The 55298-nt window shown below is 40.1% G+C and overlaps 2 protein-coding genes across 3 annotated transcripts; one reads left to right on the top strand and one right to left on the bottom strand.

The window, feature by feature from the left end:
* Positions 1–2542: 2542 nt before the first annotated feature.
* On the bottom strand, positions 2543–16561 carry LOC119741799 (dr1-associated corepressor-like). Its single transcript, XM_038217693.1, has 7 exons — positions 16366–16561; positions 12569–12641; positions 11730–11823; positions 8824–8964; positions 5616–5709; positions 3625–3737; positions 2543–2870 (listed from the first exon to the last, which is right to left on the bottom strand). The coding sequence occupies exons 1-7, from the start codon at positions 16405–16407 to the stop codon at positions 2699–2701; spliced, it is 729 nt and encodes a 242-aa protein (XP_038073621.1). The 5' UTR covers positions 16408–16561; the 3' UTR covers positions 2543–2698.
* A 3978-nt stretch (positions 16562–20539) lies between these two features.
* On the top strand, positions 20540–53085 carry LOC119740888 (CCAAT/enhancer-binding protein zeta-like). 2 transcript variants are annotated; one of them, XM_038216356.1, is made up of 24 exons: positions 20540–20706; positions 22014–22150; positions 22642–23086; positions 24153–24261; positions 25184–25440; positions 26736–26861; positions 27355–27444; positions 28261–28345; positions 28642–28726; positions 29343–29439; positions 30094–30178; positions 31509–31623; positions 32232–32373; positions 33564–33692; positions 35062–35200; positions 36410–36492; positions 37417–37573; positions 44425–44557; positions 45703–45851; positions 46626–46695; positions 47472–47713; positions 48754–48977; positions 49997–50078; positions 51270–53085. In XM_038216356.1, exons 1-24 carry the CDS (start codon positions 20575–20577, stop codon positions 51464–51466), a joined length of 3510 nt encoding a protein of 1169 aa, XP_038072284.1. In that variant the 5' UTR covers positions 20540–20574; the 3' UTR covers positions 51467–53085. The 2 variants fall into 2 exon arrangements, with proteins under 2 accessions (XP_038072284.1, XP_038072283.1); XM_038216355.1 differs by having other exon boundaries at positions 22639–23086.
* The last annotated feature ends 2213 nt before the right edge of the window (positions 53086–55298 follow it).

Raw genomic sequence — 55298 nt, 5'->3', positions numbered from 1 at the left:
CAAGGGAACAGCAACTTCTAATGTGAGCAACGTATTTAATATCTAAAATGGAAAATAGCTCCCCCCATTAAATTTTGTCTACAAAAACAGAAGCAGTGTCCGAGACTGATGTAAACTTACAACTTTGTCTACCTCTATTGTCAACATTTGCCCAAGTACAGCTCCACCTGATGAAGACCCAGGCGATATTTAGGCCAGGCTACATTGTAGCAAGTGATTCTGACTGATCTGTTGATAGAACGATATTACTTTAACCTTTCATCAGCAAACTGCCAGCAATCCATCGGTCCGTTCGATAAAATCACCTGTCAATCAATTAATCAAATGAACAACTAATCTACGATCTACCAATATAACAACCAAGGAACCAACCAAATGTCCATGATAAACAAATCGTTTTGAAAACCAGAAAACATAAAAAAAGCTATCAGGGCATCAGCAAGAGTACAAATCCCAACAATTCTATTTTAATGGAATCTGATTTATTAACAATACAGGATCAAATCATTAAAAAACCAAAACGGAGCCAATTTTCTCCTCTTATTTTAGGATGAAATAATGTAAATTTGTTTCAGTGTTTCGAAACCAAACTGTACAATCATGTCGACATTTGTTCATCCAAATATTGTATATGTACAGTGTAGATAAATGTAAATGTGTTTACAAAACTTACTTGCAATTTGACATATTTGAGAGTGCTGGCCTGTAACACAAGGATCTTGGAATTAAATAAAAATATGTGATATTCTTTAACTTAAATATTTGTTCCATTAAAGATATCCTCCATACCATGTGTTTGAAGCCCCACTTTGATACCCATACTTCAAGTGGGACGTATTGATTGAAACAAATTTTGAAGATACGAGCAAGTGATCTGCCATCAGAGTTTAACAAGTCACTGATTTTTGCGACTCAAGTCGAGTCGAATCATTTTAAAGAAGTGACTCGAGTCGAGTCATTAGGTCAAAAGGTCGAGTCGAGTCAAATATTTAGCTCGAGTCAATTCGAGTCACGAATATTTGAACAGTAAATGTATATACCAAAATTTATAAAAGGAGGTCATAAGTTTAGCCAGTGTTCGAATCCAAGAGCTTTATATTCGAGCTTTAGATTCGAGTCGAGTCGAGTCCTTTGCTCGCAGTGACTTGAGTCAAGTTATTTACCCTTAGGGACTCAAGTCGAGTCGAGTCACCAAAAATTGTGGCTCGAGTCGGACTCGAGTCGAGTCATTGACTCGAGTCATTACAACTCTGTCTGCCATTACGCAAACAATTATAACAGGTATCCTTTTCAAAACATTTTACATTTCAAACAGGACACTGAAGCAACAGAAACCTCTCGTTACTAATAAAAGTCTTTAAACTATTTAAGTATCTTTCATGTGATATCAGCTGTATATTTCTTTAACCATCAGAAGAAAAAGACAAGTTCCCTGAAGTATAATGTAATAATGTGTATTCACTTGCGACACAGGTATTTTGTCACTAGACAGGTATGCAACATGTACATTTATTCAAAGCAGAATGCATGCTCTTGTTTTCATATTTTCACTGTGTACATGGTATATCATTTGATGATCACTACATGAACGCTATTCCTGAAGAAAAAAAAATTAAACACAAACATTCCAAAATCGTATTTATTATTTCCCTCAATGTACAATATTAAAATATTTTATTTGCCCCCCCCCAAAAAGTTATATAGAAACGTGATGGGAGTCCATGCTTGCATCTACATGTGCACTTTTAGGAATGTGAGACAAGACAAAAATTCTTAATTTTCCGTGGACAACATAAAACTTTAACAACCCAGTTTTTATGATTTCTCAAGTCATTTAACACTATAAGCCAGTGATAATGTTTAATTTAATTCTAGCAAAAGATATGAACACATGTCTACAGGAGAAAAGGGTGATCAAATCTAGTTTTTGTGACTTTTCATGCAATCATAAAGAAGATAAAAAAATATGCACAGTACTTACTTTGAAATAGGTTTTTGTGTGTGAAGGGGCGGGGGTGGGGGGGGGGGGGGAACCCATAAGACTTTTCAAGAAAAACATAAGGCAAATTGTTTATCTCGACAGGGGAATCATCACAGCTTAAAGTTGCGTTTCCCATGCTATTCTCAAGTTTTATCCCATATTTAGTTATTAAGTTATTACTTTACAATTTCAAATTATTGGCTGCCAGTCAATAATTCTGTTCTTGTGGGGTGGGCTGGTTCCCGCCCCACAATCAGTATTGATAATGTATGAAGCGGGAACCAGTCTGCTGGCAAAGTGGATGTTTGTGCCCCCCCCCCCCCCTCCAAAAAAAAAAACAATTCAGAGGGTTGCAGATGTAAAAAAAAAAAAAAAAACGAAAAAAAGGAGAGTTTTTGGGTTGGAATAAAACATACACCTTGAACAATATCAGGCATGCAACTGGGAAGTCACAAAAAAAAAGGAAACTCAAATCTTTCCCAGACTTTGTACAGTGTTTCTCTATTTTCAATGGCACAAATGGGAAGTAAAAAAAGAGGAAATCAGCTGATCCAAGGAAAAGTTGCATGCCTGATTTATTGATGGGGGGGGGGGGGAATGAATTTGTTGAAGAGCACAGGGAACACAGCTTTAATGTGCACATTCACAGTAGAATATTGATGTAGCTTACTGCACTAAAAAAAATAACAATGCTAATGAGTGCAGCCAACTTGTTTGCTATGTGTCATAGTTCTCGTCGTCATCGGTGCTGTTGTTCTTGGGGGCTTGGTACGCCCCCATCCCTGTCTGAATGGTCCCTGAGGCAGATGCAGGGGCCTGAAAGACTCCCATGGTAGGCATAGGTAGTGAGGGTACTGGGTGGGGTATGTGTTGGGGTAGGCCTTGGATACTGCAAGGCGAAATATAAAATGAATATAAATTTGTGTCAGATATATACATCTTTTCTTTACTGTAACTCTCTTCAGTTCACTAGCGAATAATACTTATAATTTGAAACAAGTGCAAATTATGAAACAATTACATGTGCAGGTTGAGTCAGATGATTTGTACCGAAGTTCACCATTTTTTTGTTGCAAATAGAGTATATATTTTTTTCATAAATATATGTTTTGCATTTCTGCAAAAAATGGCAAAAGCCATTTTCATTGAAGTGGTTCATTTTCCAGTCTGCACACGGAATTCTGGCGTTTCACAATGCAGTGCGCCACCAAGAGTTTGCCACGGAGAGTCCTTTTTTCAAGTTTACAGTCGACAAAACACAGCCCATTTGAACGAGTAGTAGTAGACAACTTGAGCTATTTTGTTAAGGATTGGAGCATAGCGTTCTGCCGCCTTACAAAAAACACCATATTGATAAAAAGAAAAGGCAAACAGATCCTCGAATCATACGCTGATGAAACTACTGACTGGAAAAACTAACAATTTCAAATGTCCCGCGCTGCGAATTTGTCGACCATCTCCCACCATGCACTGGGAAAAATGAACTCTCCGTGGCAATCTCCTGGTGGCGCACTGCATTGTGAAACGCCTGAATTGGTTTTGCCTTTTTTAAATGTGTCAATAACTTCAAGTGAGTCAGTAACCATGACTAGGTTTATATCTGTTATTACACTGCTTCCCATCAGTAGATGTAAGAAACTTACACTGCAGCACTGGGGATCTGAACTGGGCCAGTTGGTAAAGATTGCGAGTCTTGAGAGACATTGTTGCTATCACTATTGCTCATTCCTTCTTCTTCCTCTGTCTCAGTGTCATCCTGTAAATTTATTTAAAAACAACTATTTAGTAGAGTTATTCGGTGGACAGAAAACTTTGTCATTAATTGCTCCTCCTGCCACAAGGAAAATGGGTACAGGGACATACACCTGGCACAAAAAGAAACTAAGCAATTTTTATAATCATCCTTGTTTGGACATTTCTCGGTGAACAAAAGAAATCTGAAATATACGTTTTGCCACCAAAACTTTCCAGTTAAATTTGATACCTCAATTGGGAACACTGTGTAATGCCATGGTCCAGTGGTTACAGTGTTTGACTCATGTACAAAGGTGCGTGGGTTCGAACCCGGCCAGGACCATGGTGTTTGTGCCCTTGGGCAAGACACTTAACTACAATTGCCTCTCTCCACCCAGGAGTATGAATGGGTACCTGTGAGGGTCGAGGACCGATTGAGCGCTGATATCGGCTGCCGCGTGGTCCCATGGCCTGATGAACGGGGTAATAATTGTAAAGCGCTTTGAGATCGTTGATACGATGGAAAGTGCTATATAAGCACAATTATTATTATTATTATTATTAATAAGAAATAAAGTGAATGCCAGCGCTGAAGCTCCTGAAACCCCAAAACAAAAAGCTGCACTTGGTGAGATTTTCATTGGGCATCGCAACACACAACTGAATGCAATGATGCAGGCCCCGCATTCAATTGAGTGTTGCAATGCCCATTGAAAATCTCGCTGTAGAATTCATTGCCATTCACTTCGTATCAAAAAGGCATTCCATTCTATGCAAGATCACTGTTATTTTGTAGTACAAAGCGCTCCATAGACAAGGTCACTTGAAAGGTCAAATAAAGCATGCTTCCATTGCACCACACAACCGTGTACAGTTGTCTAGCTCGAATAGTCCAACAAAACCTTCCAGTTATACACTTGGAATATCACGCTCGCTAAGCGCAACTTTAATTTTTGGGGGGGGGGGCCTCCCAACCCCCTAGCAGGGCATATCTTCTCCTCTCTCCTGAAAGCTAGATCCGCCCCTGCCACTTTTGAGAGCTGTATTGGAGGGGCACAAAGCTTGCACACAACTGTTTTTTTTTCTGAATGTACACAAACATGTAGTGATCATCATGTGACCATTCAGGGGCTGTCGGGAATGCATTCAAGACTACCCTCCCAGTGGTCTCCCCCAACTCTCTATTCTAGAAATTACTTGTCACATTTACATTAGGATTCTAGGGAATCAGTCTGGATAGAGATTTTTTTTGCATCACACTAAAAAAAAACACTGGGGAGTCATGGTGGTGCTCATGGCCCAAATGTTTTACTTGCAAGAGCCATAATTCAAAAATAGTGACGGCAGTAACGAAATAGAATTGAATAGCTGTAATCCAACTTGCATTGGAGCTCATTTTAAAAGTTTAAACTTTGCTTTAACCCTAACCCACTAGGCCCTCTGGCTAGAATGCAACCTCCATCCTGCAAAATCCTCCAATTGCCACCAAGACAAAATTGGATTCAGCCTCAATCCTCCAAAATCATCCGTTATTTTCTTGAATTTAGTCTGTGGGGGTGACCACTGCCTCAATCCTCCAAAATCCTCTGCCAATTACTGCTATGGTTTGAGTTAGTGCAACTGGCTTTTAGAAGCAGTGCGGATGAAATATGAGAAAAACACAGGGCTGATTTATGCATGGCTGAACATAACCAACGCAGAATATGGCCTACTGGCTTGACATAATGCATCCTCCACAAAAAGCGATACATCTGCCATTAATCCTCAATCCTCGAAAATCATCCAAAACCGGCAAGAGATTTTAGAGGATTGGGGGGGGGGGGGGATAGGGTTCATTTTAGTGGTCTGACATGCATGGGTCATAATAAAGGATTTCATGTATTGGTTTGGGGGATTATACCTCTGAGGATGACGGCTCTTCTGATGACTGCTTGACAAGCTGACTGTTACTAGGCCCAGCTTCTCCATCTTTGTCCCCCCGTTTCTTCCTCGGCCTAGTGATGAACACAAAAACCATCAAAATTTGCAGAAGTTTTTGGAAATCTCTGTAGCTGGAACTTCAGGTAAATAACACAACTTGCACCTTTCATAGAGAAGTTTAAAGGCTGTAGATTCCACCACATATAGCTGCTTCGATTGTATTAACAATTTTAATGATGTGGAAACAGTGGCATTTGTACATTTCTTGGTTTCATCATACGTCAGTGAAGGGCAAAACCCGATATTGAATTTACATCACTCCGATGCAAATTCCATCTTATGAATGGTTTCATCATCTCCAACTATTTTACATTCTCAAAAACCGGTTTGATGAGTCTGGAAATACAGGGGTTTTTTTTACCGATATTTTTTTTCCACTGCTGTTGCCTGGTGCAAGTGAGCAGTAAATGTCAGAGTTTATTATCTATCCTAAACCCTCCTAGATCTTTCGTATCAGGAAGGTAGAGCTCAGGCACACACGACTTTGTTGCATGGCAATGCCACACACACTCGGGCGTGTTTACACATACGTGAACAGTCGCATGGTATTATACAAATACAGCCTGGTTTGAGGGGAAGTAGTGGGAATTACTGGTCCCGAGGTGTAGGTCAGCTTGACTACCTCCCGACGCGAAGCAGAGGGAGGTAGTCAAGCTGACGTACACCGAGGGACCAGTAATTCCACCTATTTTCCAGAAATAAACCATGATGCATTTGTTTTACTACACCTCATACATTGTAAATATTTAGTAGCCTCACTGCCTTTTTAGTGGCCTCACTGCCTTGTTGATAATGCCTTTTGCATCTTTATTCAGTACAAGATATTCAAGTTCTTTGTCAGTCAATGATATAGTCTGGTGCCAACACTCTTTACTGTGTCTTTACTGCAGTAGTTACAAGGAATACAACAACAGACTACAGTCGGCTCCCGTTATAACGAGGTCCGATGGACTTTCACAATACTGTCGTTATAGCCGGAACCTCGCTAAAACCGGAGCGCAGTTTTCCCCATTCGTTGTGCACAAGGTACGGTACATGTGCGTGCGTGTTTTAATTGTGTAACGCACGTCCGAAGACATGAAAAGATGGTCATTTGTTGGTATGTACGTCTGTTAATAATGTATATTAAATATTTAACTGATGGTGATGAATAAATGAAATAAATAAAATACCTTTAAGGGAACATTGTTCAATATTTGAGGACCTGAATCCGAAGGAAAAGGCATCATCGCTGAGAAGAATCAGGCAAGTAGGTCACTCGCACAAATCGTGCCGAGTGACATTTTGCTTTCATTTTGCATTTGCTGGAATCGGGCAAGAGAGGGCGCCAATACATGCATTACTTCCGGGTTTTAATGACTCCTGATCCTTAGATGCCTTTTGGTTGTTGACTTTTTGGAACAGTTGGGTATTATTGTTTCTGAAGGGATTCTTTGAAATTGTAATTATTTTGGTTAACTATAGCGCACATTCGTGCCAAGTGACATTTTGCTTTCGTTTTGCATTTGCTGGAATCGGGCAAGAGAGGGCGCTAATATTACTTCCTTGTTCAAGTGTCTCCATGTGTAATTTCGCAGCAATTGGTGATTATTGTTTGTCGGGAGGGATTCTTTTAAGATAAAAATAATAAATAAACAAAAGTAATAATTTTGGATTAAAATTTGTACAATGTATATGTGGTGGGGCGTTTGAAGATCTTGGAAACCTGTTTTCATTGGGATTGTTTTTTCGGCGGGGCCTGAGGGGTTCTTAATTTGTTTAAGATTTTTATTTTTTTATTCTTCGGATTCTTTTTTGGGGGTGGGAACCACGGTATGTTTTAAACTTTATTTTTTGAAGACAGACTGAATTATCTCTTTTTGGAAGTTGTGGTGGCTCTGAAAAGAGCCGTTTGTTTTGTGATGCTGTGTTCTTTACTTCGTTTTTTTTTTATAGCCACAAGCCAACAATAGGGAGCAATTACGCACCCGATGTTAGGGCGGCAGTACTAAAGGCTATTCCTTACAATGTTAACACTTAACTCCTGAGCGCCCCCTATTGTTAGTTTGTAATAATATAGAAACGTGGTACCGCAGTCGTAAGCAAACTTCAAACCTGGTCACGCTAAGGGAAACCGCAGCGGAGGATTAGCGACTAGACCAGCGGTCCACTGCGCCGATTATCACAGTCCCATTGAATTTATTTATAAAGATCGGCGAGATGAAATAACGTTGGGTTGAAGTCTTTACAAAAAGGTACATTGATGGGTGAAGCTTAAGTGTGTTGCTTGAATTGGAAGACGGGAGCATGATACCCGTTTCGGGACAAAAGGTCTGTTGTTGACAAGCTGCAATGCCCGTAGTTTTGAAAAGATGTCGTCGTAAATGGGTTGAGAACAATGCTTTTCCTCGCATTGGGTCAGCCAAAATCGTCGTAATAGCCGAAGTCTCGTTATGTCCGTGCACGTAATAACCAAATATTTCCCCATAGTAATGTACACAAATTGATCGGGACTGGGAGAATGTGCTCGTTACATCCGGGTTATCGTTATGACCGAGCTCGTTATAACGGGAGTCGACTGTAGTTCCATAAAGATTTCATGCCACAGACTACATGCCACAGACTAGCTACTACGGGTTCCAGAGGGATGTTTTGGCGCTACCAGAAAAAAATACCGAGTATCATTTTTACTTCCTGTACGCGCGGCAGAATCAGCCAATAACGTGTTCCAATTTGATCATGAATATTTATGAGGTGTAGTGATATTTTCTTCCATCTTTTTACAACCCATCATTTCAGGATCAGGTTCTTTGTGAAATATCCATGCAACGTTTTTGTGGCGCGAAAAGATCATTTTGATTTTGATATAAACACAGCGCACGATAAGTCGCAAGACTTTGTTGAGTAACTGTAAATACGCTCATTGATTTGTGCGTATTTTATTAAAATGCACAACATTGTCGCACGACAAAGTGGCGTATGGGTAAATAGGCCATGAAACTTTACATGGATTTAAATGTCCTTTTAAGAACATCGTTTCCTACGAAGTGGTATTTTTAGGTATTTAGGTTGGTTCCAAGCAAACCTGCCTAGGCATTAACATATTGTATTCAATGGAGCATGGTCTGGTATCCTGACTACTCTCCCACCTCTGTTGCCTGTGTTTACGCTCTGTTCTGTGAGTCACTGGAGGTGGGCCCCCCTCATCCTCTTCACAGGGCATATCTGGCACGTTCTCCACAAGATCCTTCAGGAAATCAAACGTGCTCTCACTCTGAATGCAGTGCTTACTGTGGGTGGAGAAAAACAAAAATCAATATTTCATCAAATTATTGAACACCCGTTCCAGACTGGCATTCTACAGTCAATACCACACCAAATTATTCCAAACAGTTGGATTAAGTGCATGCAAAGTTCGACATTAAAACAAATGGGGAAACTACATTGAAAAATCGACGGTTGCAATCATACAGAATGGCTCTAGAGTCTACTAGTAAAAAGAAAATTAATATAAATATATGTACATGTAGTCTGATATCAAATTTCACTTGAGATGACCTGAGTCACTTCTTAAGGTGTTTAGTTTATGAGAAAATAATTATATTTTAACATTATAAAGGTTTTTTTTTTTTTTAATAAACCACACAGGGAAACTGCTCAGGTGCATTAGTATAATTTTAAAGTTGAACAAAGAAATTGACTTTAGCAGGGTTGCTCTACCAACTGACCTACCCAGCCCTATGTTGGTGGTTCCCGAATTTTTCCAATATGTTTGTTCAAGGAGTTCTTAGAAAACACTGGATCAGGGGAACTGCTCAAGGATGTATTTAACAATTGTTGGCTGCTAGTGATGTGGGATATGACGTTTTTAACACCCGAGGGGCCCTGCTATGAGTCCCAAGGGGGTTAAACAGCCATATCCAACATCACAGCAGTCAACAATTGTATCGTTATATCATGCAAATCTTATTCTAAATTACAAGGTCCTACACTGTCCTTTTGCCTGACGTCTCTAGGTCTGTCTGTCTGATGTCTGTGTGTCATGTTTTTTTGTAAAAGGCTAAAAAGCAAGGTTAATGGAGAGCCTTGGTTATTGTATGCAGGTCCTTAAATATACTCCAATTTCACTGTCCTCTGAAGTCACGGCTGGCACATGAAAAAACAAATTATTTGGTTTGTTTTGCTTTTTGCCAAATTTGTTTCTTTGAGACTTTCAACAGTTAAATATTACAACATTATCCCTACATGAATACTCAAAAACGTATCGCTATTACGCAAAAAAAATAACGTAAATGATGAAAAATGTGGTGAAATTGCTTCACCAACATGACCAAGGTTAACCACTCCCATTTGGGGTCAACATGCAAATTGAGGTCAAAGTAATACTCCACCTAGCTTGCGGGTGCCGCGTGAATCAAAAAGATAAAGGCTTGTAACTTACAATGCAAGAAATAAATTAAATCACTGCGATGTAGCCTTTGATAGCTGTGAGCTATCCTGCCAGAGGTGAGACAGAGTGGTTGCAGTTCTCAGTTGCAAGATGCACGGGCAGTCTCGACCCGCGCATGCAACGCAGAGATAACTTATATCAGGGTTCTCCCCAGGATTTTTTCAAACCTGTTGGGGAAGTTTTGTTGTGATTCACCAACCTGCGAAGCCACGGCGTGGGGTTCGGGGCCCGTTTAAGGGCCCCGAAAAATTTTGAACTTTAGAGGCTCTCTGGTGCATTTTAGAGCAAATCTGGGGAGTCTTTAAGGAAGATTTTTCCTTAAAATTTAGAGGAGATCTTGTGATATTTTTTGTAATTAGAGAAAAAAAATATCAACGTTTTTAACTTAAAAAAAAAAATCAACATTTCAAAACCTGTGTTAAACCTTCTTGATCTAGAAAGTATGGATTATATTTACAAGCAAGTTTCAAATTAAGAAATTAAGGTGAAGAAAAAAATCACTTTTGCTTCCGACTACATGGCTTTCAAAATAGCGTCGGTAGGTCGGAAAAATTATTTCGCCATTTTTTTGGGCTGCTGATTGAATCATGGAGGAATAAAAACACATGATTGAATGGAGCATATTGAACAAGGAATCATGTAGTTTTGTGCCTGGATTATTTTCCTTTGCACCACGAAAATTATCAAGACTGACCATCAGAAGTGATTAAAACTTGCCTCACCTAATTAAAAATATATTTGAGGAGGTTGATTCCACTATGCTTAACGTACATCGATCACGGCCCCTGGCACTGCCAACATTCAGTCTGGCCGGCCGTACATCGCGCAGTATCAGTGTGCATTACTGCACTGTGTACGGCCCTACTGCTTCTAAGAAGCACGCTACGATGTTTCGCCACAAGTTCGAGCTTTGCAATCTCGTCATTTTAATGGAAAATACATACACAGAAAATAAAGATCACGTTCTGTGAATTAATTTGCAGAAATTCTCTTTCTCCATCAATGTTTGTTTGGTGTTTTTACGATCCAACTTCGGCCGACATCATCATCATGTATGCACGCACGAGGCAGTAGTCACTGGTTCCGGTCCTTCATCATAGCATTGATACTGTTAGCACGCGAAGGGAACCAGTGTACCGTGCTGTATGCGCTAATATATAGCTGGCGGTTGACGCGAAAGACCCGTCATCGTGTGCATTTTGATCACGCATGCATCAGAAATGCGGGATTTTTGTCAAGATTTTGCATGTCAAGATGAAATAATGGTGTATGAAACGATTATGTTGTGCATTTTAATGGCTTGTATAATAATTATATTGTGCGTATCGGGGGCTGAAAAATGTGATCGGCATTTTTGTCGGCGTATCGGGCCGCAATTCCAGCGTATCGGGCCGATACGCACGTTTGTACGTGGGGAGAACCCTGTTATATACAACTCAGTGTAAATGAGGTAAAGTATATGCAACCCAGTGTATACGAGTCATTTATATGCAACGCAGTGTATATGAAGCACAAAGGTATTTTTACGGACTATGGGCACGTGGCCGCCCTAGACCACTGAAATTTCAGTATCAACAACATGATATAACAAAATTGTGTTCTTACATGTGAGAGGTTGACATTGTCTTGGCACTCCTTGCTCGCGTTTGTTGCAGCGATTTCGTCAGGAGGGATTCTATAAAAATCTCCAGCGCCTTCGCTGTGTAGGGTTAGTGGTCAAGGATTCAAACTACATGTAGCTATGAAAGAGAGAACTAAATACAGCCAACAGCTACCTTGATCGGATTCTAACAGTTTCAGTCTCAATACAGGTGCAACACACTTAAGTTAGGAATACAGTTAAATAATGAAAATGACGCATGGTCGGTTACAAAAAATACACATACATGTAGTACCAATTTTTTTCTCCCAACACATTTTTATAGTGTATGTTTTATTTAAAGGGAATACATGTACACAACATTTGCAAACATCAAAAAACAAAACTACAATGTACCGAATTATAATTGGACCAACCCCCCTAATCCATCCATTTCTATTTTGGACATCTGCAACTCTTGCGGCCATTTACAGAAAGGTGGTCAAAAACTAGTTTGTCCACACACGTACAGTCATGCATATATATATATCTTTGTGCGCGCAGTGCTATTGTGTTGACCATACAAAAATGTATCTCATGGACTTGGGTGTGGACAAACTGGTTTTTGACCATCTCTCTTTAAACCACTGCCATTTCTTAATTTAGGCTTTATTTTCAGTGCCATTTTCACTGTACATGTATACCACAAAGATGCTGTCGTTTAGAAATTTATCTTAAAACAATTTTAACATGTCTCCCCAATTCTGAGAAATCTGCGTCTTAAAAAGCGTAAACTTTTTGTTGGACCACTCTTTAGAGTTTCAATGAAATTGTACACCACAGTCCGAAGAGTCTGTAAGGATACAGATAAGAACAGGCACAGGAGCTGCAACCTTGCCGACATCTTCATCTAGCTGCATTATCTTCTTGATTCGTGCCTGTAGAATGGAGGATAGAAATATCACATTTTATAGCTCCTAGCCCTGGAATTATGTGAGCCACAAGCAATGCGTGCTGAATTTCCTAAAAAGTTGTATTTCAGTTGTATTTCAAACATCCTGGGTGTATTCTGTCCCGATCTTTGCAAAAATGATGAAAAAAATCCGGGTTCCGTACTGAGCAACATGGAGAAGTTACATGTTCATGAAGATCGCTTGCGATTGACTTGTGCGCGCATGGCTAGCATCAAACTGGCCAATCACAGTGCTCCTGGATTGGGCGCTTCAATTGGGTGCCTTTACAGCGCCCAATCAGAGCGCACTTTGATTTAGACTGTTTCCCCATTTTGATGTCCGAAGGACAATCGGGTCAGGGAACCAGACTAACTGTGATTGGCCTGTCTGATGCAAGCGATCTTCATGAACATGCAACTTCTCCAGTTGCTCAGTACGGAACACCGATTTTGGAAAGATTTCCATATATACGAAGTTCACTAATTTTCCTCTGTATTGACTAACAAGCCCCCAGATAGCAATTTCATGTCATCAAAGTCAATTTGAGCAGTGAGAAAATACAAGCATTTTCTTAGAAAACACTTAGAATTTTTCAGTCCAATCTCATAGGGTTTGTACACAGGGTGTTGAGTGAACTTCGTATATGGAAATCTTTCCCAGATTTTTTCATCTTTTCTTGCAAATTTCAGGACAGAATCCACCCGGGATGTTTGCGTGATATACGTTTGCGTGATATGTGCAGCGGTTTTCTGGCAGGCCACTGGCCAGTAGACTACATTTTGATGTACCTTTTGTGCTTAGCATTGCTTAGTAGTCGTTTTGTACTTAGTCAACAACTTCGTTGGTGATTCGTCTATGGGGCTCTGCTGTGCGGAGCAGTGGAGCACCATAGTTCTAGGGGAACGGTAATCAAGCATGGAGCTATACCAAGAAACTGTGCTTGTTCGAACTTATACAGACGGTCTTATTTACATTAAATGGACCCGCCCTCAATTGCTACGAAATGACCAAGACGTTAGTGAGAGAAAGTGGAAAGATTCCCATACCTGGCCATCACTAATTTTTCCCTTCCGTGACCTATCACTATCAGAAAGTGATAATAAGTCCGAGTAAAGAGTCAAATTATAGCAGTAGCACTGTTTTTTACTAGCACTAAAGTAGCAGGGAAAAAAAGTATTTACTGAGAAAACACTACAAAATTTTCAGACCAGTCTCATACCGTTTGTGCACAGGGTGACAAGTGATGGCCAGATATTGGAATCTTTCCGAGAAAGTAAAAAACCAATTATGCAAGGGCGCTACACAACAATGCAACTATTGCTCTTGATCACTGACGTCTTGGGCCAAGACTATAGGGCAAATGGCGATCGCATAGTGTAGGGCCCGGTTCAAGGGAACAAAATCCACTTTAAAACTATTGGACTTATCAGTATCAATCTAGTTGGCGACATTCTCAATAAACAGGTAGCCTGGTAGGGCCTATGTTACTCTTAGAACTATGAGGCTCCGCGTGAGCGGAGCCTCATAGATCAAGAAGCCCGCAAAATTGCCTGCAGCACAAAACACTAATAAAGTACAAAAACGTCCATCAAAATGGAGACATTTCACACAGAACCGCTGCACAGTTTGCCCCTATACTCTGTACTTTATCTCTTGTCATATCACGTATCATGCGCAGAACTAACATAGGTGGATTCTGTCAGTTTTTAGGCCAAAATGATGAAAAATATGCCCTTTCCGCACTGAGCCAACCTGACACTTGAAACGTGCACAGCGTCACACATCGTCAACACATCCAAAATGCATTAAAAGTGGCAAAAGCAGTATGTAACCCATACAGTATGGACAGAAACAAGATTTTGGCTTAAAATCGATAGGTTAAACGTCTGAAAATTGCGATTTTCAGTTCAAGAAAATTGGCTCTCCGTGCCGCTCCGAGATCATCTGCCATGTTACGTTGCCTCAGTGGCAGCGCGGACCATACCATTATGCTAAAGGGTGATAGCGTTGTACAATAAACCTCTGTCCCTCAGTCTCTCACAGATCAGCGTGCACTGGTATCCATCTCTGCATGAAGGCGCCCTCTGTTGTTTATGACAAGAAATGTCATTACCTACACACCCCTACTTGAAATGGTGTAGTCCAAGCTTTGTGCGAAGTCAAGATGGCGGACAACGACCGTGCAAGTTAAAGGACATTTTTTCGCGTGAAAATACTATATTTTTAACAACAAAATGGAAACTCAATCCGATGGAAATTCTCTTTTATTCTATGCTTTACAATTATATACCTTTTTTGTCAATTCAGAATGTGTTTTGGATGTGTTGACGGTGTGTTGACGCCTCTGTCATGTGTTGACGCAATGTTGACGCTGTGTTGACGCTTTTTAGTGCGACCCTCTTGATCTATGAGGCTCCGCTCACGCGGAGCCTCATAGTTCTAGGAGTAGGCCTATGTCACTCACAGATAGAGGGCAGGGTTTTGATTTTTTGAGGTAAATTTGGGGGTAAAATGATGATGACAGCGCGGCGACAACACGTGACCCGAAAATAAAGATGGCGATCACCGCAAATGTACCATGAGCATGCATGCACAGCGCGCTGAATCACAAGGCTCAAACCGTGCAGGAAGATCGTGATTTCTACCCCAAGTCGAACATGAACATGATGAAGAAGAATCTGTTTAAAATTGCAAAACGGGTGTCATTAGAATTGAGAAAAGCTTCATTTTGATTGTAAAGGTGATTTTTGAGCAATAAAAAAACATGTTGACTCTAATTGCCTGTCTGGGGCGGGGGTCAGACAAGTCGACCGTTGAGACAACTCGACTCGGGACAAGTCGACCGTTGAGACAACTCAACCGTTGAGACAACTCGACCGTATGTGCGATAAATGAAAAGACAAGTCGACCGTTGAGACAAGTCGCCTCGCATGTTTTGGGCCTAGTTTCGGGGATAGTACCGGGGATTTTGACTGCGGCTGATCGCCGTTTGGGAGTGATGACACATGAGTTTTTTTTGTGGCATATAACAGAGCCGATATAGCCACGTGCGCGCATCCCCGGTCAACGTGGCCGTACCGTGCATGGTGGCATCGTTTTTGCCGGGCCTGTGCGCCATTTGCCGCGCCGGTCGACGTGCCCGCGTGCCGGGCCCGGCCCGGTCCTCGCGGCCGGGCGGGGCGCACCGGCCCGATGCGACGCCCTCTGTATTTCGAGTATGCCCGCGCCGCACCCGTGATCGGTCTTGCCACATATTTGTGCAACTTGTTCTGCTCCACGTGTATTCATTTCCATTAAGTCGAGCAGTCTCAACGGTCGAGTTGTCCCGAGTCGAGTTGTCTCAACGGTCGACCTGTCTCAACGGTCGAGTTGTCTCAACGGTCGACTTGTCCCGAGTCGAGTTGTCTCGACGGTCGACTTGTCTGACATTCTCTGGGGCCCATGCTTAAAAGCTCTGCTTCTCAATGGGCCCCTCTGCAGTGTCCCTAAAATATCACTATTGTTGTATTATTTGTAATTCTTTTCTGTTATGTAATTATTTCATGTCATTTATTTATTGATTTGATACTGTGGAAAATAAATGAACCTTGAACCTTGAACCCTTAATTTGATCAAAACAAAACAGGGGCCCTTCACTTCACTTCACGATCGCCGGGCAAACGGTCGAGTTGACCTGACTAGTTACGAAAAAAATTCTGATCCAACTTACAGGCGGAAATCGGGCATTGTACTTCTTCTTCTTCCTTGGCATGATTCACGGTAAATAATTGAAAATGAAGAATTTAATCATCTAAATTGCATGAATCTTACTGTAGGCACTTGCATCTGTCATTGTATGTTTATTCGGCAAAGTATAAAAAGTAGCCTACCGCCGGTGGCCGTTCCGCTCCATTTCTACAGTACCGTTTGAGCAACCTCGTCCCCAGGGTGTCGAACAGTACGCGCCCATCACTACCTGCTCTCTCACCCTGGTATTGGATCATTTCCATGTGCAAGATTTGTGAACACGTATGCAAATGAGCAATAGTCTGGTGCCTGGATATGCGTTACATTAGCGTTTGTTTTTGTATGCGGTGTCTAGGGTAAAAACAGAGTCAATTCGTCGCAGCGCGAGCACGGCGTGAGTTACAAAAACACGATTTTTTAAAATTAAACTGTTACGATTTTATCGAGACAACATGCAGTATCATATTTCATATTAATATGACCATATTGGAAAGGAAATTAGTATTTTCGAGAAGGCATGGACAAATGATCGCGAAAACACGTACTGCACGTTGTGAATAATAACACCAAGTACACGATAAAAATCCATTACTAGCCAATTGCGGTATCGAATCAGGATACAGGAAGAAAGTTTCCTATCCAGGGTTTACTATTGGAAACCAGGTTGGAAATAAAGTAAGCACTGGGGACGAGGTTGCCGTTTGAGTCAATGAGTGTTTTTATTTATTGCAGTCAGATACCCTAATATTAGATTACGTTCGTACGTAATACAATGACGTCTGGATACCAAATTCAAGTGATCAACGTTGAGGGCGCTATCACCTGACCGCTATGCCCGATTTCGAACTTCGAACTCATTAGCCAAGTGGCGCAGATGCATAAAAACTAGAATACATGTAGAACAGGGAGCTAGAGAAAACTGAATTTGTCGAACCATGGAGCAAGTGATTCAAAATGAGTCTACACATAAAAAAGCAAATTTGTAACCAACTTTTTGTTTTTAAATGACTGTATTCAAACTAGTCATCATAACTACTAAAGAGTGTTATTTTGTTTTTATTTCGAAAGAATGCGCCAATGTGGCTCGACTCAGTGAACGCTCGATCGCGAAGATGTCCGTCTTCTTTGGGGCATCTTCCGATGATACCAATTACCATGGAGGAATAAGAGGTAATTAAGTGACTGCATCATACACGCGCACGCACCGCCATTGGGGTGCACGCTGGAAATAGGCCAAAAATCCGTCCGCCGAGCTCATAAAAGTTATACCCTCAAAATATTCTATATTAGAGTGTTTTGAGAGCTATAAAATTAGGGAATTGAAATGATATGGTGATGAACCTCTGGCCCGGACTTGGGGCTTCCAATTCTGAGCATTTTGGATGCTATGGGGCTCGAAAGTGGCGCTATTTTGCCATGTTGTGGAGGGATCGTTTTTCAAGATGGCTGCTTTTCCGCTTTGGGGAAAATATGGGTCGTCTTCTTTGGGTGAGAATATCTCGAAAAGTCAACGGTCAACCCACCAAAAATGAAAATAAAATAAAAGATGACACATTGATCATCATTTTTCTGTGCAGCTTGAATACCTGTGAGAGTTCTGAGTATTTTTAAAAAGAATTTTGAAGTATGCGCATTTAGCACTAGTGTCTATGAGATTTTTTTTGCAGGGTTAATTGCACCCATTGGCTAAACACGCCACTTTGCGCTTGCGGTTCCCGTTCTCAGGGTGCGTTCCAGTATAGCTCACCCCACTCGCTCGGGTAAAGGCATGCAGGCGGGAAAGCAACGATATTTATAATTTAATGCATTTAGTTTAATTGTAATATAATGTATGTACTTGGTACTAGTTTTGTCTTTTTGGGGGGACTTTGCCTATAATGATGATAAATTGGTATGTAAAAAATGTCAGTTGACTAAAACACTACATTAAAAGAGCACTGACATCGTAATAGTGATTGTGTGTATGTAGGCTACACGCGCTGCACTAATCTTTCAAAAATAAAACTACAAGTTTTGCTTTGCAAACAAACGCAAGGTGATCACAAACGCCTTTATTTCATTGGAAGTTGTCCGTCGATTTCACTTACTTGTAAAAACATAACAATAATGAAATAAAGACTTGTTTCTGTTAAACTGTATGTTATTTTGAGCAAAGACTTAAAAAAATAATATAGTCACTCAGGCAGCTGGTATTTTGTTACTTGTTCTTTCTGTTTCTTTCTTCCAACCCCCCCTCCCCAACCCCCACCCGTTTATGATCGGCCACTGGTGAACTATAGGCATCAATTCGCCAGGTTTCTGCCACGAAACAACAACATTCTGGTGTGAGATGGACTACTCTAATTACCAGGTTGCCAGTCCCCCCTAACAGTCGATTTGCGCATGTTTTCATTAAAGTGGGGTATATTCAAAATCGTGTCTAATGTATTGCCGAGTAGAATAAATTGTCCTCCAAATGCTTTTTAGTTGGTTTCATTTGGATTTTTTTGTTCAAAAGATACAGCACTCCAAATATGGGACTTGATAAAACACTTGGGAAACTTCTTTTTTTATATATCAAGCTTACAGATCGAAGCCGGTAGAATAAGTCACACGTTACTCTTGAACAAAGGAAATAAATCATTTGTGTGTTTCTCCAACTGCGCTTTCTCACTTTCAAGGAACACTATGTTCATGCCAATGCACTTGTTCACCACTTAGTTTTTTCCCAGCATGCGTACTGGACAAAAGATTCTCGAATCGTACAGACGACAGATGGCGCCATTCCACACCCGTTGATCAGCCGAAAACAATATCACATAATTTCCACAAGTTTCAGACTACCTATGCTCACGAACATTTCTGAGAACATTATATATGAATTTTACAATCATGTTATGAGCTGAGATTGTCCAAATTTAAGAATTGTTTTGAAAAAACAAAAATTTAAGGGGAAAAAACATCAACCTGTGCGGTTGTACTATTGCTGATGCTTGGGCGCATTGTAGACATTTTGATGCCATGCTGATGCATTGCGGTGCATTGCTGACATTGTTGTGCATTTTGGAAGCTGTTGCGCATTACTGCTGCGTAGTGCAGTAGCTTTGGATCATTTCCCCAATAATTAAAGGACCCAGATAATTGAACAACCACGCCAATTAATCCCAACTTACGGGTACATTTATTGATTATTGTTAAATAAAAGATCATTGTTGGTTTGAGGTTACCGACAATTCTGTTTCAGGTGTCTTTGTTACAGGTTCATTGTGCAATTAAGTAACAATCACTCACCATCGGCGGTAGATTTCCACCAAAACGGACCTGCACCCTTAACCTTGAAGGTCGCTCTGAGTGATCTCTCGTCTAGGGAAGAGCCTTGGTTTGAGAAGATTGTCTTCACCATAGGTGTCAAGACTTGGTCCCAACAGACTTAGGTTGGCACGGGGATCGGAGTTCCCGCTACAATACTAATACAAATTTCGTTAAATGTACACAAAAAGCATCTCGGCAGTTGCTGGCTAAATTCAATCAACCAATCAATCGTCGGTCCGTTGGTCGGTCGGATGGTAAAAATCCGGCTGGCTTTAATTCGTTGACCGATTAAATAAAAAAGTGTGTCCAGAGGTATGGTCTTTCAGATAATACAATAAAAATGACAACTTTCAAATAAAAATAGTTGGTGTATACATGCTTTTTGGGTGTGGCACCTCGAAAAATAGTTTTTCAAATTGAATTGATAATTTTCTAGCATAACATTAGTTATGAGATTTCCAATGAGACATCGCACTTATCCAAACTTAAGTATGCCTCGATGAATGCAAAAGAAATGGCAACTTTTGCGAACACGTGAACACTTTATTTAAAATTAGGGGAGAACGGTATTCTAGACCATGCGCCCTAATTTTTTTTTAAAATTAATTATGTTTCGGAATCATCTTTTAAACACGCAGGTTTGAGATAAAAAAAAGCTCAAATTCACCTTATGTTATTGATAAAACTGTTTAAATGTGATGTACTTTGTACTTATAAATTTGTTCGTAATAATAATTCAGAAAAAGTTATAATAAAACGGGAAGATTTTTTTAAGCTCCCTCCGCAGCATGTGTTTTAGTTTTTATATCCTGCGTTACTTCGAGGCTGAGTTCGACACCAGAGATCGGGCCAACTGCAGCTGCGCCCATGCACGTATCGTACATTAGAGGGCGCTATCAACATGGAATCCACCACAGACCAAAAACGTGCTCCAAAAGAAAAGAGAAAATCAGTCAAATTTAAGACACAAAAGAAACGGAAACAGTTGGAAAAACTCACTCTACAAGATATAGAAGCCATCGGTGGAAACGAGGTCAGTTTTGGGAAATAATGTTGGGTATGACACCCAAACAGTAAAACTTTTAAGGAGATGTAAATTTTTGGAGTAATTGCAGAATACCCCGCCACTCGGAAATACACCCCTAAAATCACTGGCTACGAGGTTGGAATCACTGCAAAAGAAACAATTCAAGTCCATTGCCAGCTACGCGGATACTGAGTGGGGGTCCATTATTTGAGAACGAAGCAACACAAAATGAATGGGAGTTGCTGAAAAAAATTCTAAGTCCAAACCAACCACCCTGTTGCCTTTGTTGTTGGCGGCTACGACTACGAGGCTACGGAGTGGGAGTCCCCTTGAATATGCTTGAGAACGAAGCAACACAAAAGGAATGGGAGTTGCTGAAAAAAATTCTAAGTCCAAACCAACCACCCTGTTGGCAGCTACGAGGCTACGGAGTGGGAGTCCCCTTGAATATGCTTGAGAACGAAGCAACACAAAAGGAATGGGAGTTGCTGAAAAATTTTTAAGTCCAAACCAACTACCCTGTTGGCGGCTACGAACATGACGAAGTGGGAGTGCAATTGAGCATGACGCATAGTACATGAAGTAGCACTGAGAATGTTTATTGAGGTCAATCAGCCGTGACCTCGTAGCCGGCTACGAGGTGGATAGATCGAGTGGCGGGGTATTCTGCAATTGTGCCAAATTTGGGAGTAATTGCAATTTGTTTAGTCCCATTAGGCATTATGCTAGCCCCACATAAATGTGTCCAATTTACTGGACTACCTCCGTAAAGGCCACACTTCCACCATGTACAAAAACTTGTCGAACTTTGTTAAATTTTGATTTTCACATTTAGGCTTAGTTTATTGTTTATTTTGGCTTTAATAGAAGCATACCCATCCTCTGTATAGGCTAATCAGAAAGTGCTGCCTTTTTCAGATGTCTAATTTTCGTGAAATTTTATGTTGAAATTTTGATACGCAAACGTGTGCAAACGAATCTGGAAATTTCACGAAAAATAGACATCTGAAAAAGTGCTGCCTTTTTCAGATTTCAATTTTTCGTGAAATTTCCAGATTCGTTTGCACACGTTTGCCAAACCTCTTAGTGACCTATTTATAGAATGAAATGCGCACTTTGTACTTAGCCAAACAAAACGGCGGCGGCTAGGAATAAAAGCAACAACAAAAGGCATACAAACTGTCCGTTACAATAATAATGAAAATTCCAGTTTACCATCCACCGCCCGCATGCTGAAAAAATTTAAACAAGAAGAAAAACGTACTGTAAATTCCTTCAATTTTGAAACAAAAAACCACTGTTTATCTTTCCAGGATGACTTGAGGTTGATCGGAGACATCTCAGAGTCGGATGAGGAAGAAGTCAGTCAAACAGAGGAAGAGCAAGACATTGATCCTCAAGAGCTGAAGGCATATTTTCAAAGTCTGGGTTTCCAAAATGTATCTGCAGAGTAAGTTAAATTCAGCTATGGAACGTACATCACAAAGAAAAAAAATCTACGCTATGGCTTTTTAAAAATTCGCTTTTTGCCACCTGGTAAACATGTAGGCCTACACATTTTTTTCTTTTTAAGACAATGTAAATTTCTGACTGTTAATAGCACTATTTCAAACATGTGCAGTCATGAGTATAATATGTGCACATGGGTTCAGACATTGGGGACGGTGTTGAATCTGTTTTCATCGTGAGTTTCGTTTGAAAAGTGCATCAATATGAACCTGATAAAACTGCTAAGTTACAAATTATTTACATATGTACAATGCACGTACGTGTACATGCATGTTTTAGTCTTCCCTGTGACCATGGTGATTTAGGAAACTGTTATAATTCTGCTTACAAACTGCCTTTTGAGTTGGAACATATATTTCGGGGAAGATATTCTAGTTGAGTCAAGTTTAGTTTCGTACATTTAGCTGTGTATTCTTGTTTCTCTTCCAGCAGCGGAGATTTTGACTCTCCAAAAGATGACGACAACCCCCCTGGAACTTCAAAAAGTGATAACAAACAAGACCGCAAGAAGGATAAACTAACCAAAAAGGAGAAAAAGGCAGAGAAGAAGAAATTGAAATCTGAGCCAGACGCATCCCTCAAAGACGCAAAAACATCTAAAGAAACTTCCCAGGATGAAACGGTACCCGCCAAAAAAGTACAAGACTGCAAGAAGCCCACAGGTGGTGTTTCAGATGCGAAATCTCTGGGAAAGAAACCACTGGTCAATGCAGGAGCAGTCTTGCAGCATTCTGAAGTCTCAAGCACCTCATCCGAGAGCCATGCGCATCATCAGCAGGTTCCCAAGAGGCAGATCTCGGCACAGAAGCTCTTAGAGGATTTCACACCCAGGAAGCAGCTGCTGTTTGAGCCAGAAGGATTGTGCTACTATCGGGAGGTAGAGTACGGCGTGTGTGTTGCTTGTCTTTTAACAATGATATTGTTAAAATCTTGAGTTAACAACAAAGCTTGTTGAAATATATTTGACATGTTTTGATAGTTAATATGTGCCTTAACCCTATTACCCTAGGTTAAACCTATTATTTTGGCTAGAAACCCTGCCAAATGCAGCAACATGCAACACTTGTCTACGTGACGAGCCTGCCTAGTGTAGCAAGATCCATCAGGCTAAAAGTCTCAAGGCCAAAGTGCCTCAGAGTCTGTGGTCACTGAATGCAGCAGGATACAACTGTGGCATTGTTCAATGGGATTAGCTCTCATTGTTTCAGAACTGGCTGTTTATGCACTAGTGTTCATAGCTGAATTTATAACACCTCACCCATAGATTCTGTATCTTGATTGGCCGATTGCCAGTCACATGGCATGCGCCATTTTTGCTATCTTGCTGTGCACGGCCATAAGTACTGTACCCATAGCAAGCTAAGTACTATACTCATAGCAACCAAAGTACTATACCCATAGCAACCAAAGTACTATACACATTGTGTGCAAATGCATACGGTGTGTGCATTGCGCGTTGTACGTTGCGCGTATTGTTCATAAGCGCTAGTGCTACAGAGCTGGGTTCAAACATTTCGTGAAGGGGTAGTTTGGAAAAGTGCAAGTTCATTTCAACTAATTTCGTACTGAAATAGAAGTAAATTTTAATTGTATTCATATTAAATTGATCAGTTATCGCTTAAAATCAAGCAGAATCTGTGGGTGAGGTGTTATAAAACAAATATTGACTGCTTTATGTTGTGGTGTAGTAAAACTAGCCTCCTTCAGTGCAGTTTATACATTGTATTTGTATAACATCAAAGTGCACCAGACTTTTCCACCTGAATGCACTATGTTGCGTCTGGCAGGGTTACGGTTAACTAACAATTGGGCCCTGTAACATGTCATGCCCAAACCTGCCCTGCCTGTTGCTCCAGCACTGTTTGTTTTATGGATTTATCAGGGAATAAATAGATTTCAATACAGTGATATAAAATGCTAATGGGTTAATGATTTTGATTCAGTTTCAATCAGATCCCAAGAAGTTTGAACTTTCTGATGATGCCACTGTTGCCGCATATCGGACACTTGCTGGCAGATTGTATTCTAATGAAGTACAGATTTATCTATCAAGTAAGTGTAGCACATCAACATGTTTACCCAGCTTTGTTTTTTTTCTCAGGGTGAGGGATGCAAGGAGGGGGTTTGGGGGGGAGGGGGGGGGGGGAGAGGTGCGGGCTGGACACCATATTATATGACAGGGTGATGGGAAATAGGGCTGTGCATCGGAACTGGGTACCCAAGTTCCCGACCGTTGATGTCAGAAACCGGTTCCAGATTATGGAATCGGGTACCCGTAAGCAACTTCACAAATTATTAACATGTAGTAACTTCTCAGATGATAAAAAAGACGGGTTCTGAATGTCACAGGCTACATGGGAAAACAAAACGTTTCACGTTTTTGACACTCACGAAAATTGCAGTTTACAGCATACACTATAAAGCTCACTGTACACACTTGTATCTTGCTGTATTGACACACCGATGTGGCAGTATTATCATGTGAACCTTTGTGAATAATCTGAACAGCAACTTTTGAGATTTGAATTTTGGGGTTGGATTTCTTTAACGGATACCCGGGTACCGGTGTTTTTTTTAAATCGGGTACCTGGTTCACGTACTACCCGTATATGCGCACCCCTAATGGGGAACATTTTGGTTGCATTGTTCATCGAAGAAACCTTTCTGTAACACATGTATGTATTTACATAATGTATGGCTTTACGATAGAGGACAGACACACAAAGGGAGAACAAAAGATCCTTTCAGTTCTCGAGCGCTGGGTCTTTTGTTGAAAAGGGTCCTCGATCATACGGTTATGTGCTTAGTCTAAGGGAGAGTGTTGTATTACAGGGACAAAGGGAACACAAAGCATTGTCCTTGGGCATATAGAAATTCACGACTGTATGTGCAGTGTGTGTGTTTTTCATCCAATCCCAGCAGCCTCCATTAGTACTGATTAATTTTTGTGACTCCTACTTCTTAAATCATGTAGAAAAGAAAGGTGACCTGAGCACTAAGGCCCAGTGGATGCAGACCGTGGTCTCCTCTGGTGTCCTCTCAGACAAGGTCGCGGCCCTGACCCTGGAGGTTCAGACGGCACCCGTCCACACGCCGGCCTCACTGGACAGCCTCATGACCATGCTGAAGAAGAAGGGACGGAGGGAGACACTGGTTGCCATGGACGCACTCAAGCAGCTCTTCCTGCAGGAGCTGTTGCCGGAGAGACGGAAACTGCGACTGTTCTCTCAGGTACATTTTGCGCACTTGCATTTGGAACGAGTTTCAAGAAACCATTATTCAAGCATTTGGAGAGAACAGTGTCTGTGGTGCCTCGTGTTTTGTATTTCATATTCTTGTAAAAGAGTTTGGAATTTCTAAAGTCATTAACTCCTTAACCCTTACTCCCTCTAGAGCATGATTTACTAGGAACCATACCCATCCTGGCAAATTCCAACACCATATGGGAAACTGTGCACACATATTTCTTACTTAGTTTCTGGAGGTGTGCCAACCCAATGTAAAATACTGTCAGTTTAGGGGTACTGTACCCATCCTGACAGATTCCAACAATACATGCTGTTGGGGTTTGATGGGTTGAGTTCTGTTAGGGTTAAAATTGCTGAAAATTGTCTACATGTATGTATCTGGGTCAATCCATAAATGTGGGGTCCAAATGTGTGACATTTTTGTGTGTCGCCGTTACACCTGAGCTGTGTAATTATCTCCACCAAGGAGGTTATGTTATCATCATCGTTAGTTTTAAGTTGTGTTGGTTTGTTGGTAAACATAATAACTCAAAAAGTTATGGAATTATTCAGCCATGGTGGACGTTTCACCTCTGAGTGCTTTCTAGTTTCCCATGCAAGTATCTTTGAAAAATTGATTTCAATCTAGTTTTATTTGTTTTGCAGGTGTTTTGGGCTTCACATGATTACTCTTGGGGATAGAAGGCAGTAAAGAATGTGTCCTAAATTTACAGAATCTTATATCAGATTGAACCCCAAATTGGACCACCAATTTATGGAATGACCCTTTTGCATTTGCAGAATAAGTTTTCCATATTTTTTTTTCAAATATTACCAGTTTTTATATTACCTGTCACCACTGTGAGATGTGGGCTTTTATACGCCTGAATAAATCTCCGTCATGTGATTGTGGGTCATTGATCACATGTTATTTAATTGTTTGTCCCAACCACTGGCCTGGCTGCACTGAAAAACTGGAGTTTTATTCCACGGTAAATAGAAGTTCCATTGCACGGTCACACAGTCGGTGGCTCTGACCAATCAGATGACGAGGATTTACTCAGGTGTTGTATAAAACAAATACTGAATGTTTCACATTCGTGCAATGGAAAGAATAATTTCATTCGGTGACAGTTGGAATGTTCCATTCCACTTGGTTACGTCTCATCTTTCATCTCATGAAATTATTCTTACCATTGCACTCATAATCATCCATTATTTGTATATTACCCACCAAAGTGATGTTTAAAACAGGCACTATTGGTTATTTCGTATGTGCTTGGTTGGTTTTTCTCACAGCATCCATTTTCACTGCTCAACGACTTAAGCGAAGGGAAACGACCCGAAAGAAATAAACGACTGCTGCTGTGGTACTGTGAAGATCAACTGAAGCAGAAGTACCTGGAGTTTGTCAAGACACTGGAGGTTATTCATCTTAACATCATGAGCTCACTCCTGATTGTCAGGGGAACAATTCTTCCTTAACATGCCCAAATATCACTTATGCATGTTAAACATTTGGCCGAAAAAAAGGGGGAAAAAACGGGGAAAAACCTAAGTTCTTCAATTATGATAACAAATTGTATCTGTTGTTTTAATACTCATTTGTCTGAATACACAACAATAAATAGCTTAATAATAACCTGAAAATAAGGTGATGCTGAGGTTTCTTGAAAAAATTTCTTCAAGAGAGTAAGTCCCCTCCTTCACCCTCCCTCTGTATAGGCTGGAGAGGGGCACATTTGCCCCACTTTTTTTGAACACTTTCTATAATGTAACCCCCCCCCCCCCCCCCCCCCCCCCCCCCCCCGTTTTGATGAATCCCCATACTAGAGAAGTTACTGCTGTACCTCCCCACTTTTTCCAGTTGTACAATGTACTCTTCAATCTTTGTCTTTTCATTTTTCTTTAACTGTAGAAACTCTCCCATGATACCATACAAGCTGTTAAGCAGAAAGCGATGAGTACAAGTCACGAGATGCTGAGTCATAAACCAGAGCAGGAAAAGGTAAAGATTTTCAAAGTAAAAATTGGTACAGAGCTCACAAACAGGCATAAATCCTGTAATTTGGACGATTTATCTCCCTCCCCCCCAAATTTTTGTCCAGGGGATGGGCTTTGCGTCCTTCCCCCAGATTTTGTATCTAATACTCCTCAAAATGTCAAATATTATGTCCTGTTGTGAATGTGACCATAACATTAGTGTTAGTACATGTACTAGTGAAAATGAATTTACTAAAGGGAAAGCATCCAAGCAATATGCAAGGCCAAACACTCTAACAAAATATTGCACTGTTACTCAACTTTGAATGAAACTTTAAGTGAGCACTAAGGTGAGATAATGTTTTTTTTTTCTTCAGTGGTTACAATTAAAGTCCTTTGGTTGGGATTGACAACTCCTTATTCAGAAGTAATAGAAAAAGTGTAAAAAAAAAAAATAATAATAGAAAAAACAAAAATTATAAAACACTATTCAAAGAACAAGCTTCCATTCTAAACATCATGGAGGCAAGAACAAAACAATTCAATATCACAGTAATTGTTGAGAATAACAGCCAAAACAAGAAAACATGGACAACTGCCTCGGAAAGCCACTGAGTGAAGACTCACTGCCCAATGAGAAACAATCTACAAAGTACAAACTATAACATGAAACCACTGGACATGTTTAGTGAAAGTTTGAAGTTATATAATTCCCGAGAGATGGCTTGAAAACCTTGATAGAATCGGAAGTTTTGGTGTAACAAAGTAGTGATGTGAAAAGGTACTTTCCAAATATAAAACTAGGCAAAGGATAATTTTGTTTTATTCTATGCATGTCAAGGCCCTGTTGACGTTACTGGTGAACAAGATTGGAGATCCTGACTACAAGATTGCTGCTCGTGCTGTTCACTTATTGCAAAAGTTAGGTAAGTGATTCTAGCAATTAAATATTGAATCATTGCGTTGACAAAGTAGCAGTTTATGTGAATGTGTCAAAATCTGTTTATTCATGTACATGGACAAAGTGAAGTTTGTATAGAAGATAGGATGTTGGCAATTGTTTCAATTGAAATGTCACTTGAAATGCCACTAGATGATAGTGTTGCATCAAGGGCCGTGCATCGGAACCGGGTACCCGAGTTCCCGACTGATGTAAAAAACCGGTTTTGCAGTCATCGGTGTATATGAATAGAACCATTTACTCTTGTGTTCTTCTTTCCAGTTGAGGTGCACACCACCATGAAAGGTGTGGTAGTCACTGAAGTAGAAGCTTTGCTTTACCGAGCCAATGTCAGCTCCAAAGCACAGTAAGTATGGAACACTATGAATTGCACACCAACCCGGGACTTGAACCCAAGACCTCTGGACAGCCTGTCCGTGGTTCTTCCAACTGAGATATTAACCTCTTCGCGCAGGGACTATTTGTACAAAAAAATTTGATTTTCGCAAAAGGCAACATTTCCAGCCAACTTCTGATATACAGCCAAACACCACAAATACATACACTGATTCGCAAGAGTAATTTCAACAGTATTTGTACAATACTTTGTGCTGAAACCTCATATGTTTCAATACTCCGGGGTGTGCACTCGAGCGAAAATTGTACAATAGGCTGTGCACAACGGCCAATTCAAAATCAACACGCTGTCCGCCTCCACAGACTTCACGGACTGTGTGTGTGTACAAAAGACACGAGGGATTAGCGTGTTTAGACGTCACCCGGAGGCGAGTTGAGGCAATCCTGACGTTTTAGCCTGTCAGCCGTGCCTGTGTATAAAAACAGCCAGTGCGTGTTATCACGTCCTCCAACGCGAACTGGTTAACTTGGAATGTTCTTTTATGGAGGAGATGGACATTTCACGACACCTGTCTGTTGTTTTTTTTTTACATCATTTTGCTTTCTTCCTTTTTTTTGCTTCCAAGGTACTATGCCGTCTGCTTCCTGAACCAGCTGATCTTGAGTCATGATGAGCCTGATCTTGCTACCAAGCTGATTGTAGTCTACTTCTCTTTTTTCAAGGTAGGTGAAAAAATGATGAGTGGTCCACAAAGTGGCTCATGTTTGATTGTTAATTTCTTTGTATTTTCAAAATATTCTCAGTCCGAGTGAAGTGTACTTTTGATAAAGTTATTAAAACTTTCAGGATTTGAAGCATCGTCTGTGTACCTGTTTTCGAGGCATCAAGTTTCCGAGGTTTGACCTTGTAGTGACACGTGCAGATTTGTACCACACAACCAGTTGATTCGTTGTGTACGTGTTCCACCGCCAGCCCCAAAAATTTGGAAACCAAAGGCTATGTCGGTGCTTTTCTCGTGCTTGAAATAAATCCTTACACGCTTGAAAACCGGTACATCGAGGATACATGTACCACATTTGTCAGTCTCATCTTGGAAATCTTGTGTTTCGTCTGGTATGTCATCTCTAAATCAGTCAAATGTAGCCTCTCAGTCAAATTTTGATACTACCATGACTCCGGTAGCACATCAACCTTTCCTCTGCATGTTTTAGTGGAGTCTGGAGTCTGTGAACATATGGAATATGTACATGTACTTTTACATTCATAGTTCACAGTATATCGTTATACAATTTTTGGAAGTTGAATTATTTGAAGTCCTTGCATTCCTTTTTCAGTTCCTTTCCAATTAACTCTTTCTGTTCTGGTTCAATATACAGGCTTGCATGAAGAAACGTAATGCTGATCAGAAGATGCTGGGAGCTGTACTGACCGGGGTCAACAGGGCTTACCCATACTCAAATGGTTGGTATTTATACGAGATCTCTAAAACATTTTTTTTTTTTTAAGTTTCAAAATTCCTAATTTGCTTTTCCATAATGGCTACTATCCTCTCCAATCGCAAACAAGAGAGGGCGTTTTTGGACCACTTTTGAAAGCCCTTTGGACGGGACACAACGTGTGCGTACTGGTTCAAGCGCATATAGTAGGCACGACCTATTTTATTCTGCATGCATGTGCACAAAGCCATAGCGTCCTCACGTGAGCGTCCGGCGTTATCAGCGTTCGAATGTCACTCCCGATGGTCTCCCCCAACTCTCCCTTTCTTACCGATGAGGGAGTAGTTGTGCACAGAGACCATAGTGTCCAAGTCATGGTATGGAACTGAATCTGAAGCAAGGCTAAAAAAAAAAAAAAAATTTGTCACAACCTACGGTTATTTTCCCAAAAAATTACAAAAACACTAATGAAATAAATTCACTGGATGTTTAGTCACGAAATTTTGAAGGAAGTTTCAGAGTATAGGCAAACGACCCCTTGGGCTTTGCATTCTTATTGTTTTTCAAAATCACAAGTGTTAAATGATAATTTGGATCCAATCATTGCCGTTTTAACGACAGACGTCTGTGCGTGCAGTGGTTGCAAAGAAATCCTGGACCAACCTTATCAGCGAAATAACCTTAGTCACAAGTATAGGATTCAATGCAGGCCTCTACAAATGGTACAATGAAGAACATCATCAGAAAAACTCATAACAGCTAATTTTGAACAGACCAACACCGTTGACAAGCCAAGCTATGAGGGGTGTGCATCAGAACCGGGTACCCAAGTACCCGACTGCACCTTGTTAGGAACCTGTTCCAGATTATGGGATCTGGTGCCCGTAACCAACTTTACAAATTACTTATAACTTCTCAGACAATGAAGAAGAAATATTTATAATGCCTTTCTAGGGAATTTTCAAAATCAATACCAGGCTGTATGGAAAATCAAAACAGATTTCATCATTTCGCGCATTTTAAAGTTGCAAATCCTGTCTACCGCACTGTAAACACTTGTATCTTGCTGCACTGACGCACTGATGTGGTAGTGTTATCGTGTGCACCTTTATGAAAATTCTGAATAGCAACTCCAGGGATTTGAATTTTGGGGTTGGGATTCTGTTATGGGTGCTCTGGTACTCGTGTCTTACTTCAATAGGGTACCCAGTTCCCGTACTACCCGTAAATGCACACCCCTACATACTATGCTTAACACAGAAGCATCTGCTAAAGTGAAGGTTCTTTGCTGACAGTAAGCAGAGCCATGAAATTGGGTCCCAATAACAGAATTTGTAATACTTTTTTCTTCAAAGTTGGAGATGAGAGAGTCGGTGAACAGACGGACTCGTTGTTTAAAGTGGTCCACATTGCGCCCTTCAATACTTCCATACAGGCACTGCTGCTATTGAAACAGGTGCTGGATACCAGGTAAGTACTCCATCTAAAAACATTATAAATCAAATTAAACTATGACCAATCTTGATGAGGGCACAACTTAAGCCCTTTACCCTCCCAAATCATCGAGTATCATCTTTGCATGATTGAAAGATTTTGAAAGATTGAAAATTGATTAAAATTTGAATACTGGAAGATTTAGAAGGATTGAGGGCATGTCATGATTTATATCTTTGTGGATAATGAAGGATTGTACAAAGTCTCTCAACACAATTTATGCACAAAGATTTTTCGGTTACCAAGAAATTGGGTTTACAAATTGAACAGAAACCCCTAAACTAAATAGTGTGCGCCTATTTAAAAGTGACATCAAAGCAACAGGAAAAAAAGCATGTAATATCTTAAATGTTTACGCGAATGTTAACCAAAAAGGGATGTCTGTATACTTTTCATACATTTAGGAGGAATGGATATTTGCACAAAATAAGTTCCAGAGTAAAGTTCGTGTAATGGACCCTTTAATAGTGACCATCTTCAAAGCCATGATCATCAAAGCAATTATGTCCCTAATTTTAAGAAATGGTCACCACCAGGTGTCGTACCGACTGATCACTCATTGTATCGTACTTTTTGTGTGTCAGGCAAGCCATATCAGATCGCTTCTATTCAGCTCTGTACAGCAAGCTGCTGGATCGAAGTTTGGAAAACTCCCCCAGGCAGGCTATGTTTCTGAATCTTCTCTACCAGTCCATGAAAGCTGATGCCATCATCGGCAGAATCAAAGTAAGACATTCAGCAATTCGTAAGGGAGCATCTACATGTAAGACTCCAAAACATCCCATTTTGAACACTGAGTAATAGTCCCCTCATTATTGATCGGTCAGGTCACAGCTAGATTAATTAATCCTCAATAACAAGTCCTCACGTAGTGACCTGATATCAGGTTCCGTTTGTCATGCATCAGTAACATCTGTGCCAAGTTTCAAGACTTTATACCAATTTGCACACACTGGATTGTCAAAGGGAGGGGACTATAAGCTTAACACTAACGAGTACTTATATAGCGCTTTTAACTAAGATCAAAGCACTTTTACACTATTATGTAAGCTTATTTTTGTGACTGGCTACAGCACCTTTATTTGGACTTAACAAAATAGCTCTCCACCGGTTTTTACCCGTTGAGAATGTATGCGTTCATGTGACTTGCACCCCTACTTGATACTTGGTTGGTTCTTCTCCTAAACACTCTGCAGGGGAGTTTTAGCAGGAGACCAGAAACACCCGGGAAACCCCTTCTCTTAGCTATAAGTGTAACTGGGTTCTTGCATTGCATTACACAACACACAGGACCTACGGCTGTACGTCCCATCCGAAAGACGAAGCAATGGAGTACAGAAGTGTGACATAATTTAGAACCAGAAAGTGTAGTGCAAACGAATGGAGTACGCGCGCGTGTTGGTTCACAGGCCTGAATCACGCGCTAATGTCTTTCACACACATTTTGTGCGGTGACGTAGGCACTTGGGTACTCCATAATGGTTAAGTGTCTTGCTTAAGGGCACAAGTGTCCAGACCCGGGCACGAACTCACATTCTGCTGCCTCTGAAACACCAGAGCATGAGTCTGGTGCTTTGCTCTTAACCGCTCGGCCACGACACTCCATATTCTACCCCTCATTTCTGATGAATGCAATTTGTATCTTCACTCTGATTAGTTGGGCAGGTAGATAAGGTTTGTTTCTTTTTCCCTTCCCTAATTTAATTTGATTAGTTCTGTAAATCTAGTGCTGGCAGACAGCTTGTTGTTAAGAGAACATTTACAAGCTTGCTTAGAATGGACTAGAACCCACGGCCTCCTGCTTACAACCACAGCCCACTTCAGCACTGAGCTTACTTTGGCCTGTTTTACAACTTCAAGTCTCACCTATTTTTTGCATGTGTTGTGATTTATGTTTTGATTCCCCCGTCCCTTAGGCATTTGTCAAGAGGCTTCTGCAGATGTGTTCCACCCAGCAGCCACCGTTTGTCTGCGGTGCCCTGTTCCTGATCTCGGAGATAATGGATATACGACCTGCTCTTCGCAGTGCTGCCATGGATGCTATGGTAAATAAATTATCAATTTATCACCGTTATTAGAACTGGCAGCAGCATCCTCAAAGAGTGTTTGGAAGAGGGTAGATGGCTGTAAAGGTTGAAATTGTGTGCTGCAAGTTTGCTGTGCTGTCTCTTTGAAATGGTTTTTGAAAGTTGATCTAGCAGTGAAAAAAAACCAACAGCTTTCTTCTGCTTATAGTAATGCTGATGCTGGTTAAGCTGTCTTAAAACTGGGAAAAGGGGCTAAAGTTGTTTACTTGACAAAGGTGAACTAAAGTATTGGAGCACAAGTGCAACCTGTATAAACTTAACTGTTCAACTCAGACAATTTATGTTTGCCACAAGTTTCACATTTGCATTCATTTTCACAATTGCGTGAAATATAAAAAAGTAAGTAAAGTCTGTCACGAACCAATATGGCCCATCAGGCTGGCGTTTATCTCCGGTTTTCAGTAGCATGAAACGACTAAGAATATTTCTACTCCCCCTGGATGGGATGCCAGTCCTTCGCAGGTTACTCCCCAGCTAATGCTGGTAGCCATTTATACTCCTGGGTGGAGAGAAGCAAGTGGGGGTGAGGTTGCTTGCCCAAGGACACAACATAATATGGCCAGCAGCTGGATTCAAACCCCCGACCCTCCGATTATGAGTCACAAATTCTAACCACTAGGCCACACTCCCCACTGCATGAAGTATGAACACGACAAATTCCATTGACAGCTACGTATGTGCATAACAGGCTAGCTGTGATAAGAATATTTTTTAAGCACAAGTGAAATTTTTTTTCAGTGGCAATTGCAAAACTTTCAAGTATTAGAGTATTGTTATTGAAGATGCTTGCCTGCAGAAACTCTTAACTCCCCAAACATTTTTGTCAAAGCACCTACCTGAATACTACCTGAATCCAATGTCCAAGAAAATAATAATAATAATAATCGGCATTTAAGAACGCTCTTATTAGTCAACTAAATCACAGCGCTTACAGTACTACCCCTGATCATTGGGCCAATTACACATTCCAAATACCATCTCAGCTCCCTGGGGAGTATACAGCTCGATGCTGCCTGTTAGGCGCAAGGAAGCTAATTCAATCACAATAACCATCTCTGCCCTCACAGGTACCCATTTACTCCTGGGTGGAGAGAAGCAGTGAGTGACAAAGTGCCTTGCTCAAGGGTACACGCACCATGACCCCGGCTGGACTCGAACCCACAACCCGCAGCTTAACCCACGACCTGCAGCTTTACCCACAGACCACGAATCCAGTGCCCTTAACCACGAGGCCACAGCACTCCAAAATAATAACACATTCATTGTATTTTTATTTACAATGTACATCAAGTCTCACGTTTAGTAATTGTGGTGTTTTGCCTCACAGGATTCTGATGATGAGGAACACTTCGTTGACATCGATGAAGAAGATGACGCCAGAACAGATAAGAAAGGAGAGACAGATGTTGAAAAAGACGCATCCAAGTCAGCTTCATCTTGGGTGCATCACAAGATAGAAAACCCAGGTAGTGTCTTCAATAAGGGGATAATAAAGAGATGGAGTGTTTATAAACGTGTGGATTAAAACTGGGTAGGGGCCTGGCTACCAATACTGGCCCGAGCCCAAGGCGACCAGACCTCTAACCGGTTTTAAACATCACGTTTATAACTGCTCCATTACACTATTATCCCCATTGATAAATACCTTTTTGGTGATAAACCAGAAAAGTCAAAATTTTTGTTCTACCATTTTACTTTGTGTCTGGGACTTTTCTATGGTGCGCGCGGTGCGTGCGGACAGGTCTCCTTATATGGAGATCATATCAGTGGCTCTTCAGCTGGTGGAGCGCGCGGCGTGTACTGCGCTGCATGTGGCACGGAGTGCGGGTGTCTGTGACCGGTTTCAAATATCGCTGTTTAAACAGTGACCCATGTTTTACCCACACTTTAGCCCTGAAAGACCGGGTTTATATTTTGACCATCTCACAGCCGAGAGGGGGGGGGGGGGGATTCTGCCCCTCCCCCCCCTAAGATCTCGGCTATCGATGGACAAAAAATTATGAAACTCAGTACATGCATAAAACAACTTATCATGAACATACCCAAGAAATTTCATGGCTATAGGTCAAAGGGTTGTGAAATTATGGCTAATTAATTATTCATATGTACGAATGGTAATTGTGCTTTGTGTACACTAGGTATAAATTCAGTTTTATTCACAATTTTATTCGTGGTCCGAATTTTATTTTTTTGGTATCAAAAGATGCGCGAGACTCGAGCTAAAAAGTCAGAACAGCTTGGGTCACGAAAAAAACATTTGTTCAAGGCTTTTGCGGAAAATTTGAGGGGGGGGGTTTGAATTCCCCCCCCCAGTCCTTTTAGGGTTAAAACCACCCACGTGACGAGTTCTCGACCATTAGGAATGGGTAAACTGTCTCAGGTATATATTACTTCAAAATTATGACACTCTTGCAGTCTGTCCTCAATTTACTAACTGTTACAATCATTTCCTTGATGTGATTTAGAAGCTAAAAATTACAACCTGCAAGATTTCAGCAAACAGAAAACATACATTGTACCTTCATGACATGGAATGCATTGTGTACTCTGTGCATTCTGTTTCCACAGTTTAATTCTACATGTAGCTGCAGTGTGAATCACATGCAGGGTCACTTGCTCATAAATCTTTTTCCGTTGATTTGATTGCCTTGATTGGGTTTTTGTTGTCAATCCAGACAAGAAGACACAGTATGACCCAACCAACAGAAATCCACAGTTCAGCGGTGCTGAAGGCAGCGTCTTTTGGGAACTGACCAAAGTGAGTTCATTTCAGCATTCCTGTGGATGTTATTCAGACAAAAACAACTACACAAGTCCTCCCAACTGACAAGCCATTGAAGTGAAGTGTGTCAAAGGCATTCATTTGTCATTGTTTCTCATCCCTTGTAATGTGTGACCTTACTTGTCAGATTAAAAAAAAGGAAAAAAAATCCCTTTTGAAATCTTGAATTTGTGAAGGTGTCTATAACTATAAGCGTCTATACATGTATAAAGCAAAAGAAAATGGGTATTTTAAGGGCTTCCTTTTAGGCAAATACAAACCTATGCCATAGACCCTACATTGCTCCAGGGCCCTCAGCAGCTTTCCAAACCCTCTGCCATGTGTTTTTTAGCTATTTTGTTTCCCCCAAAATTTCACCGCTATTTAACCAGTTCTCGCCGGGATTATTTTGAAGAGAAAGGAACGAGGCGCGGGATTTATTTTCACTCAACCTCAAGACGCACCATTGGAAATTTCCGTTAGTAGTTCGTTTTTTTAAACGGCGAAGCGCACGCAAGCGTTGACACGACGTCAGATCAGTGCGCTACATCGTGTAGCTGCATTCGGCTCATTGAGAACGTGTCTCGGATGCTGAATTCAGGCCCAATTCAAAACATGATTCAGCAACTTTTGATTTGAAATCGAGATCCTAGAATGTTGTTCTCGAAAAATACAGCTGAAGCTGAGCTGAAACTTCATCAGGTTAGTTGTTTATCACCCTTCTTTAGATTTTGAGAACGTTTGTTGCTTCAAATGAACAAAATGCACAAATTACAAACGATGGACTATACCTTTAACACTGGTTCACATTAACAATCAAGGACTTACCACTCCAATTTCTGTCTTATATTTCATGTACAAAAATGCAGATTTCAGCTCTTTTGCTCCGCTAAAATCCTTTTTGCATTTGATGATTTGCAGCTGCAGAACCACTACCATCCCTCGGTGGCGCTCTTCGCTAAGACCATACGCGAGGGTCTGAAGGTACACTACATGGGCAACCCCCTGCAGGATTTCACACAGATGCGCTTCCTGGATCGCTTTGTGTACAGAAACCCCAAGAAACAAACAGAGAAGGGTAATTTATGCTTTACCCCTCCCTCCCCCCCTTTTTTTAACAATTATATTATATTCATTTGCTATACTCATTAATATTCGTATTTTTTATTAAACATGGGTTGTAGACTGGTAAAAAGTGTAGTAGTTGGGTTTTGTTCCAATTCTGGCAAGTATTATACAAATTTGGTTGCATGCTCCATTTCCTGTCGGCTGTGCCATTGCAAATTATAACACCCAACGATGCCTTTTAGCATGGCTTGATTATCCCATCACACTCATATGCAGTTAGTGACATGTCTGTGCCTTGCACACCCATATCGGATAGTGAGATGCAAGGTACAGTTTGTGTGTCACAAGACTACACAGAGTGAGGACCCTTCCAGTGCATTAACACGACTAAATGGTACCTTTGGGAGGCACATTATCGTAATTTTTTAGAACGGAGGGAGACACCAGTCATTAGGGAGACATGTCTCCCTAATGTCACAGCCCCCTTTAGAGGCAAAATTTTACTGTTGCAATTAGGTTATGTTTGTAGCTCCTGTTCTAATTAGTAAAATTATCAAAATTCAAGGAAAAAGGATTTAGGGAATATTGGGTTAGGGCACATTTAAGTTTGAAAAATTTCACAAGTCTATTGGAATGTCTCCCAAATGTCTAATCCAAGGTAATTATTATTATTATTATTATTAATTATCATTTGAGGATTACTCAAAAGTGCCCTAGGCACTGTAGCTTGCGATCCTGAAGAAACCCTTAGAGAAAAGACAATCAAGAAATTACATATGTAGAGGTAAGAGGAAAACCCAGGGAATTGGGTAGGGACTGAAAACCCAATCCACATGTACCGGTAGACCTGGGCAGGAATGAAACCTGGACCATAGAGGTGAAAGGCGAGGAAAGAACCACTGCGCGCCAACCTGACTCATAGTAGTGGAGCTGCTTAGGTCCATTTTTGGCCCAAATCGTGCACTTTGTGGTAAAAGCATGAAATTTGGCATGTGGGGTCAAAATGGGCTAAAAATCATTTTAAGATCGGGACCCATCCTGGATCTTGCCCATTTTGGGGGCGGAGTTTGATTTTTTTTTAAAGGGGGTGCAAACAATACAAACTCATAAAAACTGTATTTAACATCCATTTTCCTTGTTTTTCTATGGTTTGAAATAAACTTAAACATAAAATATAACATTCTAGCATTCTAACACCAGTTAATTTCTACCCATTTTGTGGGCGTGGCCTAAATGTACAAAAGAGGCAGTATATATTAGCAGTTTGGTTCTAATAATTATGGAAAACATTTTTCGGTTTGGTAGTAAAATCCTGAAAATTGGCAGGACAAGTTAAAATGGGCTGAAAATAATTTTAAGAGGTGAACACATCTTGGATCTTGCACATTTGGGGGCGGAGCTTGATTTTTCAAAAAGGGGAGTGCAAAAAATAAAAAAACTAAGAAAAACTGTATTTAACATCCATTTTCCTTTGTTCTTCATGCTTGAAATAAACTTAGACATGAGAAATAATTTTATGAGAAATAACACGTTAAAATTGTGCAGCAGCAGGATTTCAGTCGAAACCAGTGAGTTTGGTGGTTTGAGACATCATCTTACATTGAAAGACATCATCTTACATTACCGACGCGCTATGGCGACGCGCGCATACCAGAAACCAGAGCCTTTTTTGGCCAATAATCGTTTACTTCGTTTCGTATGAATAAAAAGGAGTAAATGCTTCAGATTTCAAATATGCACTTGTCATTTACAAGGCTGGGTTGGGGCAACCTTGAAATTATAAAGCAAAAAAATTCTGCGCAAAAACTACTGCATTTATTCAAGTTCTAAAGTACAAATGATACCATATGTTTGTATGAATAAAGCATGGCATTTGCTTTTTCTACCACTTTCGAAGCATTTACTCGCATCTGTATGAATGAAAATTAAGCAAACACTTTCACTAAAAACCATTTGCTCTTGAGTAAATGGCCTGCAAAATGTAAAGCTTTACACGTTTATAAGTTTGCAGAAAATAAAACTATCGTAACCGAAACGGAAAGCGGCACGGGGGAGGGTCACGTGCTGGAGGACAGATACAAAAAAAGCGCACCAAACGTGACGAACGCAATGCCGTTTACGTGCACAATGCGTTGTGCATCGGCACCCATGGTCTACATGTGGATTGGCTTTCAGTCCCTACCTGATTCCATGGGTTTTCCCCAGACTATTCTTCTGGGGTTTTCTTCCCACCTCTAAAACTGTAATTTCTTCTCATTGTCTTCTCTCTACGGGTTTTTTTTGGGGGGGTTTGCGAGCTACAGTGCCTGGGGCATGCACTTTTGAGGATCCTTGGTTTCATTACCAGAAAAAAAATATATTTATCGTTTACTTCGTTTCGTATGAATATAAAGCACATAATTACACACAATGAATTATGCGCAAAAATTACTGCATTTATTAATGTTAATCGCGAAAAAGTACAAATAATACCATACGGTAGTTCGTATGAATAAAAACTGGCATTTGCATTACTCCCATCTGTACGTTTCGTATGAATATAAAGGAGTAAATGCTTCAGATTTCAAATATGCACTTGTCATTTACAAGGCTGGATTGGGGCAACCTTGAAATTATAAAGTAAAATAATTCTGCGCAAAAATTACAAAAGTACAAATGATGCCATGTTTGTATGAATAAAACATGGCATTTGCTTTTGCTACCACTTTGAAGCATTTACTCGCATCTGTATGAATGAAAATTAAGCAAACACTTTTACTAAATTCCGTTTGCTAAATTCTGAAAATAATTAGTTTTTACCTTTAAGCTTTTGCGACACTATAAGCGTTTACTTCGTTTCTTATGAATAAAACGGAGTAAATGCTTCAGATTTCAAAAATTTACTGTCATATTTCAAGGTTGGGTTGGGGCTACCTTGAAGATATTAAAATACATAATTCTGCGCAAAAATTACTGCATTTATAAATGTAAATCGCGAAAAAGTACAAATAATACCATACGGTAGTTCGTATGAATAAAGACTGGCATTTGCATTACTGCATTTATTAATGTTAAAATTACTGCATTTATTAATGTTAATCGCGAAAAAGTACAAATAATACCATACGGTAGTTCGTATGAATAAACACTGGCATTTGCATTACTCCCATCTGTATGAATAAAAATTAATCAAAGGCTTTTACTGAAGACCATTTGCTCTTGAGCAAATGGCCTGCAAAATGTAAGCTTTACCATTTATAGGTTTGCAGAAAATAAAATTATCGTAACCGAAACGGAAAGCGGCACTGGGGAGGGTCACGTGCTGAAGGACAGATACAAAAAAGCGCACCAAACGTGACGAACGCAATGCCATTTACGCGCACAATGCGCTGTGCATCGGCACCCATGGTCTACATGTGGATTGGGTTTTCAGTCCCTACCTGATTCCATGGGTTTTCCCCAGACTATTCTTCTGGGGTTTTCCTCCCACCTCTAAAACTGTAATTTCTTCTCATTGTCTACTCTATACGTTGTTTTTTTCGGGGTTTACGAGCTATTGTTTGCGAGGATCCTTGGTTTCATTACCAGAAAAAAAATATTTATCGTTTACTTCGTTTCGTATGAATATAAAGGAGTAAATGCTTCGGATTTCATATATGCACTTGTCATTTACAAGGCTGGGTTGGGGCAACCTTGAAATTATAAAGTAAAATAATTCTGCGCAAAAATTACTGCATTTATTAAAGTTCATAAAGTACAAATGATACCATGTTTGTATGAATAAAACATGGCATTTGCTTTTGCTACCACTTTGAAGCATTTACTCGCATCTGTATGAATGAAAATTAAGCAAACACTTTTACTAAAAACCGTTTGCTAAATTCTGAAAATAATTAGTTTTTACCTTTTAGGTTTTGCTACACTATAAGCGTTTGGTATGTGGCCAGACCGGGATGTGTTATAGGTAAAAAAAAAATGAAGTGAGGTCATAATGACGCCATCCTGAGATTTTATATGAATATTTGAATTTTTGGACCGTTTAGCCATATCTCACGAACGCAACATGCAAAGTTAAAAATTCTTTTTGTATTTGGTTTGTAAGGTAATAGGTATTTGCACAACATTTTTGAAAAACTTGGGTAGGTAGATAATGGTACTAGTATGCAAAGTCCGAAGTGACGTCACGATGACGTCATCGTTTGATTTTTTTAATGATTTTTTAAATATTTATGATTTTATTCTGCTTCCAAAATTGCACACTTTCTTTCATCGGATTGACATTAAACTTGATTCAAACCAAGACCACAATGAAAAAATGTGTATTGAGAAGGGTTTTAAAGATGACGTCATTGCAGGGCATGTGACGTCATGTGATAAAATTATATTTTAGGAATTATTCTAAGCATTTGAACAACCTTTAACTGCATGAAGCACTATGACAAGTGACTGCAAAAGGACCAACGAAACATAAACATTTGTAAAATGCGAAAAGCCCTGTGTTCTGTTTGCAAACAGACATGGTGATTTTTTGTATTTCATCTTTTTATTTTTAATATGACGTCACGTGACATGTGAAGTCATATTAAAATTGCATATTTTGAAGGCCAATATCTACAGAACCACTGGTCCGATTGGGTTGAAAGTTGGTATGTACCTAGACCGGGATGTGTTATAGATGAAAATTGAAGTGACGTCATGATGACGTCATAATGGGTTACGTGACGTCTCATTAGAGATTAATAGATTTGATATTTAAAAGTCAATATAAAATCAACTGTGAGAGACCTGAACATGATTTTCTTGGGATATGATAGAATTATCGAGGGTCTTCATTTTTTATATTATGTGCAAAATCACGTGACCCTTTCTTCCGGTTGAAACCGGAAGTGCCTTGTAATTTAAAATTGGTGAAAAATGTGAACTTGCTTTCAATGATGTATGCTCTGGCGAAGTTGTTCTTTACCATAATATTATAGTTATAGATGAAACTTGATGTGACGTCATCACGTGACATGTGACGTCATAATTCACAGCCCTATGAGAATATAATCACATATTATATACCACCATTTATTATAAACAGAACTACACACCCTTCCTTGATGGAACATATACTTGAAACTTTACATGTCACAAGTCACAAAAAAATACCGAAACAGTCCTGTGTTTGTCCACAAACATAAATCTAGTTTGAATTATAACTTTCTCAAAAGAATGGACCACCGTTATCATACTTTTGTAATGTGGCAGGCATTGCCTCAGGCAATGTCTTGGATTCCCGTGTACAAAGCCATTTGTCAATTACTTACGGTGCTACTGGAAGTGCACTGAGAAGTGAATATAACATAAAACCGGAAGGATTTTACAACAATTAAACAAATAATGGAAATGTTAAGTGAGGAATGCCCAATACAAACAAGTCAGGTGTTTTTACAAACACAAATGCCCCGCAACCGTGACTGTTCCCATGACATAACACCACTCTTTTAACATCAACTTATGTACCTTGGTCACATGGAACATTCATTGACAGCATTAGTGTCTTCTGTAGGTTTTATATGAATTAATCCCTAATCCCTATGATCTCAAAATAAATACAAGATTTCTATTGTTTTAGCCACTGTGACCTTGACCCTTGACCTTTCGACCCCCACTGCGATAGGCCTATTTGGATTACCAAGAACGATCCACAAACCAAATTTGAAGTTCGCATGTAAAGTATTTCTCAAGTTATCGCGCTGACAAAATTTCTATTGTTTCAGCCACTGTGACCTTGACCCTTGACCTTTCGGACCCTTGACCTTTCGGCCCCAAATTCAATAGGCCTCATAGGATTACCAAGAACAATACACAAAGCAAATTTGAAGTTCATATGTTAAGTATTTCTCAAGTTATCGCGCTGATTAGATTTGTCCGAACACACACACGCACACCCAGTCGTTTTTTGCTATGCTTCCGAGCATTGGCTTTGTGTTTTCCTTTGTCCCTGTAATATAACACTCTCCCATAGACTAAGCACACAAACCTGCGTTCGAGGACAATAGGCACCTTCCTTCGAGGATCAATGGCCCCTTTGTGCTCCTTTTGTTGTCTGTCCTCAGGCGTAATGCCATGCAGGAACACACACCCACACACCCACCCATAGTTAACCGATAAAAAAGTTGTGTTTTTACCAGCAAAAATGATGATTTTCCCTCGTTTGAATCAAGCTGCTCTAATGTACCGCCTCTTTACATATTTAGGCCACGCCCGCAAAAGGGTGAAAATAACACGTGTTAGAATGTTAGAATTTACATCCACTTTGTTTCAAAGCATGAGAAACAAAGTGGATGTAAAATACAGTTTTCTGAGTTTTCTTTTTTTGCACTCCCCTTTTTGAAAAATCAAGCTCCGCCCCCCAAATGGGCAAGATCCAAGATGCGTTCACCTCTAAAAATTATGTTTAGCCCATTTCAATTGGACATGCCAATTTTCAGAATTTTACCACCAAACTGAATGATGTTTTCCATATTAGAACCAAACTGCTAATGTATACCGCCTCTTTTACCATTTAGACCACGCCCACAAAATGGGTGGAAAATAACAGGTGTTAGAATGCTAGAATGTCTTATTTCATGTTTAAGTTTATTTCAAAGCGTAAAAAAACAAGGAAATTTGATGTTAAATACAGTTTTCATGAGTTTGTATTGTTTGCAACCCCTTTTTTGAAAAATCAAGCTCCGCCCCCAAAATGGGCAAGATCCAGGATGGGTCCCGATCTTAAAATGATTTTTAGCCCATTTTGACCCCACCTGCCAAATTTCATGCTTTTACCAGAAAGTGCACGATTTTTCGCTTAGCAGCTCCACTATAGCCGGTTGCATATGTGTTCCATTTTTGCAGTGAAAGTGTCCATCATGGAGCCCAAAGGCAAATCCTACAAGCCCTCCGCCATCCGACTGATGGCTGTCAACACCAAGGATTACCTCAAGACGGCCCAGGAGAAGATCCCTATCGATGAGCTCTTCTTTCACAAGTGGGTCTCATACTAAACGTTGTAATTCAGTTTTATTTGTGACTTTGCGTTTAATTTGCAGAAACTTTGAGCCAATATTTTAAATACCATTCATAAATACCTAAGACAGTTTGCCCATTCCCATTGGTCGAGACAACTGCGCCACATCGCATGCGTCAATCTCAATATAAGGAGTTGTTTACCAGAGGGCCTTACCATTGTATCGCCAGAGGGATGTTTTGTTGATCAAAATCGTTGAAAATTTATTATTTCTAACTTGTTTTGACTTTTGGATTGAAAAGTCTTGATTTTTATTTGACCGAAAAGGTATTTATGAATGGGAAACAATATGTGCTTGGTCGGTATTAAACACTCTGTTTAAGACCGGTTGGAGTCTGGATGCTGATAATTACCCTCGCCTTTGGCTCGGGTAATTATCAGCATTCATTCTCCAACCGGTCTTAAACATAGTGTTTAAAATGTCTGAAGCACACATTTATTCCCGTATTAAACGTTTAAACATTTTTTAAAAGGCTGATGCGTGCCCATTATGTCTGCAGACCAGCATGTTTGAGATGATAAATTAACAGTGATTGACATTGTCGATAAATAGCTGGCAGTCATTGAAAAAATAACACTTTACCCCAAATTTAATCAAGCACTGTGATGCTTCTGGTTTTGTAAATTAAATAGGTTTGAATACTTTCTGATTGTTTGGCCAACTAAACTGCACAATCATAAGCAAACAAAAATCAGCACTCCTCACTGTCCCCGCTTATTGATCAACTTAAGGAATTTTACTTCACTGTAAAGACATGACATTGCTTCACTAAAATGGGCGTAACTCTTGAATGGTTGGTTGTTTTGGATGAAATAAAGATTATTGTTCATTTCAGAAAATTTCCTGTCACATACGTGAAAACCAGTACATGTATCATGAAGTTCCTGAAAATATGATTGGGTATTTTTTGGGACACCCTGTATAAATGTTCACTTCACATTATATTGTTTCCACAAACTTCAAATTACCTTTACAGAATAGCCTCTTGCATGGCGATGCAATTTATCAGCTTTTATTTTGTACCAAAATGTACACATTCTGCCATGTGTACATCCATCTAGATGCTACTTTAGTCTCTACCTGATGTATCCATATTGTCCTCCAGGTATTTCACCTCAAAAGGGAAGAAACCCCAACAAGTCACCGACAGAAAAAAAGAGAAAAGTGTCAAGGAGGATGATGATGATGAGGATGACTTTGAATTTGACAGCGATGCATCAAGTGTTGACGATGATGAATTTGACAGGATACTTGGTAAGGGTTGAAATATGCTCTCTGGAGATGTAATGTCACATATTAAAAAAAAAATCTGTCAAATTAATTCCATATTCAAGCATTTTTTGGGGTTGAACGTGTCTGTTTGTTTAAGTAGGCGGCATGGCAACCTGCTAAAATGTTTGGTTGGTGGGTACTAGACATTTCAGTTCAGTTCAGTTTAGTTTATTTCCACAGTGCCAAACATTTTGAGAAAATGGAGAAAATGTATACACAGTAAGCCAGTTTGGTATGTCGATGAAGTAGTCCAGGTCAAAGGTCATTCGGTATAAAATCGCTGACGCGATGATGATACGCGATGTTACACAGATGCCCATTCTGGATGTAAATAGTGCACGAGCGTCAGGTGCCCATCTCCGCGCGCGTTCATACGTCTTCGATTATCCTGAATGACCCGTGACCCATATCATTGTGAGCATGTGTAGTTGAATACCGAACTGGCTTATTGTTTTGGGTAACTAAATTTTGGTTTTTAACGCACCTAAAACAGTGTTCCTGCGGACACCATATTTAGAAGCCATCTTTAATGTAAATTTTCTTCCAAACGATTCCAATTCAGGCGGAATAATTTCGCAGATTTTTAAAACTGTCCTACATGTATCTTCATTTTGCACAAGATTTCTGTCTTTATCGACAAGATACTTCTCCGGGTAATTGCAAATGATCATACGTGGCTTTATCAGACCAGTTCCAAAGCCTTGTAGCCTTAAATTACTTTGGGAAGGTGTCTTTGTATTTTTTGCCATGTTATAGAAACAGTGGACTTGGAAGATACTGATGAAGATGATGATGATGATGATGATGATGTTATGGACTTTGCTGGGTGAGTTCTAAGATGATGATTAACATGAAAATCCCCCTTTTTCTATTAAAAATGATGCCTTTTTTATGTTCATTATATTAATTTTAGAAAAGGTCAATGCTGAAGGGTGTGTAAACAAGATCTGGCAATGTACAGTGGCAGTAGATGGGTTTAATTGTCATGCTCTCTCCGAGTCTCTGGCAGTGAATTTGTATACACGTCAGTGGTTCGACACACATCTTGTTTTGAACTTGAACTTGGTTGCTGTACACGGCTCTGCGGGGCCCTGAATTGTGGGAAAATATGAAGTTGCGATGAGAAGTGTAGTAGAAATATTGTACAAATGACTCTCAAGAGTCAGTGTTTGTGGTGTTTGACTTAATTTTAAGAAGTATCTTACCTTTTTCAAAACTGGTGTTTTTCGGCCAAAAATAATCCTGGGGCAAATTGATTAAGAGGGCTACTAAACTTCTGGTTCTAATGCATTCCACTTGACAGGATATGTTTTGCCCAAGGTGATTTGGACGCAGACTGACCTGTAGCCTAATGCCGCCTTTCCAGATTTTGTTTTCAGACTGTTTTGATTCAGTTTCTGTTGCTTATGTTTGCTCCAAATTATCTAAACTGTAGGCCTTACTATGCGATGAACACAAACCTGAAAATGCACAAGTGGAAAGATTGCCTTAATCCACTGAGATGGCATACGTATTTATTTTGGAGTTTTTATATCACCCATTGCCAACCGACTGTCAAGAAATTTGGGTATAGTTTCTTGGCATCTGTTCCTTTTTTCTTAGTGAGGTGAAACGGAAGAAGAAAGACAAGACAACAAAGCAGAAGGGCAAAGCTTCTGAAGATGACTCAAGTGAGAGTGAGGAGGACTTTGATTATCCAGACGATGAGGATGAAGGAAGTGAGATAGGAGAGGACAACTTTGACTCCACCGATGACGATCAAGATGACGATGACAATGATGATGAATTCAAGATTGCCAATGATGAATTTGACGAGGAAGGTTTTGGGGAATCAGATTCGGCAGGTCAGTTTGTTTACCGCAAATATCCTTAGTTTCTTATACAGGTTGTCCCACAAAAAAACCAGTTGAATCGGGCATGTTTTCAGAAAAGTGGGGGTAGTATTCAAAATCATGTCTAATGTATTGCTGAGTAAGTAATTGGTGTTCCAAGTACTTTTTAGTTGGTTTCATTAGGATGTTTTGTTCAAAAGATACAGCACTCCCAATATGGGACTTGAAAAACCACATGGGCCACTTCTTTATTTATCAAGTTAACAGATCGAAGCCGTAGAATAAGTCGCACGTTACTCTTGAACAAAGGAAATAAATCCTTTGTGTATTTCTCTTACTGCGCTTTCTTACTTTCAAGGAAAGTGGCCTAAGACGATTTTCAACCCTTGAGTTCGATGAAGCATAGTGTTTGTTCCAATACATCGATTTGAATGATATAAAGTTTGTATGGTAGACTGGTTATCTGACTTTAAGAGGTAATTTGAAAATATTCCAAAACCCACATGCAATGTACCTTGATTAATTGGTGGGACAACCTGTATTGTCATATAAATCGGCCATATAATGGCTCTACACTGGGTCATGTCTCATATAGCAACTGGTAGCTGATCTTAAAGGGAATCTGTGTTTTTAAAGATACTGCCAACATAATGTGGTACGTGGTCTTCCCGTAGATAGTCAACTGTGACAGGCTTCCTGGAGCACCAAATCATTTCAAAGCACTTTGATAATTTCAATGATAATTTCAATAAATTCTGTATCTGAGACTCAGTTAGACTCAGACATTTATGGATGTCTCAGACAGTAGGGCTAATCCAAAAATAATGTTAGTGTAGGGTTCGAAAATCCATCATATGTCAAATCGATTGCAGTACCCCCTTTGTACTCTGATTTTTAATCAGTGATTAAAAATCATTAATTCTCTCAAAGGAGATGATAAGTTTTGGGACCGAGGTCTATGAGTAGGCTCCTAACAAGTCGTAAGCTTTAGTTGAAAACTCCATCTTCGCACATTTTTCTCCTTATGTATTCAAACTGTTTGTCGACTTCAGAAGAGCATCCATCACCAGCTAAGGCAACCAAACGGAAAACCAAGAAACCCACCAGACAAGCTGATGCTGACAAAGACTCGGATTCCGAGAGGGAGATGGACTTTCTAGGAGCCATGGGAACCGGGAAGAGAAAAGGTGGGGCGGCAAAGAGGGGCGGCAAGAAGCGGAGGAAGGTAGAAGGAGCCGGGCAGAGTGGAGGTAGCTTACAGGCAACGGCAGAAGAGGTATGGACGGCCATGGAAATTCCTCAGGCAGAAAGGCGGTGTTTTTAATCAGTCGAGCAGTAGCGACTCAACTTGAGTCAATTCAATTCAATTTAATTCAATACTACATTTATTTCCATACTGAAACAATAACATAACAGAAAGCAAAATACAATATTGTGGAGGCACAATCCTAATAAGCCAAGGCTTGTAGGGGAGTGCCTTTAGAAGAGAAAACAAAGACATAAGATAATCAAATAGTTAATTAATGAAGTCAGACTCATTGCTATTATCAGTGACTCAGCTCCACTCAAGTCATGACTCAGCTTCAGTTACTGCCAGCAAATGACTCTACTGAAGTCAAAGGCTCATCAACACTGGGATCCTTGGATCCTTTGTGGTGACTTACATTATAACAAGCTACATGTGCTTCAAGTCAGGCGTCTTGAACTCGCAAGGTGCAAGTTATTATGCATCATACCATGGGCTTCTACATCATACTATCATTACAGAAATTATTATCCCTGAATCATAAATGAAAAAAGCAATTGCTGAAAATTAAGCCAGTCTCAGTTTGCGATACTATGGCTCCCATAGGAAAGCGCACATGTAAACAATGTGTGATGTTATTATGTCTTAGGTCTTTTGACTCAAGCAGGAATGTGACTGTATTGGTAACAAGCAATGAGTCCAACCTGGGTAGGCTGGTCTTGAGTAATAACCCTTTATCATGCTGCCACCATTTCAATCTTGTTCCCTGTATCCAATAACAGTACTGAGTGATAATGTTTTTTGTGTGCAAACAGAAACCCGACTATTTGAATGGGAAAAAAAATCAAGATGACCGCATCATGATAATAGTTTATAACTTGACACTTAAAACTGTGGTCTGGATGAACCATGCATAGTTCTCACTTGTACTTGCTCCAGTATTTTAAGCAAGTATACCAGATATGCAAAGCTTTCATCTGGCCTAAATGTTGTGGAAAACCATTTTGATCTCTAGATATTGTAGCTATGTTGTTTATTTATTCGTCTAGTTTTCATCATTGATGGACGACCATGTTGGAGCCAAGTTTGACAGCATTGGACTAAATGCCATGGCAAACAAGGACAACGCAGGTATGATGCTATTGAACAATTTTAGCCTTTGTATTATGGAGTGTTTGAATAGGTCTCTGATATAGCTGTCAAATTTGTTGAAAACTATTGTTTTTCAATCATCATATTCAAAAATGAGAATAAAATCTCTCGCTGTAAAAAAAAAAGTTTAAAAAATGACTTTTTCCAAATGACTAACCCTGACCCTCCTAAAAAGGAAAAGAAAGCGCCCTCTATTGCCGCACCTCCTCAATTTTTTTTACCAAAGAGCACCAAGGAATGGGAAATTGCACCAAGGCAAATGATCGAGAGCACCAAGGCAAATTATGGAGGACAACAATGTACATGAGGACATCAAAAAAGCAAAATAGTACCCCACCTTGTCTGTACTTTCCAAGCTTGAAGAAAAAAAAAAAAGCAAAAAAAAAAAAAAGCCGCGTCAATTCCGTAACTTTGGTCTGACCAGAGACCGAATATTTTTTTTTTTGGCCTAAGGGACAAAAACACTATACATTATGAGCAGCACCTCAGAGCATTGATGATAAAAAGCTGCCACCGCCCCCCCCCCCCCCCATCCCTTTTACCATCACACTTATTATATTTTCGGTAAAGCCCTCCATGAAAAGTGTCCCGCTATCCTACTGTTAAAAGACACATGTGCCAATGTGGGCGGAACAGATTTTGTGAACATTTATGAGGAAAAAGTCATGAGTATCCAATACGATAATGTATTTGTAAACCAGTATCCGTCAAACACTGGATATTTGTATTAGGCCACATGTATACACAGACTTTATAGACTCATATGACATTTCTTACCTCTCAGGCCACTGCATTGGCGTCAATCTGTGGGGGACGGGGGGACATGTCCCCACCCCCTCTCCTACTTTTTAAAGTGGGGGGATATCATATCATTTGTTCCCCCCCCCCTCTGTTTTCATCCATAAATAGCCGATTCAATGACTACAAACTCGAAAATGCTGTTTGAATGATGAACTTTTGCTCAAAACAATTTGGTTAAAGTGGTCAGAAATTTCTCAGATCGCACCACAAAACATCTAGAAGAAAGAAAAAAAATGCCGTAAGGGCTTCGCACTCGCATTAGTTCTGATCAAGGTTTGTCCCCCCCCCCCCCACTTTTGAGAAGCGATACACGCCCTAAGGCCACTGTAAAGTTTAGGATTAAGCTTTCCTTTGTGTTTATCAATACAGATGCCAAGCAGCTGAACTGGGAGATCAGGAGGGACAAATGGGTCCAAGGACGAGACCCCAAGAGCATGATGCTAGCCAAGAAAAAGGGCAAGTTCCCCAAGGGTAAGCCCTTCCAGAAGGGCCAGGGGAGGCAGCTGAAGAAGGGAGGATCATCAGCGGGCGGAAAGGCAAATCGAAAGAGGTCATCAAAGAGATAATAACTGGAGACATTTTCACTTGATCTTTGTGAGACCGATCCAGACACTGATTTTGGGAATGGATGTCAATAAAATGAATCCTACCCCTTTTAGATCATTCAAAATCCATTAGGTAGTTGTGGCGGTTTTGAACAGGATTGATGAAAGTAGTACACAGTCCAGTTTGATTTCTGGATTTTTAATACTCTTTCTTCTGTATGTTAATAATACATGTAATAATAATACCAGAGTCTGATATAGCGCACGTATCTACCAACAATTAGGTGCTCAAGGCGCTGGTAATTATGTATATTTTTAAAGACAGGTAAATGAAGTTCATGAGAAATATGAGACCCATTATGTAGCACCTTTTATAACGGGTATACAAGGTGCTGCGGCGCATATTGCAGCCACTGCCAGAAACACTGGGGCAAACCCCTTCTCTTTAATAGCGATAAGTATTACTGGGTTCTTTTCCGTGCATTAAAAAAACACACGGGACCTACGGCTTTACGTCCCAACTGACGTTTTCATATCAATTGCTGCTGTACATTCACAATCATTTGCTCTTTATTTGGGCTTTAATTAATTTTGGGTACATTTGGTCAATACACGTATATGATGGCATTAGAAACTTTCAAAAACCAACACCAACTGTATTGTGATATATTATACGAATATTGTCTCACGACTTCTGGACATTCATATTTTTTCCACAGTTCTAGTACGTTTTCTTCTTCAATAGAAAAGGTCCGCTTCTTACTGTTTGAAGCCTGAGTATAGCACTGTTGTTTCTTTAACTTGAAATTTCAGAAAATTGACTCAAAATAGGGGATCTATGAACGTTCTTCAAATTTGAATGCTTTTTGTCTGAGTCTGATGTCATCAATGTGTTACATCTCCATCTTCCTATTCATCATCGGAGTATTCCAACAAGGAAAACCTCTCATGAGGTTTTCTTCGATCTGAGTGAACAAGAATGATGATCTTACTCGTGTCGTTTCCAGTTTCCGCCTTTTGGGAAAAACTCTGTGTAATTATTACGGTAAAGGGGGACATTCCCATAGGGTTGTGCACAGAATGTTTCCAACTTTAATGACCCCTAACCCCAATTTTCCCTTATCCTACCCCCACAAATTTTGGTATTTCTATGTTTTGGACCACGAGCAATCGATCTAGCCTATTTGGGACAGTATACTTTGCCTCTAAATAGGAGTTGTGACATTCGGGAGACTGAAATGTCTCCCTAATATTCAGTGTCTAAGGTAAAACTAATGACGAAAACAATGTCTCCTTAGGTAAAGGTAAAGGTCCCGTAGCCATACTGGCCGTATAGGGGCAGTGGGATGTTGGAGGTCCACTGTGTCTTGGGCGTGGTATATGAGTGGCGGGTCCCAGTCCTCTCCTCTCGCCGTCTTACCTTCCCTGAACGAATCAGGTACCCATTTTACTGTTGGGTCGTCAGAGAGAGTTTTCCAGTTTTTGGTCCGAATGGGATTCGAACTGCCAACCGTCCACTCCGTAGCTCCACGTTCTAACCGCTCGGCTACGAGGCCCCCTCTTGTCTCCTTAAGGGTACATTTAACAGGAATTATTGTCACACTATTCGAAATAAACTCTGAAGATTTGCAGCTTCGATACTTGGTTTTCCTTCAAGTTTTCTTGTAATTTCAATGCCAACGCGTACTGTGCTGTATAGACATGTAGAAGAGGCAACAGCGACTAATTTGGTATGCCATAATCTCGGTTGATTATAACCCAAACAGTCTTGACTTACCAAACTAAACGGAGAGCTGGATAGCGTTTAATCAAAATTTCGGGAACAAATCCCCTGATTGTCTTAAAGCATAGTATCATCGACCCTGATCACAGAATGGCCATTCTTAGATAGCTAGATCAGACTAAGGCCCATTGGCGCCATGCCAAGTGGGGCCAATTTTGCATTTAATCAAAATGTGTAGATTATGGAAATATGACTTAAGAATGATTTTAGATCAGACATATTAACATAAAAACGGCCCGAAAAGCGTGGAGGGTGGACATGGCCTTCACCCTTTTTTTTCCTTTTTTGCTGATACCATTAGCAATGGTAGAGGATAAAGTGAAACCAGTTTGTATTGATGCCTTAACACTCATGGAATATAAAAATATAACTTAAGAGTGGTTTTAGGCCAGACTAATTACCTTAATTACCTCCTATCGTTGCAAGGCATTTGTTTAATCCTGCCAAGTTTCTTTAACAGTTGTTCTGATGTCTTGCGGTGATTTCGACACCAAGTTTATGAAAATAGGGCATAACTTTGACACGAAATGTCCATTTTCCAACACAGGTAGGCCTAAATGTAAACTTTTCCCATTGAAAAGTACATGTACATGAAAGCGTGCATGACAGTGCCGACTAAGAGATTGAATTGAAACTGTGCAAATGTACTACACAATTTAAATTGGGAAAATGAAACCATTTTTATTGATGCCTTGGCACTTCTTGAACATGAAAATATAACTTTAAAGAGCCTGTTCCTTTTGGCAGACTAATTAACTTAAATTAAGAGCTGCGCAAACAGGGCGGGGCTGCAACCCCCCCCCCCCCCCCTCCGTGTACATTTTGGCTCCTAACGTCGCAATGCATTTATTAAAGTCCGCCAAGTTTCTCTGACAGTTATTCTGATGTCTTGCGGCTATTTTGACACCAAGTTATTGAAAATAGGGCATACTTTCGTCACAAAATTTGCAAATACCAAAACAGGTATAAGCTTAAATGTTAACTTTTCCATTACACGTTCCATAATGTATATCGATCGGAGGGCGCATGAGAGTGCCGACTTTAAATGATCACGACAACAAAACATTTCAACAGGTTGCCTCTGTACTAATGACGTCACACTTTGTTTACATGTGCAATTGCCTATATATGGAGCCAGTGGGGTCCACGCTCCACTGAGCACCATAGGAAAGCACACACGTAAACAAAGTGTGACGCCATTAGTACAGAGGCTTATTGAAACTTCACAGATGTTCTACTGATATTCCGTTGTCCATTTTAAATTATTTCCGATGTGGGGAGAGCATATCAGATCTCCGTTGCCCTGGGACAGTTCAATTAACTTTGTTTACCTTATAATTTGTATTCTTCAAACTTCTGATTTATGATCTTTGCACGGAATCAAAGTAGCCAAAACATATTATTTCTAGTTCACGATAACCAGCCACATTTTGTAACCCTTTTACCAAATTCACTGGTGCACTGTTGTAGCTTTGTCTGGCTTGCCTCTTATAATTTATACCATTACTTACACATTATTGTTGTAAGGGTTGATGTCCCTGTCCACCCTCGAAAAATCGAAATACGCTGGAAGAGTACAGGGATTTTTTTTTGGGGGGGGGGTGTGCTTTGCCCCCTCTAGAAAAAAATCCTGGCGACGCCCATAACTTCACCAGCTATGAACTTTCCCCACCTTTGATGGTTCATTATCATGGTAAGAATTCATCATCGTAAGATTAGATATGAGTCGTGGAAAAGTAGGGTTTGAATAATACATCTTTGAATATCAATAAACTGGGTATACAAAGTTTGACCTCACGAAAGTGACCAGAAGGCAAATATGAAACATTTTCTCACATCCGATCATAACATTCATTGCATGAAGAACCAACGTACGAAGTTTTATGCTTTAGTCTCAAAGTGCATAACTCCTTATCGTATTGTATTTTTAGTATAGGTTTTCTCGGTCAATTTCGGCAAATGAGCAGCCAATTTAATTTTTCTTCTTCTTTGTTTTCTTCTTCATTCTTTTTTTTTTGGGGGGGGATCTTTATTGGTTAACTGACCAAGACCTAATTTTGTATTGTGTTT

The sequence above is a fragment of the Patiria miniata genome, unplaced genomic scaffold, assembly GCF_015706575.1.
Source record: "Patiria miniata isolate m_02_andy unplaced genomic scaffold, ASM1570657v1 HiC_scaffold_5, whole genome shotgun sequence".
NCBI classification, from domain to species: domain Eukaryota; kingdom Metazoa; phylum Echinodermata; class Asteroidea; order Valvatida; family Asterinidae; genus Patiria; species Patiria miniata.
This window is presented reverse-complemented; position numbering and strand designations above follow the sequence as displayed.

Coding starts and splice junctions, on each gene's coding strand:
- LOC119741799 (XM_038217693.1), bottom strand. CDS start 16,407: ATGCCAAGGAAGAAGAAGAAGTACAATGCCCGATTTCCGCCT. Junction 8,965..11,729: donor ACAATGTCAACCTCTCACAT/GTAAGAACACAA, acceptor CTCCACCCACAG/TAAGCACTGCATTCAGAGTG. Junction 2,871..3,624: donor CAGATCCCCAGTGCTGCAGT/GTAAGTTTCTTA, acceptor TTCGCCTTGCAG/TATCCAAGGCCTACCCCAAC.
- LOC119740888 (XM_038216355.1), top strand. CDS start 20,575: ATGGAATCCACCACAGACCAAAAACGTGCTCCAAAAGAAAAGAGAAAA. Junction 25,441..26,735: donor AACTGCGACTGTTCTCTCAG/GTACATTTTGCG, acceptor TTTTTCTCACAG/CATCCATTTTCACTGCTCAA. Junction 30,179..31,508: donor GGCTTACCCATACTCAAATG/GTTGGTATTTAT, acceptor TTTTCTTCAAAG/TTGGAGATGAGAGAGTCGGT.